Source organism: Arvicola amphibius, chromosome 4 (genome assembly GCF_903992535.2).
Source record: "Arvicola amphibius chromosome 4, mArvAmp1.2, whole genome shotgun sequence".
Lineage (NCBI taxonomy): Eukaryota > Metazoa > Chordata > Mammalia > Rodentia > Cricetidae > Arvicola > Arvicola amphibius.
The window spans coordinates 25,413,280-25,474,227 of record NC_052050.1 but is presented as its reverse complement, the minus strand read 5'-3'; the positions used below and the strand labels follow the sequence as shown (position 1 = coordinate 25,474,227).

At 48.7% G+C, this 60,948-nt stretch overlaps 1 protein-coding gene across 1 annotated transcript; it reads left to right on the top strand.

Annotated features, from left to right (window-relative positions):
* Positions 1 to 988: 988 nt before the first annotated feature.
* On the top strand, positions 989 to 35,713 carry Ttll6 (tubulin tyrosine ligase like 6). The gene is given in 16 exon segments (XM_042054868.1): positions 989 to 1,122; positions 10,666 to 10,890; positions 11,863 to 11,903; positions 12,475 to 12,593; positions 12,713 to 12,843; positions 16,133 to 16,289; positions 17,057 to 17,200; positions 17,762 to 17,847; positions 22,360 to 22,585; positions 24,664 to 24,839; positions 27,417 to 27,605; positions 28,939 to 29,113; positions 30,463 to 30,738; positions 32,146 to 32,476; positions 34,636 to 34,872; positions 35,610 to 35,713. Coding segments are annotated over 15 exon segments (2,574 nt in total). The 5' UTR covers positions 989 to 1,122; positions 10,666 to 10,708.
* Positions 35,714 to 60,948: the final 25,235 nt, after the last annotated feature.

The following is a 60,948-nucleotide window of genomic DNA, read 5'->3' as shown; positions in this document are numbered from 1 at the left end:
AGAAGAAGAAGAAGAAGAAGGAGAGAGGGAGAGGAGGGAGGAGGAGGAGGAGGAGGAGGAGGATTAGGAGGAGGAGGAGGCTGAGGCTGCTGCGTAGTTGCGGAGGAGGAGGAGGAGGAGGAAGGTGGAACTGTAGCTCAGTTGATTAGCAGAGGGCTTGCCTAGCCTGTTCAAAGCCATGGATCAAGCCCCAGCAGCATGGCTAACCCAGGTGTAACAAGGCACACCTGTAGTCTCAGATGTAGAGACAAAAGGATCAGGCTATCTAAGCTGAAAAGACTTGGCTAAACCAAAACCCCACTATTTAAAAACACAGTAGCTTCAAATCAATCCTTTGGTCTTTCAGCAAATTCTGAATTAACACTTGCAGGAATAGCAGGGTTTGTTTTTGCTTTTGTTTTTGTTTTGTTTTTATGCCTGTCTGTTTTTGGAGGCAGTTTGACAGGTGGGCAGTATAGGTCAAAACAGGAGGAATCCAGTCACTACCGAGGTTCCCCACTATAAACAAAATCATATGAGACCCCTGCCCTCCTGCCCCCTTAAGTCTCACTGACTCTTCAGTGTGGGCAGATCTTTTACCGGTCAGTTCAGGGCAAACCACGACCCATCCAAATTCTGGAGGGGACGTCATGTCCGAGCGGCTCATTATAGCTTTGCAATACTCATTTTACTGTGAAAGAAGTTAACCCTCGGAGAGCCTAAGGCCCCACAGTTACAAATATGATAAACTACTGAGTTCGTCCCCTTAATCCACGGCTCTCTCGCGGAGCATCCAGCTTCTAATCTGGAGTAAGTACCCGTCTCTAGAGAATCTAAAAGCAAAGCAAGCCTCTCTCCCAGCAGACCTGAAGAGCAGCTGCTTTGGATTGCGGCTTTCCACCCGCATCTGCGCAGGGGTCCCCACAACGCCCGAACCCAGTAGCACGCCAGCAGGGGGCGCGGACGGGGCGGGGCCAGTCAGAGAGTCCTCCGCGTCTCCAGGGACAACCTAGGCGCTACCCTCTGCGGGCGCTGCGACGGTTAATCAGATTCCCGACGGAGGGGGCATGGCCGCCTGCTGCAGGGGCCGATCGAAACCCTGGGAGGCCCTATATGCAAATATGGGGGCCGGGCGGACCCGAGGTTAGGAGGGGTGCGGGTTGGGGTCGCCGTACCGATCATGTGGCAGCCAAGGGGAACCTGGTTCCTTGCACCGATGAGGTGTGGGCCAGCTAGGGTGGACAGGTCAGAGTCGTCCAGCCTGGGAGAGCCGGGGCAGTAGCGATCGCGGGTAAGGAAGCTCGGAAACCGGGTGCTGGCCCTAAATCTCCGCCTGCTGGAGCCGTCTCCCTAAATACTGGCTCTACCCAGGGCCACCCCTCTGGCTTTCTCGTTGGCGTTCCACGATGCCAGCCTCTCACCCTCATGAAGCGTAGGTTCCGGACGTAGGTTCATCATTTCTTTGTCCCTGGTGCTAGTACTCACTTCTCGCTCGCTCTTCCCGAGTTTTCATACCTAAGGCCACCTGGGGGCAGGCCCATCTTCCCTCTCCCTTCCCCCGGGTCATCATTTTTCTTTCTTTGTCCGAAGAGTACTTCCAGAAAGACAGTTTTGTTTGTTTATTTTTCATGCCTGGAATAACCCTATGCCGACATCGACCCGTCCTGAATAATCTTCTACCCTCGTGAAAGTTATCTAGAATTTGAGACCCAGGGAAATATATCCTTTTCATTTGAGACCAACATGGAAAGGGAACTAAATGCTCATTAATTACTGTTATGTGCCAGGCGCTCCAACAATTTTATGTAGAGTTTGTACCAGTTCTATCATCATCGTCGTCATCATTTTGGGGTGCAAGGGAATCGAACCCAGGGACTTGGACAGGTGCTTCGACACTGAACCCCTCCCCCATCCTCACCTGACAATATGGTACTTATTTTGAGCCATGCACTGCTTGAAGAGCAGTAGAAATACTAGCTGGGTCTTTAGAACGAGGTGAATGGTGTCCATTTATTTAGGAGGACAGTGAGGTATAAAGAGGCCATTACCCGGGGTCACCACTGTAGAAAGCAAGAGAGTGCAAGGCTTGGCTGTCACTCATCTGCCACACCAGCCTCGTGGGAGGCTGAGGCGAGAGAACTCAGACTGGGGTCAGCCTAGGCTGCGTAGGGAGACCCTGGGAAAAGGAAAAGCAAATAGAGATGGGATGTGGACCCAGGTTTGTCTTGGCTAATGTTCTCCTGAGTGTCATGGAGAAAATGGCTGGCCATGACCCTGGCCGAAAACTGCATTTTTAAAAATAATTAATTTAGTTTTATTTTATGTGCATTGGTGTGAAGGTGTCAGATCCCCCTGGAACTGGAGTTACAGACAGTTGTGAGCTGCCATGTGGATGCTGGGAATTGAACCTGGGTCCTCTGGAAGAGCAGCCAGTATTCAAAATGGCATCTTCTAATATCACAAATTTCCCTTTTCTAGTAGAATAAAAGGTGACATCTGAGTGGGCAAGAATCTTATTGTCTCCAGTAAGTCTGGCCTGGCCTGTTATTCTTGACACTAGCTGGACTGCCTGGGTAGATCTAATGAAATCACTAGGTCCTCCTCTGGCTCCTTTCTGAGAGTCTTGCTATGTTTCTCAGCTAACCTGGAGCTTGTCATGTAGCCCCAGCTCTCAGCCCTCTTGCTGCCTCAGCCTCCCGAGTCCTGGGCTTACACACAGGAGCCACTGTGCCTCTAGGTGTGACATTTCAATCCTCCTAGTGCTCCTGTATTCACAGAGAAGATGAGAATGAATAAGGAAATGATAATTCTGGCCAGGCGGTGGTGGCACACAATTTTAATCCCAGCACTCGGGAGGCAGAAGCAAGCGGATCTCTGTGAGTTCGAGGCCAGCCTGGTCTGCAGCATGAGTTCCAGGGCAGCCAAGGCTGTTATGCAGAGAAACCCTGTCTCGAAACCCGCCCGCCCACCTACACACAGAAGGCTAAACCAGAACTAGATCCGGAGTTCTCACTGTTACTTTTGTTACTTTTGTTTCTCTTTTACCCACTGGATATTTTCCCCACAGTTGTCCGCTGGAGACCTTCATAAGGATGCTGCCAATAGGGAAATGACGGAAAGGGGTTGATGAAGGAAAGTTTATTGTTGTGGAAGGAGAAGGAAGTCATGGGCAGGCAATACAGGAAAGCCTTTGACTGTCTGTGTTCCTATGGACTCAAAAGTGCAGCCTCTGAGACTCGGAGATGAAAGAGCTTAGCTGAGATAGCGCCCCCTCCCTTCTTGTTAATCATCCCTCCAACCATTCTTTCCTGGGGGGGGGGGGGGACTCTGGTATTCCTTCAGTCTTGCAAAAGAAAGCGCTAAAAAGTTTTCTGCCCTTCGAACCAGTGCCAGGGGACGAAGAGTAGAAAGCATCTACAGTCCCTCAGAAGTGAACACAAAAGCCTGCTTGGTGGGAGATCAAGGCCAGCCAGCCTGGGTTACAAGAGACCCTATGGCACAAAGCAAAAACAAAAACAAAATGCAAAAAACAAACACATATTTTTCCTCAAGAAAAAAAAAAGTAAATAAAAGAAAAAAACCTAGTTACCAACTGTTCTCCCAAACAACCTGCAGGGGGTTGGGGATTTAGCTCAGTGGTAGAGCGCTTGCCTAGCAAGTGCAAGGCCCTGGGTTCGGTCCTCAGCTTCAGAAAAAAAAAAAAAAAAAAAAAAAAAAAAGAAGACAAAATAACCAAACAACCTGCGGAACCTTTGCTCTGGCCATGGCTGTACTCATTGCTTCCTCCTGGTGGCCAATGCATGGCATTGCCATGCTGTCTGTCTAGATTTGATTGGTTAGTCTTGGTTTTTAAGGTCTCAAGATCAAATCCGCGCGCTAACATGGGAAGAGGAGACGTTAGTGTCTTTTGGTCTTCTGTTTGAGGGGGGTTGTTTGCTTTTTTTTTTTTTTTTGGTTTTTAGAGACAGGGTTTCTCTGTGTACCTTTGGAGCCTGTACTGGCACTCACTTTGTAGACCAGGCTGGCCTAGAACTCACAGAGATCCACCTGTCTCTGCCTCCCGAGTGCTGGGATTAAAGGCGTGCGCCCCCACCACCCCACTTGTTATGTTTTTGAGGTAGAGTCTCACTATGTATTTCTGGCTGGCTTTCAATTTACAGTGTAGACCAGGCTGGCTTTGAACTCACAGAAATCTGACTGCCTCTACTTCCCAAGTGTTGCAATTAAAGCTGTGTATCTTCTTGTTTAATGTGTGTATATATAAACTTTAATATATGTTTATATACATACTTTTTGTTTGTAACCCAGGCTGGCCTGGAACTCCTGGTGTTCCTTCATCAGCCTCCCACGCGCTTGGGTTGTAGGCACACACCACCGTGCCTGACTTTAACCTTCTCTCCTGAGCTCTCCAAGGGTCTTGGTTTATTTTGTCTGCCTGCCGTCTTCACTAAAACAAAGACAACGGGACAGGAGCTTGAATTTTGGTTCTGGTTTCTATGACTTGGTCTCTTAGCTATGGTCAGTTCTCCTCCTCTAATCCAGGCGTGCGTCAGTGTGTGCAGGCTTTTGTCTGAGAGAAAGCTGTTCCGAGAGTAAGTAGGTGGTTGATTAGACTTTCTTCAAGGTCTCTCCCTCCTGAAAGGTTGAGGAATTCCTGGAGAACTTAGAACACATTGTTTTTGAAACCATTCGTGGGTGATCCTCGGCATTCCATAAACTGGGTGTGGAGGCTCCCGTCTTAATTCCAGCACTTGGGAGGAAGAGGCAGGTGGAATTCAGTGAGTTCAAGGCCAGCCTGGTCTACAGATTAAGATCCTGGACAGCTAGGACTACACAGAGAAACCTAGTCTTGAAAAAAAAAAAAAGGAAAAAGTTAAAGGTCATTCTTGGTTGCTTAGCGAGCTTGAGTGTAGCCTGGGTTTAGCTGGGTCAATTCTAATTTATTTTTCTGATATCAGAAAATTAAAATGATTTAGGGGGCTAGTGGGGTACAGATTAATGGTAGACCATGTACCTAGCTTTTTAAGGACCCTGGTTCAATCCCCGTATAACAAAGATGATTTTTTTTTTTATTCAGCCCTGGGTGAAGCAGCTTTTATTCTAAGTCAGAGCTGCCTGAAAAAGAAAAAAAAAAGTAGGGTTCAGGAACAGAGTGCTCACCCAACATCCTGTGTGAGGTCTGGGCTCAATCCCCCCAAGTCCTACAAAAAGAAGCAAAGCAAACGGCCCCCTGCTGATGGGCTAATAACATGTAGGAACAAAACTAGTAAGTTCATTTGTGATGTGGTCAGGCCTATAGTAACAGTGAGAAAGTCAGGTCAGGCACCATGGCTCAGTTTATGATCACAGCACTCAGGAGGCTGAGGCAGGGTCTTTGAATTGAAGACAACCTACTGCTACATAGAGTTCCAGGCCTTATGAGAAAACGGATACACTCACCCATGGTCAAGAAATAGAGGAGTGGGTGGGTGGTGGCTCGGAAGGCAAAAGGACCTGGTGACCCAAGTTTAATCCCTCAGGTCCTCATGGTTGAAGGAAAGAACTGTTTTCAATAAAGTTGTTCTTTGCCTTCCACAGCGCGCACACACACACACACACACACACACACACACACACACGTACACGCACACACACACACCTGTACATGCACATAAAATAAACAAAAAGTTTTTTTGGTTTTTTTTTTTTTTTTGGTTTTTCAAGACAGGGTTTCCCTGTAGTTTCTAGAGCCTGTCCTGGAACTAGCTCTTGTAGACCAGGCTGGCCTCGAACTCAGAGATTCGCCTGCCTCTGCCTCCCGAGTGCTGGGATTAAAAACAAAAAGTTTTTTTTTAAAAAAAACTTTTAAAAAAGATAACGGGGGGGGGGGGGGTTCTGGAGAGATGGCTCAGTGGTTAAGAAGAGCATTGCCTGCTCTTCCAAAGGTCCTGAGTTCAATTCCTGGCAACTACATGGTGGCTCACAACCATCTGTAATGAGGTCTGGTGCCCTCTTCTGGCCTGCAGAAGAATATTGTATACATAACATAAATAAATAAATATTAAAAAAAGATAATGGGGGGGCGGGGGTGTTGAAGCTAAGTGTGGTAGTGCAAGCTTGTAATCCCAGCACTTGGAAGCCTGGTGACCATGAGAACCCGAATCCCCAGTGCATCTGTGATCCCAGCACGGGCTGGGCAGTGACAGGCAGATCCCGCCCGGGCTCACTGGCCAGCCAGTTGAACCAAAACGGCAAGCTGCAGCTTCAGAGAGGAATTCTGCCTCAAGAAATGAAATGGTGAGCAATGGAAGACATTGACCTCTGACCTCTACATATGCATGCATGGGCAGATGCACCTGCACAAATGTGCACACACACACCACATATGCACAGATCAAAAAAGTCAATTCTTTGAGTGCTGCTATAAACAGAGCTACTTGCCACATGGTTTATGTGTATGGGTGTTTTGCTTGCATCTGTTTGGGCAGCACATCTTGCAGTGCCTGTGAAGGCCAGAGGAGGGCAGCAGATTCTCTGAAACTGAAGTTACAAATAACCGCTAGCTGCCACGCAGATGCTGGGGACCAAACCCAGATCCAGTACGCCCAGCCCAGCCCGTGGTGGTTGTTTCTCACTCAGATTCCTAAGAGTTAGGATTACAATGTGAGCCACCATGCCCCTTGTGACACTTGCCATGTGTCATAGACACTACAAAAATGTGAAAGAAATATTAAGGAGAGAGTCACTCGGCTGCTTGTAATTGTGGCATGAAGGAATGTAGACCTACTTTGACAAGAGAAATAGGAATCTGTGTTTTTAATAAAAATGTGCATTTTCTACTTGGAAAGTACTCCTAATGAGCAACTGTAGCAATAGCCAAACTCTCCTATGAGTCAGGGGGATGGTTCTGCAGGCTAGATTTGGGGTGCAAGTCCTCAAAAGATGTTCTTTTAGGAGCGTTTGGAGAGAAGGCAGGATTCAGTCTTGGACATGAAACAGGTTGCAGAGTCTAAGGGGAGAGAAAACAAGGGAAGGGGGGCATGGTGGCTCACATTGTAATCCTAACTCTTGGGAATCTGAGTGAGAAACAACCACCACGGGCTGGGCTGGGCGTACTGGATCTGGGTTTGGTCCCCAGCATCTGCGTGGCAGCTAGCGGTTATTTGTAACTTCAGTTTCAGAGAATCTGCTGCCCTCCTCTGGCCTTCACAGGCACTGCAAGATGTGCTGCCCAAACAGATGCAAGCAAAACACCCATACACATAAAATGAAAATAAATGAGGACTGGAGAGACGGCTCAGAGGTTAAAAGCATTGCCTGCTCTTCCAGACGTCCTGAGTTTAATTCTCAGCAACCACATGGTGGCGTACAACCATCTATAATGAGATCTGGTGCCCTCTTCTAGTGTGCACGCAGAACACTGCGTATGTAATATATGAATATGTAAATAAATAAATAAATAAATCTGAAGAAAGGGATCGAGCTAATTTACATGAAGAAAGAAAAGGCATTTGCATGTAGCAAGGACTGTTGTTTGCCATTTTGCACCTGTCTCAGGTTCCCCCTAGGTGGCTCTTGTGTGTAGCCTAGAGTACAGGCCAGGCCGGATGGAGGCAGGATGGCCATGATGACCCATCCCTCTAGAAGTGCATGGGTTTGGTCCCCTGTTCTGTGTGCTGGGGCTCTGCCACACAAGAGCAAATGGAGCCTGACTGTGTGTGTTTGTCACGGGGCCCCATCACTTAAGCCACTGTAGTCTAGAATTCATGGTTTGCAGCCCCACAACTGCTTTTTTTTTTTTTTTTTTTTTTTTTTTTAACACACGCATGTTCTGTTCTTTGAGGCAGATGTGATGTACTCTTACCACTTGGGGCAAGGTCCTAAAAAAGGCAACAACAGCCCACAATTCCAGAGTTCAAATTTGGGGTCAGTTTTTCCCCAAGTTAACATTAACCTTTAGGTAAACGAGCCACTCCCGTACCAGGGCTGGGTAAAGAGGCACATTGTTGAAGGCCTCGGGAGTGGAACTGTCGTTTACCTGTGAGGAAGGGAGCAGCCCAAGGCCAAGACTTGATGTTCCCCTGTTCTCTTGAACGTTGCCAAGTTCACAGGGGACATTGACTCATATGACCAGCCGAGGTTTTCTCTGTCGTTTGTCCTGAGGGCAACCATGTTTTCCAAGAGCGAAGGAATAAGCACAACCCTTGGCCAGTTCTGTCCTCCTTCCTAGGGATGGTGGTGAGCATTTACTCAGGAGATGTATTTAACAATCCTTGGCAAAGCCATAGCAATATGTCACATGGCGGGTCATTGTGAAATTATTCATAGGTAGCCTTCATAGTCAGAGTTTTACCTGTCACAACCAGGTTAGATTCAGGCAAAGCGAAAGGGTGCCGTGGTATCAGAGACATGGCTGTGGGCTTACAGGTGTTGTCTAGAATTAGCGAGTTTGGATGGAAAAGGGAGATGATTCCTAGGAGATCCAGTGGCCCTGGTGAGACTGCTACAATTGCCTATTGCTGAAGATAGTTAGCTGAAAATGTTAAAATTCCCTTGGGATGTCACATGGTGAACACACACACACAGACACACAAAACCAGGAGCTACATAACCTTCTGAGCCATTTAATCCCCGAATGTTGCCTTTTGTTTTGAAGACAGAGTCTCATTGTCCAGGCTGGCCTCTACTAACTTCACTGAGGATGATCTTGAACTCCTGACCCTCCTGCAGCCACCTGCCAAGTGCTAGGAATTACAGGCTCAAGAATCAACTTCAAAAGCTGGGCGTGGGGGTACACACCTGTAACTCCAGCCTTTGGAGGGAATGAGAAAGGAGAATTGCCGTGAGTTGCAAGCCAGCCTGGGCTACATGGTGAGATTCTGTCTCAAACAAACAGACAAACAAGAGACAAAATAATCCCCAAAGAAGTAAAAGACCCTCTGTACATGAAAATGTGTTTTTGTTTTTCTTCTTTAGGAGATGGGGCCCAGAGATCCTCCTGCCTCAGATTCTGTAGTAGCCAGACCCTAGCTACCATCTCCAGCTTGACAATGTGTTTTAGGAAATTTAGATAACATCAAAATTGGAAGCAACTTATTTGTCCGATAGTAAGGAAAGGGTTGGTTTACTTTAGGCGCATTCCTTCTATAGAATGTTTCATAGCCATTAAAAGCCAGGAAGATGCTGGCCATTAAGATTAAGTGTACCTCACCGAAACCCTGACTACCTACCTGAGTTTGAATCCAAACTCATGTCTAGAGACATGCAAATTTTGCCAACATAAATGGGCCTTTGCCTTTATGGTGTGACATTAAATGGGCAGAAAGAAGCCATAAAAATAGTTAATATAATGTCAGAATAATTAGAATTTAAGAATAAAAGAGAATTCATAGCCAAGACAAAGTTGCTTTGTGAGAGTAAGCAAGCCACAGGTGGTGTCCACCCTCCTTTTTTTGTTGATTGCTTTTGTTTGTTTGTTTTTTGTTTTCTTTTTTTTGGTTTTTTCGAGACAGGGTTTCTCTGCAGCTTTTTTTAGAGCCTGGCCTGGAACTAGCTCTTGTAGACCAGGCTGGCCTCGAACTCACAGAGATCCGCCTGCCTCTGCCTCCCGAGTGCTGGGATTAAAGGTGTGCGCCACCACCGCCCGGCTCTGTTTTTTGTTTTCTAAGACAGGGTTTCTCTGTGTAGCCCTGACTGTCCTGAAACTTACTCCGTAGACTAGGCTGGCCTCGAACTCACAGACATCTGCCTACCTCTGCCTCCCGAGTGCTGGGATGAAGGACGTGTGCTGCCATCACCCAGCTGCCCTCTCATTTTTAAGGTCTTCTTTAACATAATTGCAATACTAATCTGAATAATAATAATCTTTTTTCCCTTTTTAATCCAAAGAATAGAATAGGTAGCAAGTATGTGAATAGAACAGGTAGCAAGGAACAAAAAGGCCTGTGGCCATCAAAGGAGAGGGGCTGGGGTGATGAGGGTGGGAGGGGGGGAGGAAGAGAGGAAGTGGGAGCAATTTATGGTCATAGGAGTCTTACCTGTGAGGGTGTTATCTGAATGGAGCCCAAAGACCTAGCTTAGGTAGAGGGTGGACTAAGTACGTTCCTAAAGAGCTGTGGAGGCTGAACACTGGGTATATTTTAATATATATTTGGGGGCTGGAGAGATCTCAGCAGTTCAGAGCAGGTACTAGTTTTCCAGAAGCCCTGAGTTCCAGTCCAGTTCCCTACCCACATTTATGGATTTACAAGCACCTATGTGCCCTAATTCATGCCTGCATCCTGCTGTGTGGATGACTGAACGTAGCCTGGCAACGGTTAATAGACTCAGCCCTTCTCCAGGACACCCTCGGGACTCAATACCCTTAGCTAGGAAAACTTGAGGCTTAGTTCTGAGGCTGTCTCCAGACACACGCTTTAATAATAAGATTGTTTACCAGGTGGTACCGTGCAGAGCGGCTCAGCCTCTCTCCGAAAACCCCAGATGGCCAAAACCAAGGCTGCAGTTGGCTAAGTGAGTCCCCAAGGTCAGAGCCCTTGGCAAAGGTGGGATTAGCGTGCACCAAGAGCTTAGCTGGAGAGGGCTGCGTTTTTTATAAACTACTGTCCGTTGTTTGGGAAACCTGGTTCACCGCCCAGATGAGCAAGGGAGGAGGGCCCCCTGCAGGTGGAACCACGCAACTTCTGATCGCTTCTGCCCTCTCTCCAGGGAGGGCTGGTGTTTCCCCAGAGCCTCCTCCAGGGCTAGGAAGATGCTACAGTGCCTGACTTCGGAAAGTGAGGAAGAGGGCGAAGAGAGGGAGGAAAGTGGTAGTTCTACAGAAGATTCAGAAGAGCTGGAAGAACTTGTCACCCTGGCTTTTGTGAGAAAGAACACACAAAAGAGGCTTCAGAATGCCCAGCAGCATGGCAAGAAGAAGAGGAAGAAAAGAAGGTTAGTATCGGAAAACGAGGAGGCAGGGTGGGAGCGGGGGAGGGGGAGATGGGGACGGGATCAGTGTTGATAAGAACAGGAAGGACCGGAGGGAAGAGGGCCTTGGCGGCTGAGAGGAGAAGGAGACCCCACGGGCTTGGCTTGTCAAACTCACACTGCTTTCAGTTGACATTAAAAAAGCCACACTCAGTGTTCTGTTTTATGGAATCTCATAATAGCGTGTACAGCCTGGAGTCACACCTTGTTCTAGTGTTCGCGCTATTTGTGTGTAAGTGCTTTTTAAAGACTGGGTGGGGACGGAGCTCCTTGCTGAAGGAGTGTAAGCGCAGCGCGGGCGCGCGCAGGTCCTGGGAATTTGACATACTTCCAGGGAAACAGGACCTCGGTGACTTCCAGCCCCCGGCTGCAGCTTGTGCGTTCTGATTCAGGGTTCATACTCGGCTGTGCCTTGCTGAGAGCTTCTCTACTTTTTAAACAGCTTCCCTTAGTGGGGAGAGAAGAAGGAGACAATATTTTAGCCAAAATGTGTGATTTTTTAAAAACATCCCTGTCCCTGTTGGGCTGATGGTGTAAAAGGATAGGGGCCCCGGGAATGTAGCTTAGAGTTAAAGACTGTTTACCTTTCGGGTTGGGGGGCCTGGGTTCAAATTCCATTGCTGACAAAATTAAAAAGGGGGTGGGGCCAATGATGCTACCATGAAGCCGAAAGCAAAATTCACCCTAATTGTAATTTATAGACAGTAACAGAATGTATAAGTATATACAAATAAAAACAGAATAGATAAGTAAATAACGAACTACAAGCCCACAGTTCCTGCCACCCTGCACCCCTTTGCACCCCCATCCTTAGTGATGGGATGGGCAGGCCCTACAGGCTCGGTGTGGCAGCTAGGATGTGTGTCTGGTCCCAGCCCTGTGTTCTGGTCAGGGGATCTGTCTCTGTCTTGCTGTTTGCCTTTTTCTCTTTTCCAGATGATTGGTGATCAATCTATCCAACTGCCGGTATGACAGTGGTGAGCATCTGTGTTCAAGGGATCCAGGCTGGGGACCCAAGGGTGGGAATGGGTCACTCCTGTGGTGTTCCCCGAGGGTCAAACACAGGGCCTCAAATCCTTGGTTCTCCTGGCTCCACGGACTGTTAGAGGAAACTGGGAAATCTTATTCTAAGAGTCGCGTATTTGGGCCACAGAGGCGTGCACAGCCTATAGTCGTAATTTATGTGTGCATGTATTTGTGACAGGGTTTCACTAAGTAGCTCAGGCTAGCCCGAGGCTCATTGTGTTTTCTCCCCACCAACTTATCTCACTAATTAAGCCTGGCTCTAGATTATGGTTAAGGATTGCTCTACATTCAGGGTTTAGTGTTTGGAGGCAAGCAGAGGCCTGCTTCCTGGGAAAGGGAAGCCAGGCTAGGCCTGACATCCATCCCATGCAGCCCAGCATATTTCCATTTTTACAATCGAGGCAAGATGGCTTCCGGTCCCAAGGAGCCAGCTCTCTTGTTGCAGTACTTGGTCTGGGAGCGCATGGAGCTCATTCCTGCTTCTGTAACCCGCAGCCCTTTCTTTCTTTAACACCTTCACAGTGCGCAGGGCTGCCCAGCAGTATGGCCTTCGAGAGGCCGGTGACGACGACGACTGGACTCTCTACTGGACCGACTACTCGGTGTCGCTGGAGCGCGTGATGGAAATGAAGAGTTACCAGGTGCGGTCCTCCCTGATGGGTGGCCTCTAGCCAAAGCGGACCCCATTTTGATCATGGCCCTCCCGCAACCCCGCTTCCACGCAGCCAGAACTGCTCGTGAATTCCAGCTTCCTTTGCAGAAAATCAATCATTTTCCTGGCATGAGTGAGATCTGCCGCAAGGACTTGCTGGCCCGGAATATGAGTCGTATGCTAAAGCTATTTCCTAAGGACTTCCATTTCTTCCCTAGGACCTGGTGTCTTCCTGCTGAGTAAGTCCCCACTGCTTGCTGCTTCCAGTCTCTTCTCTGCATCCCACTGTTCTTCTTCGCCCTGATTCCCTGGCTGCCACTCTCCCTTCCCATATTACCGTCTATACTTCTTCCTACTGTTCAGAGAGAAAAAGGTAAAGGGTGTGTCCAAGGCTGAGAAAACACAGGCTCTGCCTGTAAAATAAAATGACAATTAGTGGCTGAGTGCCCTGGAGGCTGGACCCACAGTTAGGATGAAAGTTTGTTCTGACCTTGAAAGCTGTTGGATTTGAACTTATTCCAACCACTTCCTTGTGCAGTTTCTGAATTTCTAAGGAGAAAGTGAGGTTGTGGTTGGGTCCTAGAACAGGAGCAAAGAAGGCTGCCTAGCCTGTCCCATTTGACGGCATGAACAGCCAACAGCCCTTCCTTCCTAAGCAGAGACCCACTCCCAGAATGCGCAGTTCTCTAGATCAGCGGTTCTCAACCTTCCTAATGCTGCAGTCCTTTAATACAATTTCTCATGTTGTGGTGACCTCAACCATAAACTTGTTTTTGTTGCTACTTCATAACTGTAATTTTGCTACGGTTATGAATCAGATTGTAAATACCTGTGTTTTCCTCTGGTCTTAGGTAACCCCTGAGAAAGGGTCATTCAACCCCCAAAGGGGTTGCAACCCACAGGTTGAGAACCCTGCTCTAGATCCTTCCCTAAGTAGCAAGAAAATTGAAAAGACCTGGGGCAAATGAGGCCTTGTGAAAGGGTGGTGGCACCTTCAGAATTACATGGACTGGGGACTTGAGTCAGCAGCTAAGAGCACTTGTTGCTCTTGCAGAGGACCCAGGTTTCGGCCCCAGCATCCACATGGTGCCTATACATAGTTCTAGGCAAAACTCACACATAAAATTTTAAAAAATCTAAGATGTTTTAAAAAGAATTGCATTCACAGAGCACAGGATTCCATCCTCTCCTAACCACCAGTCTTCCCTAAGCTAAGAGCCCTGGGGCTTGAAGACTCTTTATGACATGTCTGAACAGTCTTCTGGGCTCCACATCAGCTTCAAAGGAAGCATGATTACCATTCCGACAGCAGGAGCCTCCAGATTTCACAGCCGTTGTGGGCACTGCAGTTTGCTGACTTCCTCAATGGACGATGATTCCTTTGAGATAAAGCACAAAACATGTGCATAGCAAAACTGAGACCCATATAATCCATTAATTCGGTTTCTTTCCTTTTCATCCATCTTTTATTTATTAACTTTTATTTTTTTATTTCTTTTGGTTTTTTAGACAGGGTTTCTCTATGTAAGAGTCCTGCTGTTGTCCTGGAACTCAGTCTGTAGACCGGGCTGGCCTTGAACTCAGAGATCCACCTGCCTCTGTCTGGGATGAAAGTGCTGGGATGAAAGGCGTGCACCACCACCACCCGGCCCACCTTTGTTCTTTGAGAAAAAAAAAAACCTCAGTATATAGCCAAGGCTAGCCCAAACTCTCAGTCTGCCTGTTTCACCTCCTAAATGTTGGAAGTACAGATACATACCACCATATCACTTTAAAAACAACAACAACAACATTATTTTTACTTTATATACATTGGTGTTTTGCCTGCATGTATGTCTGTGTGAGGGTGTCAGATCTTAGAGTTATAGACAGTTGTGAGCTGCCATATGGGTGCTGAAAATTGAACCTGGGACCCATGGAAGAACAGTCAGTGCTCTTAACCACTGAGTCATCTCTCCAGCCCGCATATCGCCACCATATTGCTTTCTCTCTCTCTCTCTCTCTCTCTCTCTCTCTCTCTCTCTCTCTCTCTCTCTCTCTTTCTTCCTTCCTTCCTTTACCTCCTTCCTTCCTCTCTACCTCTTTCCTTTCTTCCTCCCTCCCTCCCTCCCTCCCTCCCTCCCTCCCTCCCTCCCTTCCTTCCTTCCTTCCTTCCTTCCTTCCTTCCTTCCTTCCTGTTCTGCCTGCATGTATGCCTGCACACCAGAAGGCACCAGATCTCTTTACAGATGGTTGTGAGCCACCATGTGGTTGCTGGGAATTGAACTCAGGACCCCTGGAAGAACAGTCAGTGCTCTTAACCTCTGAGCCATCTCTCCAGCGCCGCCCCCCTCACAGACCTAGGTTTTTGTTTTGTTTTGTTTTGAGACAGGGTTTCTCTGTGTAGTCCTGGCTGTTCTGGAACTTGCTCTGTAGACCAGGCTGGCCTCAAACGCACAGAAATCCATCTGTCTCTGCCTCCCATGTGCTAGGATTAAAGGTGTGCACCACCACAACCTGGCTGACCATGTCACTTTTAATTTAGTTTCTTTCTTTCTTCTGAGTACACTTTTTTTTTTTTTTGAGACATGGCATCATGTAACCCAGGCTGGCTTTGAATTTGCTATGTAAATAAGGAGGTTCTGGAGCTGCTTGCTGATCTTTTGCTTCCACTGCTTGAGTGCTAGGATCACAGATGTGTGCTAGTCTACCCAGTCTGTATGGTTGTGGAGGCTGAACCCAGAGTTTCATGCATGCTAGGCAAGCACTCCATCCGCTGACCTACATCTCCAGCCTTAAGCATACTTTCTTCAGACTACATTTAAGGGTGTGATTTGCCTTCCTGTCCCCCTGGCTTCAGTGGAGGCATCACAGTGAGACACTGAAGTCCAGACAGGAGGAAGGGACATTTGTCCAAGTCACACTTTTGTAAGTTGGGTGCAAAACTCCAAATCTCCTATGCGTAAGCCCAAGTCAAGCTACCTGGAGCGCCTCACATCACCCAGGCCAATTTCTGTCATTAACTGAGGAACACATGAGACAGGTCTCACTATTCACAAGGTGGAGATGATGGAGATGAGGAAACGAAACCAGTAAAGGGTTATACAGCTGGGATGTGGTGTAGGCTGGGTTCGAATCCAGTGTCAGTTTTCCTTGAAGCTCGGTGTCTCCCACTGTTGGACTACTGAGTGTCTGTCTGTCAGCATCAGGGCTTTGTCCCATCTGTAGCTTCTCTCTTCTGTTTTCATAGAGAGTCTCCTGGGGCTAGAGAAAATGGTTCAGCAGTTAAGAGCACTTACTGGTCTTCCAGAGGACCAAGGTTCAATTCCCAGCATCCACAGATATGGTGCCTCACAGTTGCCTGGGACTCCAGTCCCAGGGGACCTAACACACTCTTCTGGCCCCCTCAGGCACCGGGCACACAGACACGGTGCCCAGACAGACACGCAGACAAAACACCCATACACATAAAAGGAATGAAGATAAATGGTTTTCCTTCGCCTTGCTCCCGAGCTAACCGTGTGTCTTGTCCCCTCCCTGCTACGACAGCTGGGGAGATTTGCAGACTTACAGCAGGTCAAGAAAAAATAAGACATACATTTGCAAACCGGACTCGGGCTGCCAAGGGAGAGGCATATTCATCACCCGGACAGTGAAAGAGATCAAGCCCGGGGAGGATATGATCTGTCAGCTTTATATTTCAAAGGTACTTCCTAGCCGCTGTTATGGATTTATTGCCCACAGCAGCTTCGGGCTCTGTGGGATGGGATAGAAAGCAGTGGAAGGCAGAGGCGGAGATGAAACTGAGTCTGCCTCGTGCCTTGGATTTGCTCAGACCCAAGCCTCGTGGGGTCACGATGTCCCTCGCTTGCCCTGGCTGTCTCCACCACTGAAGTAGCCTCCCCAGGATGACCTCCTCCTCGAGTGGATGAAAGCATGGTGTGTGTGTGTGTGGGATCCCCGCCTCACTTGAGAGAGGGGAGTCATCTGAAAGAGTTCGTAGTCAGCAGCTTTTCCCCCTGCCTGGGGCAGAGGGAGTCATGGACCACAGTGATAGAGCCTACTGTAGACAGGGATCCTTCTAGAGGTGTGGGTGAGAAGAGGAAGTGATGGCCTCCCCAAGACAAAATGTCCAGGAGCCCCTTGCGAGAAGAGCTCTTGGAGAAGGCACCTGTGATGTTGCCCTGGAAACCACAGGTCCTGTCTTAGAAGGATTTCTGAACTGCTCTGTTCAGTTGCTCAGCCATCTCTTAGAGGGGGGCTGCTTGCAGCATCCCAGGCGCAGCAACTCAAGGCACAGTGTGGTTTGGTGACCTCCCCAATGTCAGGACCCAGAGAGACCAAACCTCTTGATCCTGCTCCCCACACTGGGCATGCCCACACTTTGCACCACTAGGCAGTGCCGGAGCTAGCCGCCTTTACCTGTGACTGTCACCCCCAGATGCTTATGTGACTTCTCTCCTCTCCACCCAGCCCTTTATCATCGACGGGTTCAAGTTTGACTTGCGGGTTTACGTGCTGGTGACCTCCTGTGACCCTCTCAGGGTTTTTGTGTACAATGAAGGACTGGCTCGCTTTGCCACCACCTCTTACTCCCACCCCAGCACAGACAACCTGGTGAGCTGAGGGAACAGGCTGCCTTCCCTTCTCCCTTGGCACAAGGGCATCCTCAGATACCACGGAGCTGGCAGACACCCGATGAACACTCACTGTGTTCTGAGTTCCATGGGTCTCTCATTTAGTTCTCCCAGGAGCCCTCCAAGAAAGGTTATTATTCCCATTTTACAGATGAGGTTTAAACCTGCAGTGTATAGGGGACTCGTCTGGGGTCACTCAGCTAGAGAGTGGGACGCATGGCTAGGCCTTCCTGACACCAACACCAGAACTACAGTGCAGAGGTGCTCAAGGAGGGAAGGCCATGGGTGGCTTCCAATTTTCCTCTCCCTCCCTCAGTCTCAGAAAGATTGGAATCTCTTATACTCCAGGCTATGGGATATCCCTTTTTACCTCCTGTCTGCCCCTTACATATGCCTATAAATTCCCTCCCCCCCCCATCCCTTTAGGCTTCAGGGATGATGGGAGTGGGGTGAGATGGGGTGGGGTGGGAGACAATGCATGGAGAGGACACAGGAGGCCCGTGCTTCAGCCTGACCCCCAGTCTTGTGTCTCTTTCCCCAGGATGAGATTTGCATGCACCTGACGAACTATTCCATTAACAAGCACAGTTCCAACTTCGTTCAAGATGCTCATTCTGGCAGCAAGAGGTAGGAGGGATGGAGGCTTCACTCGGCTTTCCAGGGTTCTTCCCAAACCCACTCAGTCCCTGCCAGGATTTCCGCCTCGGGTCACACGATCTGGCAAAGCCGGCTTTGCCTCTCAGCCCAGAACAGACAGTTCATTTCATGTCAGAGCTCTGGGCTGTTAATCATTAAAAGGAGGCCATGCTGTAAACCCTGGGAGGCTGGGAGGAGGGAGATAAACTGAACGGTTTCCCCGGCAGAAAACATACACACACAGAAACAAACCATGTGACGGTTGCCCTCTTGACGTTTCCAGAACAACAGCCTTTAGGGATTGCTAGTGAGAAGGACTTGGCAGCTGTGATCCCTTGCTGGCTCTGTAGTTCCCTGGGGTGTTGGTCCATTACAGATTCTCAACCCATGTGTCATGATGCCCTGGAGTCACCTGACCCGTGGCTAGCCAGCCTTCAGGTTGGGGAAATTAAGGGATTCCTGAGAGTTTGGGTTTCTTCCTCCCATCAGCAGCTTTTCTACTCGTGGTATTGCCTTAACAGCTTGCGTTTCTCTCAAGGTAGACCGAGTTGTATGAGCTTGGCTGGGCAGAGATGGGGAGGCCAAGGGGAGCATCAGGGTGCCGGTGCCGGTGCCTGTGTGTTCATTGTTGGGTTTTCACCACCACGCTGGCCAGGGTGACACCAGAGCACTCAGGAACTTGGGTAGGGAGGTGTTAGGCCCTATCTCCAATTCACAGATGAGGACACTAAGTCACAGAGAGGTTAAGCTGCCCAAGGTCACACCACACAGCTCTGAGTGCTACAATTGGGTTGAGCAGCTCTGTTCACTGTGCCAATGTCATGGGGCAGGGAGGCATAGGGCGTCTTAGTACATGGACTGTGACTGGTAGAGCCTTCTTGAAAGGAGGATGTCTGTGTGCACGCGTGTGTGCGTATGTGTGCATGTGCGTGTGCGTGTGTGCACGCGTGTGTGCATTGTGCGTGTGTGTATGCGTGTGTGTGCGTGTGCACACGCGTGTTGTACCAGAGCTGGCCTCAAATTTGCTTGTGGTTGAAGGTGATGACTTTTACCTCCTGATCGTCTTGCCTTCACTTACCCAAGTGGTTTTGTTTGTTTGTTTTTTGAGACAGGGTTTCTCTGTGCAACTTTTGAGCCTGTCCTGGAACTAGCTCTTGTAGACCAGGCTGGCCTCAAACTCACAGAGATTCCCCCCTGCCTCTGCCTTGAGTGCTGGGATTAAAGGCGTGTGCTGCCACCACCGCCCGGTCCCAAAGTATTTTTGAGACCAGCCTTGATATGTAATTAAGGCTGGTTAGAAAGCACTCTGTAGCCCAGGATACAATCCCAATTTCCCCAAATTCCCAATCCTCCTGCCTCGAGAGCTGAGACTGCAGGTGTGCATTATCATGTGCAACTTCAGCCACACCCTCATTTAGAGGGTGCCAGTGCTGTGTCTGAAACTCTGCCACTTCTTCCCACCCAGTGCGGGTGCCATGGAGCCTCCTGCACTGATGTGTGTTCAGCATCCCTGGTGGGGCAGGCCTGCCAGTCACCCCCACTTTGATCTTTATCTGCAGAGTTAGCCTAGACAAGTTTCTTTGTCTGTGAGCCTCATCCCTGGGTTTTAAGATATAACCAATGAGATAACCTGCCCTGTCCTACCCTCCTCATGGTGACCCTGTGAGACTCAAGTGGCCTGCGCTGCAGCCTAGAATTCTGGCACTACTGATTTTCTGTAGTCTAGGAGACTTTATTTGCCGTCTTTTATGTTGTTATTTCCAGGCTTTGTGGTGTGGTTGGCATACGGTGGTGCTGGGTCCTAGGACTCAGGGGCTCTCTAGACTGAGGCAGGAGGATTATAAATTTCAGGCTCTGGGTCAGCTCTCCACTAGAGCAGTCATCTGCCCCCAGGGCTTCCACCCTGGCCTCTCTGGCTCAGTCTCTCCCTCTCCCCTAGAGGCCCATCTCTCCTCAGCGCAGCAAGTGTGCCAGAGAGCCTGATTTTATAATAGAGCCACACCCACAACCCTTTCAACAGATTAATCCATTTAAGAGGGCAGAGGCCTTCCAAAGGTCAGGTCTCCCAACAGTACGGCACTGGAGGCCCTGTTTCTAACGCTTGAACTTGGAGGGACATATTCAGTCCACAATGTGTCCTGCTCTTCAGTGCGCTTCTCTTATTGCCCCTTATTCCTCCCCCTCTTCCTTTCTCTTTTTCCCATCCCTCCTTCCTCTTCTTCCTCCTCCTCTCTCTTTCTCTTCTTGAAAGGCCTCCTCCCTCATGCTCTCTTGCCTCCTCAAAGTTAGCAACTGAGGCACTCCAGCCTCCCCCCACCTTCTCCATGGGGTTCTAGGTCAGTGGGAGCAGGACTCCAGTCAGCTGGAGAGGAAAAGAGAAAACCTGTGAGCACGGAGGGACACTCTGGCCAGACACCAGATATTGTCATCTTTTGGCGTGCCTGGCACAGACCTGATGATAAAGTGAACTGAGTCACCGCTGGGCATTAGGAAATTGCCAGGCAGAGTATATTCATGGTGATGGGCCCTGAGTCATCAAGATAAGGTTATGTTGTGCTTTGTAAACCATGTAGTCTATTCCAGGAAAGTTTATTTGCCAATTAGGCAAATTAAATGTTTTTTTTTCCTACTAGAAAGTCTTGGCTTTTCCAACAATATAGAAATTCCGTTTATGCACAATGCTTCTACCTGACAAAGGAGGGGAGGGAAATGGCCTTTGTGTTGAGAGCCTTTGCTATCTGTCCTTACATAAACACATCCTGGGTGTTTCGCGCATGTGGACTTGTGGCCCTCGGGTTTCCTGGGGCAGAAGTGGCAATTTCACGGACCTTACTTACGATCCCCTAGCATCAGCTCCTTGGCTGGCAGACCTGCTCCTTCCTTTCTTGCCCTCACTGCAGTCCAGGGAGATGATTTTTTAAAAAAAAAAAATAATTTTTTTTTTTTTTTGCCAGGCAATGGTTGTGCACACCTTTAACCCCAGCCCTCAGGAGGCAAAGGCAAGTGAATGTCTGAGTTCTAGGCAAGCCTGGTCTACAAAGTGAGTTCCAGGACAGCCAGAGCTGTTACACAGAGAAACCCTGTGCCATTTAAAAAACCAACACCAGGGGCTGGAGAGATGGCTCAGTGGTTAAGAGCATTGCCTGCTCTTCCAAAGGTCCTGAGTTCAATTCCCAGCAACCACATGGTGGCTCACAACCATCTGTAATGAGGTCTGGTGCCCTCTTCTGGCCTGCAGACATACACACAGAATATTGTATACATAATAAATAAATATTTTTAAAAAATAAAATAAAAAAATAAAAATAAAAAACCAACACCAAAACCCAAAACTTTTGGCTGGGCCTGGTGGCTTGCACTTTTAATCCCAGCATTTATGAGGCAGAGGCAGGTGCATCTCTGGGTTTAAGGCCAGCCTGGTCTACAGAATGAGATCTAGGATGGCCATCACTACATAGAAAAACCCTGTCTTGAAAAACAAAGAAACAACATTTAATTACATTTATTTATTGGGGGGGATGCCATGGTGCCACAGTGTACCTGTGAAGACAGAGGACAGTCTATAGGAATCAGCTCTCTCCTTCCACTGTGTGGATGCTGAGACTAAACGCTGGCTGTGAGCCTCGGCAGCTGCCTCTCTTTATGGCTGGGTGACCAGGCACCACAGGCTACCAGAGACGGAGAGGTTTCCAGGAATGTGGGACTTTGTCTTTAAATTGGGGACAGTACAGATTGCCTGGGAGAGGTAGTGACTCTAGGAATGGAAATGTCTTGGGGCTGCTCTTTTCTGTAGGCAGTTCTAAAGCAGGATTTTGTTTTCAGTGATCCCAGAATCTCCTCAGAGGATGGAGGTGTGACCAAGGTGTCAGTGTCCTTCAAAGGCCCCCACATGGCTCTTTCTTCCTTCCTTTCTAGACAGGGTTTCTCTGTGTAGCCCTAGCTATTCCGGAACTTGCTCTGTAGACCAGACTGGCCTTGAACTCACAGAGATCTGCCTGCCTCTGCCTCCCGAGTGCTGGGATTAAAGGCCTGGCCACCACCACCTAGCCATCCCACGTTTCCAAAGGTCACCAAAGGCTGAGAAACTTACCGCTGCCAAAGCAGAAGCAAAACAGTAATGTGAGGAGTGTGTGTGTGTGTGTGTGTGTGTGTGCACGTGCGTGCATGTGTTTGTGTGTGTGTTCGTTCTTGTAGCTCTCCATCTAATACCCAGCCCTCTTTCCAGCCCACAGATGCTTTTTTTTTTTTTAAAGAATGTTCCCAGGCTGTGTGTCTGTGCCTGTCCTGAGGTTCTGGAGGCCTGAGGAGTCTGGCGCCGTGTCTCCTTACAGGACCCCTCCCATTTGGATCCAGCCTCAGTATTGCTCTGGATTCAGGGTGGTCTTCAGCCCTGCACCTGGAGCCTTCATCTCCAGAAGTTTCTGGATTTCACCATGCTGTGCATGGTGTCGCTGACCGGGTGTAACTCTCCTGCCTGCCTGATGCCTTGTACTTCCTTCTCAGGAAACTCTCCACCTTCAACTTGTACATGACGACCCACGGCTATGATGTAGAGCAGATATGGAGGGCTATTGAGGATGTCATCATCAAAACACTCATCTCAGCTTACCCCGTCATCAAGCACAACTACCACACCTGCTTCCCCAGCCACACGCTCAACAGCGCCTGCTTCGAAATCCTGGGCTTTGACATCTTGTTGGACCGCAAACTCAAACCCTGGCTGCTGGAGGTAAGGAAGTTAGGGGTGTGAGCTGTCCACGTTCTTGGGGTACGTCAGCTCTGGGGACTCTGTCTTCCAGGCTCACTTGTATCAATCCTGCCCTTCCTTTCCGTGGTGCTTGCTGTTCCTGGGGCGTGCCACGTAGCTTGAGAAGTGGCCACCAGAGGGGGGTAGACGGCTGGAAATTAGAGGATTCCTTGTGCCTTCTTGAGGTCCAGCCAGCTTTGCAACTGCCTCCAGTCTCAGGCCCAGAGTGACTGCAACGACCACTCTGCTTCCTGTGTTTCCCACAAAGAGGCTGTTCCTTCTCAGCATTGCCTCCTGGCTCTTGGGGACCTGAGCTACCCAGTTCCAGACACCGGTCTAGGGGATTCAACCCCATGCGAGAGTGGAAAGAGGCAGAGATTTCTGAGCAGCTTCACTTCCAGACTAGATTGGTCCTCTGGAATCTTAAGCAGCCATTCAACATGCACGAGGAACAAGGACACGGAGTTGTGGCTGGAATACCAGGGGCTCTGACCTCCCTTACACTAAACCCTTATTCTCAGGTTCATGAAGGGGGCACTGTTTGGAGCTCCCACCCCAGAAAGAGAACGAGCGGCAGCAGCGAGTCTCCAGAAGCTGCTGGAAACCCACAAATGTAACACAAATGTAAATGAGCAATATTGACTTTTTGTGGGCGGGAACTAGGCTTCTGGCCTTCTTCAGCTGTCTCTTCTAGAGTGAATCGAATCACTCTGCTTCCAAACTTAGAGTAGGCCTCTGTATTTCTCTCTTATGATCTCTCCTTCCCTCACTCTCTTCACAGTTTTTTCTAAATGTATTTATTTTTAATTTATGTGCACTAGTGTTTTGCCTGCATATATATTTGAGGGTGCTGGATCCCTTAGAATTGGAGTTACAGACAGGCGTGAGCTGCCATGTGGGTGCTGGGAATTGAATCTGGGTCCTCTGGAAGAGCAGCCCATGCTTCTTAACCACTGAACCATCTCTCCAGCCCCCTTCTTCCTTCCTTCCTTCCTTCCTTCTTTCCTTCCTTCTTTCTTTCCTCACTATGTAGCCCTGTTTGACCTGGAACTCACTTTGTAGACCAGACTGGTCTCAGACTCAGAGATCCGCCTACCTCTGCCTTCCTAGTGCAGGAATTAAAGCATGTGTCACTTCCTCTGGTGTTCTTTTCTCTTTTTCTTTTCCTCTCCCCTCCTCTTCCTCAACCCCCTTTTCTTTTTGCTTTTTGAGACAGAGTTTCTCTATGTAGAACTAGCTACATAGATCAGGCTGGTCTCGAACTCAGAGATCCACCCACCTCCGCCTCCCAAGTGCTGGGATTATGGTGTGCACAACCACTTCTGGGCTCACTTCTCTCTTCTTCCCTTCCCCATTCCTTCCTTCCCTTCCTTATTCCTCCCAACCTTCCTTCTCTCCTACCTTTTCTTTGTATTTGCTTGTTTATTTGAAACAGGCTGCCATTTCAGAGCACAAGTTATTCTGGAACTTAATACATTGCCTAGTTTGGCCCCAAACTTGTGACAATTCTCTTGCCTCAGCCTCCTGAGTGGGGTTTACAGGTGTGAGCCACTTACTGTCGCAATCCTGCCTGGTTAATCCCATCACTGCAGGCCTCTTCCTCCCACTCTGGGCTGTGGAGAGCACAAGCAGGAGGACACACACTCGTGTGATGGAGGATCTACTGAGCGGGAACTCCTGCTTCCAGAGGAGACGGCACTGAATAAAGAGCTGGTGACACCGGTAGTGCAACCTTTAATCCCAGTCCTCAGGAAGCTGAGGCAGGTGCATCTCTGTTCCAGGTCAGCCTGGCCTACATCCTGAGTTCCAGGCCAGCTAAGGCAATAGAGAGAGACCCTGTTTCAAAAACAAACAAAATCCCACCTGCTTACACTAGAGGAAATTCTACTTCCTGCTCTCCCTGCTTTCTTCACAATGGCTCCAGTGTAGACCTCTCTCAGCTCCCTTCCAATCACCTTAACAGCCAGGGCTGTGAGGCGGGCCCTGAAGGTGGCATCTTGGCCTCACCTCCACTTTAACACGGTCTGCCTCATCTCCCAAATGCTGATTTGTCGCCACAGGTCAACCATTCTCCAAGCTTCTCCACTGACTCCCTGCTGGATAAAGAGGTGAAAGACAGTCTTCTCTATGATGCTTTGGTCCTCATCAACCTGGGGAACTGTGACAAAAAGAAAGTCTTGGAGGAAGAGAGACAGCGGGGACGGTTCCTGCAGCAGTGCCCGTCTCGGGAGATCAGGTATGGCAGCGCCCCGTCCCCAGGCAGCCTCTTCTTTCTGCCCTTCCCTCAATGAGGATGGCTTCTCTTTCTGCTGCCCTGCCCTCAGTGAGGCTGGCTGTGCTGGTCCCAGCTGTGACTAAAGTCTACCAATTATGCGGCCTTTCTGTCACTTCCTTAAGCTTTGGGGCTCTTTCTGTGAAGTGGGACTGCATTTACATGAGCTAGTAGGGGGCCGAATGCCATCATGATATGAAACTTTACCACAGTGCCTGGCACCACAGTCTGTTAGAAGTTAAGGTTCTAGACTGTTGGGCCAGTGAGATGCTGTCAGCTGGATGACCTGAATTCCAGCCCTAGAGTCCATGTGACGGAAGGAGAGAACCAGCTCCCCCAGGTTGTCCTTTGACCTCCGTGTGCCCTCTGTGGCATGTATACATATATGCATACATATGTACTAAATAAATACATATTGTTTTAAAAGATCCCTAATTGTATCCTATTGTGGAAGCACTTGGATAGTAAGCCTAAGGTCCTGGGGGGGAGAGAGAGAGAGAGAGAGAGAGAGACACACACACACACACACACACACACACGGGGGGAGGGAGGGAGGGACGGAGGGAGGGAGGGAGGGGGGGGGGAGAGAGAGAGAGAGAGAGAGAGAGAGAGAGAGAGAGAGAGAGAGAGGAGAGAGAGAGAATATGGTTTGGAATTGGTAGGAAGGAATACCGGTCTCAAGCTCAGGGCCTTACCTGTAGCAGGCAAACAGCAAACACTCAATCACTGAGCTACATTCCCTAGCCTTGCTGTTGTGGTGGTGGTGGTCGTCTCCTCCTTCTCCTCCTCCTCCTCTCCCTCCTCCTCCTCCTCTTCCTCCTTCCCCCCCTCCTCCTTTTATATTTTTGAGACAGGGTCTCTGCTGTAGTCTTTAACACATGCACGTGTGTATGCGTATGTTTGTGTGTGTGTATGTGCACATGTGCAGAGGCCACAGAAGGCCATCAGGTATCTTATTCTGTGTATCTCTATCTCATTCCTTTGAGACAGGGTTCCTTCCTGACTCTGGAGCTAGACTGGTGTTCAGCGAGCCCAGAGATCCTTCTGTCTCCACCCACTTCCACATCAGGGTTTTAGGCTGGTTGCACGCATGCGCATGCTTATGTATGCTCAGCCAGGCATGCTCTGCCACGCCCAGCTTTTTATGAGACTGCCGGGCTCTAACTGAGGATCCTAAAGCTAGCAAACCATCTCTTCAGCCAGTCCTTGGTTTTTATCTTTTGGAGTTTTGGTTGTTTATTGTTTTGATGCATTTTTATGTGTTTTTGTTTTGTTTTTTGAGGTAGCATCAAATGTACCTCAGGCTCTCATAGAATTTGCAATCCTCCTGCCCCAGCTTCAAAAGTGCGGGGATTACAGATGTGTGTCACCATGCCCAACAGAGTGGATCATTGCTAACAAATGGTAATCCTGTATGGAAAGCTACTTTACGGTGGAGAATTTAGCAATTTGAACAGTTCTGTTAAGACTGTGTGTGTCTTTGCTCCTGGAAACTGGAGGTTAAAATGGACACATATGATTATGTAAAATAAGTTGATTAGTATCATGTGTGAAGTTAGACATTACCAGTATAAGAAACCAAAGAATTCTTGTTTTTGTTGGAAAGCAAGCCTTGTCAATTCGGCCTGTTGCGTGCCGACAGGAGTTGGCGCGTTGGCCTCTCCTGGGGCAGCATTTGCACTAGAAGAACTAGGGTCTTCCTCTGCAGAGATTCTGCCCCCAGAAGGCCCTGAGCCCCTGCAAGGTGGTGCCTGGTTTATTTTCAGTTTGCACCACCCCTTCTCAGAGCCTAGGACAGTACACGTGTCTGTCTGCTCACGGCCACTTTATCATGTGATTCCTGCTTTATGTGCCAGGTGGAAAGGAGGTAGAGTGTTGCGCTGTGTGGTTCTGTCCAAGGAACCAGGGACACCACGATTCCCATCATGGTGAGATTCGACTGGCTGGTGACAGTCCAGGGTCCCTGCTGCCGGGGACCCCAGAAGGCCTTGTACTGTGCTAATGCCCTTGTACTGTCCCTGATGCCCTCAGGAAGGAGGTGTCAGCTGGCACACCGGAGGCCTCCTTTGTGTTACTTGGCTGGAAAACTCAGTGGTTTTTGACATCGCTGCAGTGTAGGAAGCTACTCTACCTGAGCTCCTCCTGGGAGGGAGGAGGATGCTTCCGAGCATCCTGGCTCACAAAGGCTCATTAAGTCCATCTCAGAAGTCCTCACATTTAGCAAAATACAAGCTGCTGTTCGCCAGAGAAGGGCAATGGGGGCCATGAATGGGAAGGTGGCGACAGTCTGCCTGGTCTGACTGTGCCAAGGGGGAGGTGGATGAGACCTGGGTGGAACTGTCAGGCCTTGCAAGCACCTCCCTGGAGCAATGTGACGCTGGCTGTCCCGGGAGTACTAGAACCCCTTTCCCAAACATTCTTGCTTTTATTTGGCAAATCCTGATTAACCACTGTTATGTGCAAGGTCCTAGATGGCACCCAGCTTGGACATGACCCTTCCAAGAAGACACAAGGGCAGCCCTGCATTCTCTTTCCCGACAGGATGGAAGAGGTCAAGGGTTTCCAGGCAGTGCGGTTACAGAAAACCGAGGAATACGAAAAGAAAAACTGTGGCGGGTTCCGGCTCATCTACCCGGGTGTGAATTTGGAGAAGTATGAGAAGTTCTTCCAGGACAATAGCTCCCTCTTCCAGAATACTGTTGCTTCCCGAGCCCGAGAGCTGTATGCCCGGTAGGAAGACTTCCGCTCAGGCCGAGGTGGGCTGGGGATTGTAGCCACCACCTGTGCTTGATCTGCTCCACTGGGTGGCCCAGGTGGCAGGGAGAACTTCTGGGTCTCAGTTCCCAACCTTGCGGTGACAGAAGAGCATTTGGTCCGGGTCTCATAAAGACCAGGAACTGGAAGATTCCACAGTGCAGTGAGTGGACAGATGCCCCGCCCCACTGCCTCAGAAGTGTGTTATGTGTTCAGGCTACATGAAGTCCAAGAGCTCGAAGGGAACCATCCGATTAGGTCCAGTTCCCACCAAGCTCCCCATTTATGAGAGGGGAATGCCAGAGCAGAGAGTAGGTCATAGAACAAGATGACACCGAAGGATGACCCTGTCTCCTGACTCCTGAGAACAGGTGATGTGCCCTGTGTACCACCTTTCGTCCAGTCCCAGGATTCATTGGCCAGAGAGCCCAGCGTATGAAGTGGCCCAAAATGGGAGCTTCTGGGCCTTAGTCCTCCTTACCCAAGCCCTCTTTCCAGGGAAGGGGGAAGTAAATGCCCCCCTTACTGTGCCTCCTTCCTTGAAAGGGTGCTATTTCCTAGTCTGGGGATGGTTGGAAGGACGGCTCTTTATTCCCTAGTCTGGGGATGATTGGAAGGATGGCTCTTTATTCCCTAGTCTGGGGATGATTGGAAGGATGGCTCTTTATTCCCTAGTCTGGGGATGGTTGGAAGGATGGCTCTTTATTCCCTAGTCTGGGGGTGGTTGGAAGGACGGCTCTTTATTCCCTAGTCTGGGGATGATTGGAAGGACGGCTCTTTATTCCCTAGTCTGGGGATGGTTGGAAGGACGGCTCTTTATTCCCTAGTCTGGGGGTGGTTGGAAGGACGGCTCTTTATTCCCTAGTCTGGGGATGGTTGGAAGGACGGCTCTTTATTCCCTAGTCTGGGGATGATTGGAAGGACGGCTCTTTATTCCCTAGTCTGGGGATGGTTGGAAGGACGGCTCTTTATTCCCTAGTCTGGGGGTGGTCGGAAGGACGGCTCCTTACACAATGCCATTCTTGGCCTTCAGTTACATGTGTAGGAACCCTGTCTCTCCACCCCATCTATTTCATTTTACTTTATGTCTGTGGGTGTTTTGCGCATGTACGTCTATGTGGTATGTGCATTCAGTATTTGCAGAATCCCCTGGAACTGGAGTTATAGATAGTAGTGAGCTGCCATGTGGGTGCTGGGATTTGAACCAGGTTCCTATAGAAGAGCAACAGGTGCTCTTAACCACTGAGCCATCATCTCTTTAGCCCTTCTCCATCCAGTCCATGATACTCACCTGCTCTTCAATCAACAGGCAATTGATCCAGGAGCTGAGGCAGAAACAGGAAAAAAAGCCATTCCTAAAGAAAGAGAAGAAGACAGAGATGCCGGGCGAGTCTGCGGGTGAGCAGGCAAGAGACAGGATCCTGAAAACCGGGCAACAGAGACAGCAGCAGAAGTGCAAGACAGCCATCCATCCCCCCAAACAAGTAAACTCAGATGAGGGGGGTGTGTGTCTAACCAGCACCCTGCCCCAGCTTGGGCCGATCCGCGGGAGGGCACCACGGGGACCTCTGCTCCGGGCACAGACTCACTGACGGGCTGCCCAAAGGGCTGAACTACAAAGAAGGGATCTGGAAGGCACACAGACCTGGCATCTGTTAGAGGATCCCTCCATCCTGACAGTAGAGAGTGCTCCCAGGTCTGTCTGTCTTTTCTGCCTCTGGAAGTAAGAGCAGCCTCGCTGTGCTGGCGCCTGACCTGAGCCCCTGTAGGGAGTGTGCTCCACAGCTATGTGTATTTACTGCCATCATCTCCGACCTGGGTGGGAATGGCCCTCCAGCAGGTTCCTGAGGAGGGCTGATGGGAGACATGGTCCTCAGAATACTTCCTGGGGATGCCTGACAAGGGGCTTCCTGCTGCTTGCTCTCTGCACAAGGTGGCCCAGCCCTTGGTGAGCTGCCCCATTGTCCTGGGAGCTAAGTCTGTGGCTTCGATTTCCTCCACCTCTGGTTTTTAGTGAAAAGACCCGAATGACTTTCTGTGCATTTCCATACCATTCTTGGGTTTGGTTTTTTGTGGGTATTTTTGTCTGTTTGCTTGCTTGCTTTTTTAAGGTGGGGGTCTCATGTAGCACAGGCTGACCCCAAACTTGTTCGGTAGCATAAGATAATGTAGAACTGATTCTCCTGCCTCCACCTCCTAAGTACTGGGATTACAGGCGTGTGGCACAAGGCCTGGTTAGTAAAGAGCTGGAGACCAAACCAGAGCCTCATGTACCCTGGCTGCTAACTGAGCACTAGAGCGCCAGCCCCCTCCCTCTAAGCTTTTGTTTTTTTCAAAATGTCTCACATTCACTGTCAAGCCCAGCTGGCCGGCCTGGAACTCACTCTGTAGACCGTGCTGTAACTTGTGGTGATCCTCCTGCTCCTGCTAGTGGGGTGCTGGGATCACAGGAGTGTGCCACCATCCCTAACTGTCTTAGTCTTGAAGACTCGCCTGGAAGGACAGGACTAGAGCTGGCTTGGGGTTTTCGACTTTGCTGGGTCACAGACTCTTTAGGAATCTGATGAAAGCTGTGGAGCACCTTGTCATCAAGTACACACCGTACTGTTTGAAATCTCAGTTTCAAGTAGCTAACGACTCGCTCCCCAGTCCAGCCACGGGCTTTTGTATGGGTTCCGGAACACCGGGCTAAGAGTTTCAGACTAGAAAGTCTCTGGTGCATCCTGTTTCCTTTCTCTTCACCTCTTTGGCACCTTCCCTGGGTGCAGATGAGTCCGATGGCAGACAGGACTGCGGTCCCCATGGGATGTGTGTCTGGCTTCCTCCCTCCCAGAGCTACCACCCAGTGGCTTTAGTATCCTGCACACCTGGTCTGTTCTTGAACATCAGAGGCATAAGGAAAGCTGAAACTGCCGGTAGCCTCCAGCAGGACTCCAAGAAGGAGGCCACCCTCGCTCCCTGCAAGCCCATGTCTGCAAGGCACTACAGTTCTGTCCCTGACCTGAGGAGTTCCAATCCCACCTGTTCTGGGACAGAGCTCCGTAAATGCAATTCCAGAGTCAAGGAAGTGAAGTCGGCCATTTCAGTGAATGTAGTCAGCAATGGCCTGGTAAGTCAAGGGCTGTGCTGGGGGTGCGCGTGCGCGGGGGGGGGGGGGGGAGGAGTGGATTTCCCCTGTCCCTAACTCGTAGCTCTTTGAGTACCACTGTTGCTACCGGAGGGAGTCTCAGTGTCCCTACTTGTGGAGCTGACACAGTAGGATGGCATTACCTGCTGGGAGGGTAAGCCTGCAATGGCCTTGAAGAAGACTCTTCCCCACCTGCCTTCGGTAGGCAGGTTGCCCTTCATGCTCCTTTTCTCCGTGGGGGTGGGGGTGGGGCGGGGGTAGGGTGGGGGTGTCACAAATCTAGGTGCTGTTAGCACCGTGTGCCAGGAGGTGGTGGCGCATGCCTTTAATCCTAGCACTCAGAAGGCAGAGGCAGGCAGATATCTGTGAGTTCGAGGCCAGCCTGGTCTACAAGAGCTAGTTACAGGACAGGCTCCAAAGCTACACAGAGGAGCCCTGTCTCGAAAAACCAAAAAAAAAAAAAAAAAAAAAAAAGAAAGAAAGAAAGAAAGAAAGAAAGAGCCCTATCTCAAAAGCAACAACAAAATTTAGACTCAAATCACTTAAACAAAGAGAAAGAACGTGCCTTGGGGCTCCATGACATTGGGTTTGGCAGAAATTGTCAAGGATAGCAGCAAAAACATTAGACAAGCAAGACTTCATTAAACTCAGACTCTCAGCAAAAACAACAATAAAGAGTAAAGAGTTGACCTGCAGGGTAGAGGACTCTGATAACTTTTGTGTTCAGCTCTGGCTGCAGTCACCAAGCCCCTTTGAGAGCTGATGAGAGCTGCTAAGTGGGCTGGAGAGATGGCTCAGGGGCTAAGAGCACTGGCTGCTCTTCCAGAGGACCACATGGCAGCTCACCACTGTCTGTGATACCCTCACACAGACACACAAACAGGCAAACCACCAATGCACACAAAATAAAAATAAATGATAAAGTTATTGTATGTTAATGGAACAATGCTTGGGTTATCCTAGAGCCAACTTTTTTTTTTTTTTGAGACACTCTATGTAGCTCTGGCTGTCCTGGAACTCACTATGCAGACCAGCTTGAATTTATAGAGATCTGGCTGCCTCTGCCTCCTGAGTGCTGGGATTAAAGGCATGTGCCACCACACCCTGCCCAGAGCCAACTTTAGGATTAATTTTTAAAAATTGTGTGCATATGTATATGTGTGTGTTTGCATGTGCATCCTGTGTGTCAGGTGTTCAGAGACCAGAAGAGGTTATCAGATCTTGTGGAACTGGAGCAGCCAGTACTCTTAACCACTGGGCCACCTCTCCCGTCTCCGAGCTCAGGCAGCTCTTAATTCACCACTGGGACCATTTCAGCCCTTTCTTTGTAGAGGAGCTAGAAGGGAGTCCGCCTCCTGTGATCTCATTCCAGGCTGTTTTCTCTTTCAGCCCTTAACACCTGAAGAAACTTCCCCAGAACCCCCAGCCCAGCTCTCAACCTCTCTCGAATCCCTGGCCAGCCTGAGCCTGACCTCCAGCCCTGAGTGCAGCAGCTCGGAGAGTGTCCGCACGATCTCCTGGAAGGGCAAGCAGTGGAGGGTCCCCCAGAAGCCGGTCCAGGAGAAAAAATCCAAACCTCCTGTGTTTTCCAAACCCAGGAGTTTGGATGTGAGTTTGACCCTGATCAAGAATGAAGTGAGGCGGCAGCACCTGGTGTCAGAGATCCTGCAGAAGGTTCAGATGAAGAAGAGGCACGCCTTGTTACCGGCCCCCAAGTCACGTGAGTGCTGGAGCGTGCCGAGCTCCTATGGCGGGGACCAAGCAACTCATGTCTTTAGCTTCTAGAGAGAACATAGTTTGTAGGCTCATGGCTTTCGAAGTCTGCGTTGGTGATGGGGCAGACATTGCTTTAGGGTCTTGGATGTGAGAGTGTCTGGACAGCAATGGTGGGGAGCAGAAGGGGAATGACGCTCACTCGTGGCTCGCCACCGTAGGTTCTGTTTTCTCTTAGGAACATGGGGTGACAAAACCTTAACCCTAGCATCAGGGCCAGGTCTGGGGGGGCATGCCTGAAATATCAGTGATCAGAATCAGGGGGTTGAGACAAGAGAACCATGAGTTTGCAGCCAGCCTGAGCTACACAAGACACTTTCTCAAAGAGATAAATAATGGCCAGCACCCATGCTGAAAGGCTGGGAACTGTCTGTGTAGCTCCAGCACCAGGATAGCCAAAGCCCTCTTCTGGCCTCCTGTACCTGTGTGGCCCTCATATAGACGTGTGGGCATATACACATCATAAAAACAAATAAAATTTATTTTAATTAATTTTATTTCTTGGTTTTATGTGTATGGGTGTTTTGTCTACCTATATATTTGCATACCACGCTTGTGCCAGATGCCTTTGGGGGCCAGAAGAGGGAGTTGGATTCCCTGGGATTGGCCTGACAGACAATTACAAGCCACTCAATGGGTGCTAGGATTTGAACCTGGGTTCTCTGGAAGAGTAGCCAGTGTCTCCCCTGTTGGACTATAGCTCTAACCCCAACAATTTTTTATTTTTTAATTAATTAATTTATTTATTTATTTATTTTTGGCGGGGATGACAGGGTTTCTCTGTGTAGCCTTGGCTGTCCTGTCTGTAGAACAGTTGACTTCAAACTCACAGAGATCCTCCTGCCTCTGCCTCTCTAGTGCTGGGATAAAAGGCGTGCGCCACCACTGCCCGGCATTAACATTTTTAGAAAAATAAATAAAAATTAACAGGATTGGTGAGATGGCTCAGCAGATGAAAGGGCGTTTGCCACACCACCGTGGTGACCTGACTTTGATCACTGGAACCCACATAAAGGTGGAAAGGACTGGTTCCACAAAATTATTCTCTGACCCCCACTGTATGTTGTAGCATACCAACCCACACTTATGCACACATACACAACAGTAATAAAATATTTTCAATTATAAAACTAAAGGTTGGAGAGATGGCTTAGCAGTTAAGATCACTGGCTATTTTTTTTTTTTTTTTTGGATTTTCGAGACAGGGTTTCTCTGCAGCTTTAGAGCCTGTCCTGGAGCTAGCTCTTGTAGACCAGGCTGGTCTCAAACTCAGAGATCCGCCTGCCTCTGTCTCCCGAGTGCTGGGATTAAAGGTGTGTGCCACCACCGCCCGGCTGATCACTGGCTATTTTTGACGCACCCACAAGGCTGCTCACAACCGTCTATAACTCCATCCTAGGGAATCTGATGCCCTCTTTTGGCCTCCATGGGCATCAGGCACACATCAGGTGCACAGACAGACATACAGGCAAAACACCCATATACACAAAAATATAAAAAATAACCTACTAAAAACAGTCACAAAACTAGCAATGGCAAATTCAAACTAGTTTAACATTAGAGAGAGAGGAACCAGTTGAAAGAAGCCCCCAGGATTCCCAGAGCAAGAGAAGGGTTAGATCCTTCTCTCTGTCTGATGGAGACATGGCCCATACTCTTTCTTTTTTAATTTTTTAAAAATTATTTATTTAATGTGCATTGGTGTTTTGCCTGCATATATGTCTGGGTGAAGGTGTCAGATCCTCTGGAACTGGAGTTACAGACAGCTCTGAGTTGCCATGTGGGTCCTCTGGAAGAACAGCCAGTGCTTTTAACCACTGAGCCATCTCTCCAGCCCCTGACCCATATGCTTTATTAAAGAGTCTCTATCCCCAATGAACCAAAGAGTCAATAGAGTGCTGGTTGATAGTCAATATTCCCAGCTCTTGTTCACATGAGACCCATTGTCTGTGCCAATCTTGGGCCACAGAAACTGTGTGAAGGAAGGAGCAATGGCTGACTCTGATTCCAAGACCACTGGGAGCCTCGTGGGAGGTGGCCTTCACCAGGAGATTGTGCTAACAATAGCAGCACAAGTTGATGATGCCAATGACTTTGCCTTTCCAGAAAACCTGTCCTTGCCCAAGGAGTGGTGCTCCCACAGCCACGGCTCTGGCAGGAAGAGAGAGATGGATGTGCCCTCCCTCCTCCTCCTGCAGGGTTCTGACAGCCATGCCAAATCTCTGAATGACCTTCTGGTAGTTGCCACTCAGGCCCGGCTGGACCCTCGGCCTAGCAGAAGCCAGTCAAGTACTACAAGGGACCCAGGTACGAAAAGGGACCCAGGTACAACAAAAGACCCAGGTACTACAAGGAACCCGCGCACACAGGACCCGAAGCACACTGCCACGGCCTGATCTCTGGTCAAAAAGGATGTGAGAGCTTAGGTAGGTGCCTCCCCTTCTTCCCTGGATAGGTTGGCGTGCTGTCCGTTCTTCTCTTAATCTTTCTGGAGTGTTGAGTATGTAGGAGGGTGGGTGGATTGATGGAGACCTATAGGTAAGTCAACAGCTGAGATTCTCCTCAAAAGATGACCCTGGCTTGGCCTATTTCTATAGTGCTGACTGCCTCCACCACCAAGTGCACTTTAGATCGCTGTTGTCAGATAAGGCAGGCCCCGTAATGAGAAGGGAAGGGACAGAGTGACAGGAACCTGTCCACTGTGTGGAAGGGTCAGGGAGACCGTAAGGAGTGCTCTTTCAAAGCCTAGGTGCTTCTGAAGGAGAGTCATATACACAAATCTACGAGAAGAGGCTAGCGCTGCTCAGTCACCCTCATTCCTGCCATGGAAACCAGATTGTTACCAGATATGCTGCCCTGACGCCCTGGGCCTTGTTGCCTGGGTGTTTGTGAAAACGCATGTTCTAGAGCCAGTGAGCTGGCTCAGCGGATAAAGCATCTACTGCCAAGCCTGAAGGCCTGAGTTCAATCCCTGGTTCTCACATAGGGGAAGGCATGCACTGGTTCCTGCCGGTTATCCTCTGCCCTCCACAAATGTGACCCCCACAGTGATGTAATGAAATTTTTAGTGCATATTTCAGCTCAGAGAGCGGCTTATTCCTGTGCTCCCTTCCTCGTGGTGCTGTGGCATGAGGAGCAGCAGCTCTGTGAGCAAGCAAGGGACAGATGCCACAAGACCCTGTAAAGTGAATTTTAAAATGCAGCAAGGGAACCAGGCGTTGAGGGTATAGGCTTGTAATCCCAGCACTTGGAAAGCAAGAGGCAGGAGGATCACCACAAGTTCAAAGCCAGCTTGGTTTACAGAACAAATTTCAGACCAGCCAGGGCTACAGAGTGAGACCCTGTTTCAAAGAAAAACAGGCCTGGTGGTTCACAGCTGTGATCCATGCTCCAGGGAAGCATCGAAGATGGGGAGTTAAAGAAATCCAAGGACATTAAGACCAGTCTAGGCTATAGTAGACCCTGTCTCAAAAAAGAAGAAAACGGGAAGTTACAGATTCCACTAAAAGCTTTTATCCATATTCAGGCCCAGGAAGGGGGCGTCTGGGTACAGGTTCTTGCTCACAGGCCTGAGGCCCCAGTTGAATCACCAGATCCCACAAGCTGACAGGATAACAGCTTCAGGAAGCTGTCCTTTGACCTCTACACATGTGCCATGGCATGAACACACACATAAACACATAAACACACACACAAAATTAATACAAGTTTTAAAAATAGTTTTGGTGTTTTGAGACAACCCTGGATGTCTTGAACTCATTCTGTAAGCCAGGCTGGCCTCAAACTCACAGAGATCCACCTGCCTCTACCTCCTGAGTGCTGGGATTAAAGGCGTGCGCCACCACTACCCGCCCCCCCCCAAATTTTTTTAAAAGAGTTTATTTTTATTATTTACAACTTTTAGGGCTGTAGAGATAGCTCAGTGGTTAAGAGCACTGGCTAGGCCACTTGGTGGTGGCGCACTCCTTTAATCCTAGCACTCAGGAGGCAGAGGCAGGAGGATCTCTTGTAAGTCTGAGGCCAGCCTGGTCTACAGAGCAAGTTTCAGGACAGACTTCAAAGCTACACAGAAAAACCCTGTCTTGAAAAACCAAAGGAGAAAAAAGAAAGAAAGAAAGAGAGAAAGAGAGAAAGAAAGAAAGAAAAAAAGAAAGAAAGAAAGAAAGAAAGAAAGAAAGAAAGAAAGAAAGAAAGAAAGAAAGAAAGAGAAAAGAACATTGACTGTAAAGTTAAGAACCCTGGCTGCTGCTGCTCTTCCAGAGGTCCTGAGTTCAACTCCCAGCAATCACTTGGTGGCTCACAACCATTGATAATGAGATCTGGTGCCCTCTTCTGGTGAACAGGGATACACACATACATAATGAACTTAAAAACTGAATGAATAAATAAATCTTTAAAAAAATCTTCTAGTCTTTATTTTTATTTTATGTGTGGGTATGTTTTGCCTGCATATATATCTATACACCATGTTCATGCAGCACCCTTGGGGGCCAGAAGACAGCATCAGATCCCCTGGAACTGGAATTACTGATAGTTATGAGTCACTGTGTGGGTGCTGGGAACTGAACTCAGGTCTGCAGAAAGAGTAGCCAGGGCTCTTAACTGGTAAACCATCTCTTGCGGTCCCTTTTATTAATTTTAATTATGTGTATGTGTCGGCATGCGGATTTGTACATGTGCCCAGAATGGCCAGGGGCATTGCATCCCCTGGGTTGGAGCTAAAGGTGGTTGTAAGCCATGTGGGTACTGGAAACCAAGCTTCAGTCCTCTGGAAAAGCAATGAGTACTCTTAACCACTAAGTTATCTTTCTAGCCAAAGAAAAGTCTTATTTAATAAGTCTGTCAATATGAATTAATAGGGGTTGGAGATGTAGCTCTGATGTAGAATTCTTGCCTAGAATGCACAAGGACTCAAGTTCTGTCCCCAGTGCCACAGAAAATAATAATGACAAAAACAATAGTAAAAATCAGATGACACACACACACACACACACACACACACACAGAAAAAGAGGGTTGTATAGGGACAACCTGAGGGGTCGGTGTGGTGTGGTGTGGAGAGACTGGGGCCGACAGATCATCTCCAGTTTAAGCTGGTCTAGGATACAGAGGGAAGCTTTTTCTCAAACAAAACAAAACAAGAACAATAGAAGCAAAATCATGAAGAAAGGGTGTGGCAGAGTACTTCCTGCACTGACTGTAGGATCCAACTGAACCTACAGAAAAGGCTGAACATAGCTTTGCTCTTTCTTCTGCTAACCAGACTGTTGATCCCTTTAGAGCACAAACTGTCTCCACATTTGACCAGAGTGGACCTTTCATCAGCTCTTCTTTCTGCCTGTCTAAAGATTTTATTCTGATTCTCTTTAAAGATTTATGTATTTAGCCAGATGTGGTGTTGCGCTCCTTTAATCCCAGCACTCGGAAAAGCAGAGGCAGGTGGATCGCTGTGAGTTCCAGGCTAGCTAGGGCTGTGTAAAGATTTATGTATTCTTTTAATGTGTATGAGTGTTTGCCTGTATTTATGTATGTGCACCATGTGGACGTCTGGTGCTCGTGGGGGCTAGAAGAGGGCATCAGATCCCCTGGAACTGGAGTCACAGATGGTTGTGAGCTGCCCTGAGGGTGCTGGGAATGCACCAAGAGCAAGAGAGGTGAGCGCTCGTAACCTCTGAGCATCTCTTCAGCCCCTTGTTTTTATTTTTACCTATGTATGTATGTATGTGGGTGGGTGGGGTTTGCACATGTGAGGGCAGTTCTCTCAGGGCCCGAGGACCATTTCCAATGCCCTGTAGTTACAGGTACAGTGTGGTGCTGGGAACCAAACTCACGGCCTCCCCAAGAGCAGCACATGGTCTTGGCTGCTGGCTGCTGAGCTACCCCTCTATCCCCTTGTCCTTCCTTTCCTCTTCTCTCCTCTTCCCCTCCTTAGTCTAGCCTAGTTCTTGGGAGCCTCCTGCCTCAGCCTTTGACATGCCTGGATTATCCTGGATTATCATGTGAGCCACCCTTTCTGCTTTAAGTCAAATATTTCTGATGCCCAAGTCCCAAGATCTCTACTACCCATCTTTCAAATATCTGTTCCATTATTATTCTTGAGTCAGAACTGAGGGTGTAACAATGACTCTCCAGTGAAGGCGTTTCTGCAGGAGGCCAGGAGAGCACAGGTTGAGAGGGCTCTTGAGAATATTAGGGGTGACCAGATGGCAGATCTGGACCTCTGCTTTAGGATAAATAATGGATTCTAACAATTGTCCCTGAAGTCAGCAGACTATGACAACTGACAGATAAGAAAGCAAGCTCACAAAAGATGAGTTGTACTCATCAGAATGCCTACCTCTCAGGTGTGGATTAATAAACTGAGAGCCCTGTAAGAAAAGCGCTTTTGCTTGTGTGATAAATGGTGCCTGAGTGAGGGGAGGAGCAGCGCAGGGGGCCACGTGGTGGACAGAGGCTTTGTTCCGTAAATATAATAACAATTTACTTCCCACATAGCAGATTTGCAAACTATAGCTCCTGGAATTCTCATGGCAGTGCTGAGGTTGGCAAGACAGGTGTTATTTGAGCCACAGTTTGTAGGTAAAGAAAGTCAAGGTTTGAGGATGTCTAACGGTTTGCCCAACCTTACTCACGTGATGGACTCAGGACAGATAGACAGCATTTCTTCCCCTTTTACAATGCTGTTGTGAGCTTAAAGCCTGTTCTGACCCATGAGAGCCCTGGAGGCCTGGAAGTTCCTTCCATCTGTCCGCAGAAGTCACCACAGGCCCATCATCCTTCCCTGGATGTACAGATAAAAGAAATGGGTTGGCCACTGGGGCCAGGTGTGGATCTGTGTAGTGGTTATGATCTCGGGGTTAGAGAACCCAGTTAGTAAGGTCGCAAGGGTGGTTAAAGCTTGACCAGGTGGGTGTCCTCAGCGGTGGTGACCATTGTGACCTGGTTATCTGCTTTTGCTGCGGCTTGGACAAAGACATTTACCTTTGCTGTTGGAAACACTGAGCTCAGTCCTCTCAGATGCGTCTTTGTCAAATGGGGAGACGAGGCAGAGAGGCTAAGTAACTACTGTCTGAAAGCATGCTGCCATTGCCTCCTCTTTCCTCCCCTTAAAAAAAAGCATTATTATTTTAAGAAATTGTTTTGGGCAAAGTCACACTAGTTTCAAGCTCCCCATCCTCCTATCTCTGCTCTCCAAATGCTGGGGTTACAAATCTGTGCCCTGACATCCAGTTCTTGGCACATAGCTTCTTTGTTTTTAGTTTTCTTTTCTTTTTGGTTTTTCTTTTTTAGTTTATTTATTTTTACTTTATGTGCATTGGTGTTTTGCTTGTATGTATGTTTGTGAGAAGGTGTCAGATCTTGGGGTTACAGACAGTTGTGAGCTGGCATGTGGGTGCTGGGAATTGAATCCGGATCCTCTGAAAGACCAGCTAGTACTCTTAACCACTGAGCCATCTCTCCAACTCCTTCTTTTTGGGTTTTTAAGACAGGGTTTCTTTGTATAGTTCTGGTTGTTCTACCTCTGTATACCAGGCTGGCCTCAAACTCACAGAGATCTGCATGCCTCTGCCTCCCAAGTGCTGGGATTAAAGGCGTGAGCTACTACCACCCTGCCATGTTTTTTTATTAAAACATTTTTTCATATAATATATCTTGATCATGTTTCTCCTCCCTCAACTCCTCCCACATCTTCTGAACTTCTCTTGCCACCCAATTTTGTTCTTTCTCTTTCTTTCTCAAAAAAAAAAAAACAAACAAACCCACCAGCCAGGTGGTGGCGGCGCACGCCTTTAGTCTCAGCAGAGGCAGGAGGATCTCTGTGAGTTTGAGGCCAGCCTGGTCTACAAGAGCTAGTTCCAGGACAGGCTCCAAAGCTACAGAGAAACCCTGTCTCGAAAAACCAAACCAAAACAGCAACAACAAAAGGCACCAAAACAAAACTACAAAAATGAAAATTAAAACAGGGAAAAGACCAATGAGACAAGAGTGCCAAAACAAAACAAAATGAAACAAAAATCCAAAAAACACCACCGAAATTGTTTATGCTGACCAACTGCCTCTGAGCATTGGGCCTGCCCTGGAATATGGCTGATGAATCCAGCGAGACTGCATTGGAGAAAACTGATTCCCCTTTGCCAGCAGGCGTGAACTGCAGGCAGCTTCTTGGTTAGGGAGGGGCCCTGTGTGCCCTTGTCCCTATTAGGTGTGCAGCTTTTAACCAGTACTGTAAGCTGTCTGCAGTCAGCCGTCCTACCACTTCTGACGATACGTATCAAATGCCCAGGTGGTCAGGCGGTAGGTGACGCGGGTAAATGTCCGGGTGGTCAGGGGGGTAGGTGATGCGGGTGGTAGTTACCCGGGTAAATGTCCAGGTGGTCAGGGGGGAGGTGACGCGGGTGGTAGTTACCTGGGTAAATGTCTAGGTGGTCAGGGGGGTAGGTGACGCGGGTGGTAGTTACCTGGGTAAATGTCTAGGTGGTCAGGGGGGTAGGTGACGCGGGTAAATGTCCGGGTGGTCAGGGGGGAGGTGACGCGGGTGGTAGTTACCTGGGTAAATGTCTAGGTGGTCAGGGGGGTAGGTGACGCGGGTGGTAGTTACCTGGGTAAATGTCTAGGTGGTCAGGGGGGTAGGTGACGCGGGTGGTAGTTACCTGGGTAAATGTCCGGGTGGTCAGGGGGGAGGTGACGCGGGTGGTAGTTACCCGGGTAAAGGGAGTCCCTGGTGCACTGGGATGTCCTGATTCTCTAGGTAGAAATGATGACGATGACTTGAGGGCTGGGTGTGGCTCAAGTGGCAGAGCACTTGCCCTGCTTCATCCACAACTTCACAAAGAGGGAAAAGGGGGGACTAATTAGCTTTACCATTCCAGAGGCCTTCGTAAAAGATAATCTAAGAAAAATCTTTTTTTTTTTCCTCCTTTCTAGAATCAGAGTGGGTCTTTGCTGTTTTTCCTTTCCTACCTCTTACTCCAGGAAATGACTTGTCTCCAGCCAGCATCTCCAGAATGGACTGGAAGATTCATTCCCTCATCTAGAAATTCTGGTCTGATAACTATTGTCTCACTGGCACCTTTGAGGACAGCGGCTTTTTGGGCTGTCCCTTAGTTCACAGTGCTGCCTGTGGGACCAGGACTTCTAGGGGTCGAGTGCTGCTCCCCTAGAACGGTTGCCTCAGCTGTGGAGTGCCTCTGGGTCCCTCACACGATGGCCACTGTCATCCCGAACACTCCCCAGGCTAAGCAGCTCGAGGGAGGAGTGAGGGGAGGACTCCCAGTCTCCAGGAGTTCAGAGCCCTTATTCCACCCGCTGGGCTGTGTTAGTCAGCCCTTCCCTCTAAAGAAAAGAAGGCAGAGCTAGGACCGAGTGTGGTGGAATTCTGAGTCTTGATGGAAAGAATCAGGACAGTTGCAAATTCACCAGCAAAAGCGGTCAGCTCCATCCAGCCGGCCCAAAGGCCTGCCACCTCAGGCCCCAGGCTGCCTCTTTCTGCCACCTCCCCTTCAGTCTTGCTGGCAAAGACAGGCAGTGTGACAGTACCTAGCCTGCAGGGGATCCTTTCATTGACCTGCAGAAATTATATATCTTCCCTCATGTTTACATTAATAAAATAAATTGCCATGCTCGATACTAGGAAGGAGCCTGGTCCAGAATGGGAGGCGGGATGACAGTTCCCCTGAGCACTGCTCACTGATCTGCTGAAATATGCCAGGAGCTTTGGGATGGATGATCCACAGGAAGCCCTGTCCTTTCCTTAGGATCCAAGAGCCTGGAATGACCTTGTCTGCCGCAGAATGGTGCCCCCTCTCATTCCATCAAGCAGAGAAGGCTAGTTTCCAGGTGTAGTCCTACCTGCTAGCTCATTACCTGCGTTCTCTAGAACGTGACATGAGGCCTTTGTCTCCTTTGCTCTTCTGGAGTTGGATTTCTGGGGAGGGGGGAAGGGTTTTGTAGGGAAGTATGGGGAAGGTAGACATGAGTCTAAGGGTGAGCACCGCTTCACAGTGTTGGATGTTTGTGGGAATGGATTTCCCAACTCAGCAAGGTCTGAGGCATGTAATCCCACAGTACTCTCCAAGGAAAGGACCTGAATTATCCAAGGTACTGAAGTCTGTTAATAAGGTAAAGCCAAGTTTGTTTTCCCTAACAGACATTTTGGTTCCAGTACCCTTGCTTCTAGAGCCAAGGCCAGCTTCACGCTGATGTCTGGAATCAGTGTAGTCACTCAGCCTCCCCCCACCCCCCCACCCCCGTGCACGGAGGGACTCTGCCATTGGTGGATGGCTCTGTGGTCCCCATCTTGAAATGCTAGTCTTATGCTGGCATCTTGCATTTGGCTGTCCCTGTTATTTGCATGTTCTGTTCTGCCTAAAGCACTAAAAAGCTCTGGGTTCTCCAATGAGAAGGGGAAACAGCAGGCTGTCTTCCTGATCCGCCCATCCATAGGCTGTGGAGAGTAGCTATCTGCTGAATGCTAATGGGGCCGAAGGAGATGGGGGTGGGGGGAGATGGGGCAGAGGAGGCCTTGCTCTGTGGAGTGTGCAGTAGAACACTGCAAGTTCATAGATGGAGTCCGAGTTCAACGCCAGTATCTGTGGATGAGAAGGAAACATGTCCACCTGGTGGCCAAGTCCACTTCTAGTCAAGGGGTCAGAAAAGGATAAAGAAAAATTTAAACCTGTATGGGATGTAGATTGCAGTATAGAAGCCCAGGAGATGATAAATATGGAAGGTTCAGTGCCATTCGGCTGCGTTAGCAAGGAATGTTGGGAGATGAAGATGGAGAGACAGCTTGAGAGACTGCACTGCAGACCCCAGGGGCACCTTTGCTCCTTCCACCTTACTGCTTCCCTCATGATAGTGAATTGTCTGTGACTGAATTGTATGTTTTTACATGTTTTACCTGCATGTCTGTCTGTCTGTGTACCTAGTGCCTGTGGCAGCCAAAAGAGGGCTGTGATCCCCTGTGATTGAACTTACAGATGGTCGTGAACCAGCACATGGGTAGTAGGACTCTAACTGAGGTTCTCTGGAAGAAAAGCCAGTGCTCTTAGCCACTGAGCCATCTCTCCAGCCCCTTACTCCTTGCGTATAAACCAAAGTAACAAGGACTTCATAGGGAGGGATTCAATAAATGTTTGTTTAATGAATTATGAAGAGGATCTAAAATGTTATCCTGGGAACTGTTTAACCCAGAGTGTAGTGGAGACCTTCGCAGGGTTTGGATGGGAGAGAGATTTTATTCACTGTTAGAAGATGTCTCTGTAGTGACGGTGGAATGATGGATTAGAAGGAAGAGGCCCACAGAGGGAGGAAGCTGGAAGCATCATAGGGTGCTCCTGCCTTCAAGCCTTCACAACACCTAAAAAGATGAGAGATTGTGGGGAAGTGGGGAAAAGACAGTGGTACCTCAGAAAAGCAGACAAAAAAGAAAGTAGCAAGTGACAGACACACCAGAGAGCTGGCACACAGTGGCTGGGTGTATGGAAGCAAAAAGAAAGGAATTGCAAGTCCCCTGAGAAAAGATAAGGTGACTTGGGAGGACATAGATTGTAGGCCCATATTTCTATATGGTGTGGCAGTCAGGCTGTAAAGCCATAGGCTCCACCTGAGGTGGTCACATAGCCCTGCAGACAGGCTGTCACTGCCTAACAAAGGGTCGGGATGTTGCTGCTCCTTTCTTTGTAATTTGGAGGATGCCTTATAGAGAGGCTGATTCAAGCCTACGTGACAGCTAGCATACACAGCAGACAGGTAGATGCGGACGTGACAAAACGTCATTCACCTGGTTACCTAGGTGACAGGTCTGATGTATTTTCCCGCTCAGTTTATGTGTTAGTATAAAAGCTGTTTGGATAATAAATGCAGATAGATCTTCAGGAGCGGAGAACCCTGAAATGCCCTTCCGTGATGACTGTGTAGGCTGTGATCTAGTTATTCCTTGCGCCTCCGTACCAGTTGAGTTAGGGAAAATAGTTATCTATGTTGGGGCCCGTGGGCTCTAACACAATGGCACCCAACGTGGGGCTATGTTGGGGCCCACAGGCCCTAACAATAGATCACCTCATCTGCTTCTGAAAGCATCTAAATGCACCTCTACCTTCTGGCAGACCTCAAAGAGCAATCCTGATAGAGAAGGTCCAAGCACAGAAGTGATGTCCCTAACAGCTAAGTTGTTAAAAAAAAAAAAAAAGCCATCCTGGGGACCAGAGGGATGGCTCAGTGGGAAAGGGCACTTACCAACAACCTGACAATCTGAGTTCAAGCCCCTGAATCCATAAGGTAGAAGAAGACAACTAACCCCTGTAGATCGCCCTCTGATGGTCATGTATATGTGCTGTAGCTTGCATGCCCACACACATACCTTCACACAGACACAACGTTGAGTCTTGAGAGATGGCTCAATGGTTGAGAGCACTTACCAATCCTGGAGAACACCTGGATTAGGTCCCCAGCACAGTTCACAGCCATCTATGAATCCCGTTCCAGGATATTCAGCGACCTCTTCTGTCCTCCTCAGGCACAACATAGGCAAAATACTAATAAAAGCAAAATATTCTCTGGATCAGGCTGGCGTTGTCTTGACTCCATGTTATAGCGCCTCCTTAGCACGCTGAGGCCCTGGGTTCAGTCCTGAGTGTCTCACGTGGAAAGGACCTGGACAGTTCAAGTTATGTGCTTCTCCCTAGACTAAATGAGTCCCTTTGGCTGAGAGAGATGTCTGTCTGAACTAGGGGCTGGGGAGATGGAGGGTAAAAGGGCCGGCTGTTCAAGAATGAAGATCTGGGGCTGGAGAGATGGCTCAGTGGTTAAGAACACTGACTGCTTTTCCAGAGGTCCTGAGTTCAATTCCCAGCAACCACGTAGTGGCTCACAGCCATCTGTAATGAGATCTGGTGCCCTCTTCTGTATGCGGGCATACATGGAGGCAGAATGTTGTATACATAATAAATAAAACCTTTAAAAAAAGAATGAAGATCTGGGTTTGAATTCCCCAAACCCACACAAGAAACCAGGCTTGGCTCCTCATATCTCTAACCCCAACTCTCAGAGGGTAGAGTTGTACAGATCCCAAGACCTGCCCGATTATGAGCTCACATGTATCACACACACACACACACACACACACACACACACACACGAAAGAGATCCATAGACACGCGCACACACACTAAACATTACTCTCTGGTAGTAATGGGTGCTTGATGTGAGTGGAGCCCTGGGCTCATTCCCAAGCCCATCAATAATAAACCTTCCCCGAAGGTTCTGATGCATGACCATCATTTGGATAAATGCATGACCAGTTTTAGGAATCATTTGGTCCACCCTAGCCCTGGATGGCCCTGTTTGCTGTAGGCTGGGTGGCCCTTGCTGACCTTAAAAGGCTGGCTGCTGACTCCGTCTTCCCTCCACCCTGGTAGGGAGTGTAAGTCAGGCAGATAGGCAGCTGTTCCAGGGCCCCCCCTCCCAGCCAAGCTGGATGATTACATGAGCCAAATGCAATCATTCACAACCCTTGTCCGTACAGCCGGCACGTCACTTAACTTAATTACAGCACACAGTGGCATTTCAACCCGAGGAATTTAAAAAAGCAATAAAATGAGTTTTGCAAATTGTTAGGAAGGCAATGACGACCTTGAAACTGCAATTCACTAAGCATTGCTTTCAATTATTTTGCTTTCTCCCGCCATGACTCTCAAGTCATTAAGGAGCAGCCCGGGGAAGCCAGACGCAGTGTGTCATATGGCGGGCACTTCATTTCTTTTGTGAGCACACTGTGTGCTCCGGAGGTGGCTGGAGGCTCTAGGAGTGGCCTTGGGCTGGGAGGGGATGAGATTATTGTGAGTAAAAGTTCTTCCCTTCTGGTCAGGCACCTGCTAATCACGCTCTCTCTACCCTGCCACAACACCAAGCATCCGGACTGGTCCAGCACAGCCTTCAGCGCAAGTCTTTCTTGCCTCCTTGCTCCTCCATATGCCTCCAGTATTCACTGCTGCCCCCAGAAAATATAAAGGCACGTTGAGAAGCAAAGTCTTCCCACATCCTTTTGGCTCATTCCTTTTCCGAGCTTACTTCCTTTTAGTCCCCGGGTTTGTACCTTAGGGACAGCTGTCTCAAAGGGAAAGGCTGGGCTGTGAGCACAGCACACACCCTTCTTTCAAAAAACTCAGCAGCCTTGCGGTGGTGATGACCCAGTGGGACCCATCCATCTGAGAAAGGGTCAGATGCAGCAGAAAATGGGCAGCGGCCTTGAGACAGATTTCACTTGCCTGGAGCAATGTTAGCTAGCACGGTTATCAGAAGCAGAGCACCAGCTGCCTCAGCAGCCCTGCCAGCCTGCGGGACAGCAAACACCAAAATCCTGTTGGCAGAGTCAGCAAGACCATTACAACGTGGCCAAAGCAAACAGAGGCTGAGACAGGCTTGCTGCAATGGACTCTCATTTCCCCTTGGATATGGCAGAGGGAGAGGATGAGCCAGCTAAGCTCACGTGTCAGAACATCCAGTAGCCATAGGGTGCTTGCTTGCACTGCACCCCTTCCCCAGGCCCTGGCATCCAGGCTAGGTTCCCATACCCTCCTTTCAGCTCAGCCCCAGATGGAAGAAAGGCTACTGAAGATAAAAGTGGTTCAGATTGCCTTGGTGTGCTCTTCCCAGCATTCCTAGGAGCTTAGTATTCTTCCCATGCTACAGAGGTGGAAACTGAGGCTGGGGACAGCAAGATCAGAGTCTTCAGTCAGGTTCCGACCTAGAGCACACCGCTTTTCCTTTCTCTCCCACCCCAGATTCCGTATCCCACATTCCCTTCACAGGCAGTGCCCCCCACATTCTAAGAGGCGATTCACATTCTTTTTTTCTCTCTTCCCATTTGGTAGCTCATAAGCAAAAGCACAGAACAGGGCCGTTATTTAGCTTTTTACAGCAAACAGCCAATTGATAATCCCCCCATTTTGTCTCCCACACCCATCAACTCAAGTGTATTCCTGGGGGGGGGGGATATGCTTTCGTGTATTTCTTTATTTAGATATTTCTGCTGTGTTTTCCTGCATTTAAATGTGAAAGATCGCCGGGCGGTGGTGGCGCACGCCTTTAATCCCAGCACTCGGGAGGCAGAGGCAGGCGGATCTCTGAGTTCGAGACCAGCCTGGTCTACAAGAGCTAGATCCAGGACAGGCTCTAGAAACTACAGGGAAACCCTGTCTCGAAAAACCAAAAAAAAAAAAAAAAATGTGAAAGATCTGAATACGACCATTGGAGCTTGAACATCATTTTGCTTCTGTTTGGGCAGAGTCTGAATGGGTCCCTTATGGCCTGCAGCCCTTTTGACGTCTCTAGGGTCCACTGCACCTATGAAAAGCTGCCTGGTTGGAAATTTCTATATAGTAGCTATATTCATATTCAGTGAAAGGCTGCTTCCTATAGAAGGAAGAGGTATTGCTCCTTCTGGGTCTTCATTTTCTTAATAGATCTCTCTCTCTCTCTCTCTCTCTCTCTCTCTCTCTCTCTCTCTCTCTCTCTCTCTCTCTCTCTCTTTTTCTCGAGACAGGGTCTCTCTGCGTAGCTTTGGAGCCTGTTGTCCTGGAACTCGCTCTGTAAACCAAGCTGGCCTTGAACTCACAGAGATCCGACAGCTTTTGCCTCCCAAGTGCTGGGATTTAAGGCGCGCGCCACTTCCGCCCGGCTCTTAGTAGATCTTCTAATTATTTGCTTCCAGAGAAAGGGCCAGAAAATTTCCTTCTCATAAGGAGCTCTGGACCGAGGGCCATGTGGGTGAATTTCTTTTCCCCGTTTCTGCACGGGAGGATTAGGAGATAGTTTGCCGGGGCCCCTGTTCGGGGGAGGTAGGCCTGTGAGCAGCTGGACGTCCTGTTAGAGAAGAATCTCTAAGGGAAGACTCCTTCAGACGAATTCACTCAGTTGGAATTTTAGTCCGCATCGCTTCGTCCTCACCTAAGCAGGGATTGCTGCTGCTAGCGACGACGAGGGCCTAGATCCGGGTAGCAGCTGTGCCCGGACCCTGCGCTCAGGGTCTCTAGCTGAGTCCCTGTCGGCCCTCTGACTCCGCTCTCCCGGCCCAGCGGCCCAGCGCAGCGCAGCCCCTGAAGGCTCCCAGCAAAGCCAGGCCTTCGCCCCAGCGGGGTGGGAGGAGAATCCTCCCCAGATGGGAAGGAGTAGAGCTTGGATTCAGGTGGAAATACTCAGGGCTGGGCTGAGTCGCTGTTTTCCTCTCCCATCTCTGCCTGATTCACTCTTGGCAAAGCCACCCACCCAGAGCACGAATCGGCCACCTCACACTCGCCTTCTAGCACTCCCCCCACCCAATATCCCGCTCCCCTTAAGCACCTAATGAACCCGGGATGCAGCAGCACCGAAATAAACCAGTGTCTGTCTTCGGCGGCAAGAATGAATTTGACGGTGACTCCAGGTCCCAGTGGGACCTGCCCCAACCCCAAATGGGTTGTTTAAGTTGCCCTGCACGCACGAAATTGCTTTCGTTCAGGGAGGAGGCTGCACGTTCCAGCGCAGTCACCTCAACTGCCACGGTTCCGTTGGTGTCTTCATACAGTTACTCCAATTGTACAGTGTAGAAAATTCCCCAACCAATCCAACCGAGAGCTCCAAGTCTTCTGATGCCCCAAACCCCAAAAGGCCCAAGTTTTCTTCCACGTTGCTCTTTTGAATTTTTCTTCTACAGGGTAAATGAGGGTCGTGAAGCCAGGCTGCTTGTAGACCGGTTTCTGCCGGCTTAACTGCGCTGTGCTTCAATCTAAGGCTGCTCAGAGCAGCTGAACCTCCTATTGTGTACAGCTACAGCGTGAAAGGCAAAGGAAAGGGAATGGAGCCCTTTCGCTCCTTTTCTTTTGCTCAGGGACTGTGGAAAAGAGACTTCTCAGACCCTCCAATCCGTTCCCTCTTCATTCTTTCTTGTCAATTGTTTGGAATTGGGTGGAGAACAAGCAGCCATGACTTCTGGGGATCGCGTGCAGTTTAGTCTTGGCAAAGTCAGAGAAAAAAGCTGAGGCACAGTGGCGTGCTTTTTTGATCCCGTGAGTGCTGGGGCTGGTCTTTGTGCTTAAGAACATCACCGAACTGATCTGGATCCAGCATCGACACTGAAATTGTGTGAACAAAAGAAGCTATGCTGAGGGAGAGGAGAATGCTGTGGGGCCTGGACCTGGGGAAGAAGTGAGCTCTGCTCTAGGCTGGTTTATTTGGCCTCACAGCGTCTCCCAGGCCCTGAACCAAGACTGGAGAGCAAATAGGAGTCATACAGGCCTCGAACATCGCGAGTAGCCACAGCCACCCTTGTCTTTAATTTTCCTGGGTCCCTTTCTAAGAGTAAGGCTCTCCACCCTTGTTCTGGGGAAAGTTGACTATTCCTGCCCTTAACCCTCCATAGAAGGTGATTCTCAACAAATAAGACTGGGAATCTGCCCTTCCTGCTTCTCTCATTCCCTCCACCTCCTCACTCTTCTTTGTCTAATTCGTGAGGTTCCTGTGAGTCCTTCTGTAGCTGGGGACAGACAACCACCCATTTTCTACTTCAAGTAGGCGGCAGTACAGTCTCCCTGGAAAGCCACCGAGAATATTAGAGAATTTCTAGTCCTCCCTCTTTCTTGAAACCTAGATCTTTCCTTCCCTCTTTCTCCTTGTCACCCCCCTGGACTTTCTGGTCCCACCAGTTTACCCTGTAGAACGAAGCCGGAATGGCTGAGGTCAGAAGCCTGATTCAGGGCCGGAGACTCCCAAGTTTAGCCGGCATCCAGCTCTATGGTGGAGGGTGGGGGATAGAGGTCTGGAAACCCCACCCTGCTGGGCCAAGAAATGTTCTGTGTGGCCCCTCTCCCTACTCCAGCCAGCTTACAGCCACAGGCCTTTCCTCCCAAAAGCGCCCACAACGATACAGTGGGAGGACTCTAGGGGACCCTGAGCTTTCCTCTTACTCCACTGGGTCCCTGTCACCCGGTGTCCAGGATTGAGGGTCGGACTTGATAGGAGAGGTGTCCCAGAATGTACTCCACCCCACAGTTAGTTCTCTTTCCGGCTTGTGTGAACCTACCTAGAACATTCCTTGCCCAAAGAGAAGAGAGTTCCCTCACCCTTCCCTTCAGCCCTCCCAACCTGAGCCACTTTTCTTTCACTCCGAGGAGGAGCGTGGGACAGAAGCGATCCGGAGAACTGGCCGAAATTGGGTACTTCTGGGGCTATTTAGAAGTGAACCTGCGGGTGGCGGCAAGGAGAGGCTCGGCCCTGCTTCCTGTGTAGTTCTGCGGGCACCCTCCCCCATCTTCAGGACCCGGAAAGTGTTAATCATTCACCAGCCACCTCTTCCTTTTCCTTTCACCTGCGAGCTCCAAAAAGACACATCCCAAGTCTCAAGACTGTCGCCGACAGGGTCAGTGGGGGTGACGGAGCAGCCCCTCCTCACCTGTACAGTCCTAACCCTGGCAGGCGGCTGCCTCTGCGCTCGTCGCCTCGGCCGCCGCCTGACCCCAGCGACGCTGATAAGCCCCCAGACGGCCAAACATCGTTAATTTCTTTGCCTTTCTAGGCTGCACTGCCTGTCCTTTCTCCGACCCCTGGGCTGCCTCCCTAGTCTGCGGGACTCCAGCACAGCACCTCAGGCTCCTGTCTTGGAATAAACTTTCTGTGTCATTCCACGTCCCCTCGCCCTCCTCTCCACCACAACCGGCTTTGCCCATGCGGACGCAGACTCAGGAGAGCTCCAGGAAATAGTAAAAGCTAAAAGAGGGAAAGGGGAAATTGATGTCAGAGAATGTCAACAATGATTTCAGAAATGAACTTAAAAAAAAAAATCTCAGCCCATCCGTGAAGTCCGGCAAGGGACTGGGCTGTCCACACAAGATGAACAACCAAATTCTATCTTCGATTTCCTGAATTGTTTTTTTCCCTTTGTTTTTGTTCTTTGACCTTGTGCACAACTAAATAGGGCTTTGACCGAAAGGACACATAGTGTCTACACTGAGCCAACTGATTGCTGAGAAACATGACGGTGATTTCTCATGGTATACTGGAGTGTAGACAGAATCCATCTTGGTCAAGACCATTAGTCAGGGTGGAGGGAGCTGCCACCAGAAAACTACCGTTGAGGCTCAAGAGATGCCTCAGAGATTAAGAACACTTGCTGCTTTTCCAGAGCATGGAGTTCTATTCTCAGCACCCACGCAGGGGGTCAGCTCATACCACCCAAGGGATTTGACTGTCTTCAAGTCTTCAAGGGCTCTTGCACTCACGGGCCACACCCACACACGACATTCCATTTAAATAAATAAAAATAAAAACAAATAAAAAAAAACACTGTTCGTTAAAAAATAGATAAAATAGTAATAATAAATAAAATAAACAAAGACAAATCTTTTAAAAAGAAAGCCAGTCTTTTCCTTCAGCTCTCTACACTTCAAGCAGTCTAGCCCCCGCAAGACCTGTACACTGCTCTACCCTCAGGTAGATCTTTCCCAAGCTCCCCTTCCCCTTAGCCTTCCACAGAAGAGGGAGGAGGCTTCTGGGGAGACCCTGGGAGACAGGTTCTGCCCAGAGAGATGGGGGAGGCAGCATCCACAGGGATGAACTGGTGGATTCCTAGGATAGGGAAGATGAGCTCTTCACTCTTAGGAAGGCCACCCCCTTTCCTAGACAGGGCAGATGGCCTTAGCCCAGGTATGTGCTTCCCTACCCCCACTTTTAAAAGTTTGATGTTGTTGTTCTTGTTGTAATTTTTTGTTTTTGTTTTTTTGAGACAGGGTTTCTCTGTGTAACCTAGTTATCCTGAAACTCAGTATGCAGTCCAGGCTGGCCTCAAACCCTCTGCTTCTGGAGTGCTGGTGTTAAAGGCGTGGACCACCACTCCCAGCACTTGGGAGACAGAGGCAGGCGGATCTCTATGAGCTCAAGGCCAGCCTGGTTTACAGAGAGTGTTCCAGGAGAGTCAAAGTTACACAGAGAAATTTTGTTTCGAAAAAAATTTATACATAAATAACATTTTAAAAACACTATTTATTCATGTGGGCTCCTGCATGCTACAGTCCCAGTGCAGTGACCAAAGGACAACTTAGGGGTGTTCTCTTCTTTAACCACATGGGTTCTGGGGGTCTGATTGAGCTTACTAGTTTTATGCAAGAATCCCTTTACTCTCTGAGCTGTCTCAAATATGAAGTTTATATTAGTTCTAGCAACTGAATTAATTTATATTCATTCAAACAGTTATTTGGCTAGAATGCAACATTTTTTTCCCTTTGAACTAGAAAGGTGAACATCATTTTGGTTATAAATTAGCGCCTTCACCCTCAGGGCCGCTTCCAGGAGAGACCTTTTTAAAAGTAATAATGATGAGCTCTGGGTAGATGGGAACCTGGTTGTAGATCCCTAGCACCCGCCATAAAAAGCTAGGTGTGCCAGCTAGTTCCGCAGCACTGGGGAAGCGGGACCCTGGTGCTTGCCAGCCTGTCTAGCCAAACCAATGAGCTCCTGGCACCTCTTCTTGCATGGGTAACCCCTGCTGAGAACCGACAGGTTCTGCAAGGCCAGAATTGTCTCTCCATCTTTCCTCTAAACATCTGCCATCTTTTTTTCTGCCTAAGAAAGGAAAGTAAAAAACCATTTTGTCTTCCAGATATTCCCTGAAAGTAAGGGGAATGCCACGCTGAAGCCTAAAGCCCCACCCCATTCTGGTCTCCTCAGGGGCAGGTCCCTAGTGTGCTCTGAAGGGCTGTCTTTGGGGACAGAGGCTGGGAAAATGGAAAAACTTTCCGAGAGTCGTGGTACCCCATCAATCTTCACTTTCCTATTACACCCCAAATTCAACCTCGTGAAACCCCAGCCCCGGTTTTGCTGTCCTGTTCCCATGAGCCCCATCCTCAGATACCCCATCCTCAGAGAACTTAAATGTGCTGAATGCCTTTCCCTTCATTGAGAATTGGAGTCTGGGAGGATACACACAACTCTCTGATGGAAGGATCTCAAATGACCTTCTGTCTGGTACATGGAAGGACGATCCCGAGAACCCTAGCTACATCTCCTTCCAGTAATTTTTTCCCCACAGGAAGCTCCTTCGGAGGAGCTAGTGACCAATAATTTGCCCAAGAGCTGAAGTTGGATTCGGAAGAAATGAGGAGTGGCTTCTGCCCCAGGAGTTATTACCATCACAGTGCACCAAGGAACTTCTCCGTGTCTTCTAACTTTAAAGGGTCACAGACAGTGAAAATTGTTAAGAAATTTGTTAAGAAAATTGTTAAGAAAAATCAGACCTCTTTCCTCATTTTCCAAAAAGCCATAATTCTTGGAGGGGGGGGTTGTCCGAATGAGCACTAGTTAGCCCTTTATCCTCCCTCCAGCCTCTCCTCCACCTCCTAGGAAGAATTGTCAGAAAAATCTCAATCTATCATGAACACAGTTTTTGTAGACCAAACCAGACCTCGCATTTCAGCAAAATATTATACAAACAAAATTATTAACAAATTGTAATTTAAAATAGGAAAAATGGAATTATTCTTCTAAAATGAACATGCAGAGCTAGTGAAATGGTTTAGACGACAGTAAAGACGGTCTTGAAGACTTGAGTTTAGCCCCAGTCCCTATGGTGGAAGAGAAGAACCAACTTCAGAGAGCTGCCCTCTGACCTTGACCCCAGTCCCTATGGTGGAAGAGAAGAACCGACTTCAGAGAGCTGCCCTCTGACACCGCTTGGCATGCCCATACACACCAGCAAATAATGTACTTTTTATAAAATAAAAATAAGTTGCTTTGTTTTTGTGTGTTTTGCTTTGTTTTGCTTGAGGCAGGGTCTTGTCACGTGTCCACACACCAGGTGGAGTTTCAACTTGTGATTCTTCCTTGGTCTCCTTAAGTGCTAGGATTATAGGCATAAACTACCAAGGCAAGCTACGGGATGCTTTGAAGCCAATGAAAAGACTGTATATTCAACCTCAACGAAAAATTTCTTCGTGTAAGTCCTTCAATTTTATTAATTCCTTAAGAATATAAAGTTATGTAAGGGGAAAAAATCAGAAGCAATCTAATTACCTCCCGATCATCAAATAAATTAAGGCGTAGCCACAGAATAAAATTCAGCCTTTTAAAGGAAAGAAGCGTTAAGTTTCAACTGCATTAGGTTTTTGAAACAAAAGCATAATGCTTTGTATCTGATAAGCTGTCCTCTGCGCTAAGGGTGGCTCTGAGAACAGTGGCTTCTTTTACACACACACACACACACACACACACACACACACACCACTGTGTAGCTCAGGCTGGTCTTTAATTTGTGACAATCCTGGCTTAGCTTCCCGCGTGCTGTCGGTCACAATAGGCTCAACCATTCCTTGAGGTGCATCTTTCCTTATCCACACGCTCGCGCTGTTTGAACTTTGGTGCTCCTTAGCACACACTGTCTATTTTAGACGATAGATAAAAATAGGCGAATTGTTTCCAGTGGTTTTTATTTCTAATACATAGGTGGTAAAAGTGAACATGTTCAAAATATTTAACTAACTACCTGTTTGTTAAGAGCACATCTACACAGTCTTTCCTCAGATAATTAGAATAAGAAAATCTGATTTTCTTTGATCATTCGCCTGATCATTCGTTTCTTAGAATAAAAACACGTTATTTTTCGGAAAATGAGTTTGCCGAGATTAAGTCAATGAGCACAATGCCTAAACTGAGAGACTGGGTAAAAAGACTTTTTTCGGGGGGGGGGGAGAGCATAAATACCAATTCTTGTTTATCCCAGACCAGGTCTGTACAGCTGAAATCACAGACAAAAGAGTGGAAGGGACGAACCACAAACTACTTGTACCGTTTAGACCAAAAATTCCTCCAGGTTCTGATAGTCTTGTTTTAGGTTTAAATTTGTTTCTTCCTGCGGGGCTTCCCTAGTTCTAGGATGTCTTGACAGGGCATCTCTTCTGAACTTTGCGTCCTGGGGCTCCAGAGCCCACTGGTGAAGACACTTGGGTGTGGGAGGGCTTGATCTATCGAAAGATCAAGGGGAAGCTGGGGATGCCACGGGTTTGGCGCCAGGGAGTGCCCTGGAATGGAGACGCGGCCGGCCGTGGGTGCTCACCAAGTTCCCACTGGGAAGAAAATGCGTTACTGCCCTTTCGTGACTCAGAACTCCCCACCACCCCCACGACCCCGGGCTCTAAGAAATCAGAGTTGTTGGGGAGAGGTAGGAGGCCTGGAGTTCCTTGCTCGTCCCCCTCCCTCCCCTGACTGCTGCAGCCCGCGCTGTACCAGACTTGACTGCTCCGGAGCCTTCTTCAAAAGCAAGGCGGCCCTTTGTCCTGGGCACCCGAGGGCCTGGTGAGAAGTCAGCCGGAGGCCTGGTATTCTCTGGCCCTTTACTGAGCTAGGAGCTCCAGATAAACGCAGGCTGTGGGTTCAGCCTGGGAATCGTGACTCAGCTTGCTCTCCGTGTCCGTACCCGCTTTCTGTCAAGGGTCTGAGGTCTAACCCTCTACTCCTTTAAGTTTACTGGAATCTTCCCTTTTCCGACTGGATTGTTGTCTCAGCGGTCTATAAGGTCCCCTTTTTGGAGAGTGGGGGAGCGGGGGAAACTGAGGCACAGAAAGATGAAGTGGAAACTGCATCCAGGAGACTGTTTTATGGTCACAGGGGCTTCGGAAACTCTGAGGGATGAATCCCAGGGGGCAGGGGCGGGGGGTGGGGGTTGGGAGGGGGCTAGGCTGTGCGGGGAGGCTTTGGGCAAGGGGAGGGCTTGTCGGAGATCCGGCCAGAAGGAGCCCTGTAAAGATATACTGTTGCTCCAATTTAGGAGCCAGCTAGCCTACCCCCAGGATCCAGGGTATTCGTTCTCTCAAAGAGCAGACTTTTGGGAATTGCAGACGGAATGAATTTATCTCCTAATGAGCAACTTCTCTCTTGTCTCCTTGGCACGGAGGGCAGCCCTCCATCTCCCCCACTCCCTCCCGGGAGGTTCTGCTCCCCTCCTTTTGATTCCCCTCAAACAAACTAAGAAAGGTGAAGGATCCTAGTCACTCAAGCAGACCCTTGGAATCTAGTTCCTTCTGCCCATCCCGAACCCTACTGTACTGATGTGGGTAAATGGGGAAGGAGAAAAATCTCAGTTATTTGCCCAAATGCACCAGTTTTTCTTTGTGGTTGGTTGTGGCTTTGCAACACCATGCCACATGAAAACAAAAAGTGAAAATGGAATCTTAGGACTTTAAACTTGTGGGTCACCGCTAATGATTTAACTCAGTGCCAAGGATGAGGTCCTGAGTTCATCCCAAGAATTGCAAGGGCAAAAACCAAACCAAACAAAGAAAAAAATATGGATAGCTCTCTGGCATTGCTTCTAGGCTTAATCTGGTAAAAGAGATAACATCAGAGTTGAAAAAACTCTAGGGTCTCTCTAAGTTGTGCTGTTTATAGCCAAGAAATGAAAAGACTTCTTGTCAATATCCAATATTCTCCCTCAGAGGGGCTTGTGAGCTGAAGGGGTATTTATCCTAGATAAGGCTCCAGGTCCCTGATCAGCTCCTAGAACTAACTGCTCAGAGAAAATTCCAGCTGGTCAACTATTGTTTTGTGGAAGGCCAAACAATGGCTCTGGCTGATGTCTCCTGAACTTGGCAGAGCTGGCTGATTATCTTGGCAGTCATGATATTGGATGCTGGGCCCAACGATTTATATCTGCCTCAAGAAGGCTTCCAAAGCATCTCACCCCCAGCCCTCCCTCCCATCCTATCCCACCCACCCCCGTCCCAGCTCCCTTGAGGTGGACCCCCTTTTCTTGGGGTGCTCTTTAACTCTGGTTTCCACCACTCTTCCCGCTATGCTCCTCAGTTCCATCCTGCCTGACACAGACTACATCCATTTTTGCAGAGGGCATTCTCTGTATTCGGAGCCTCGGGTTCAAGTGATGGTTTTAACTACTCTGGTGTGAGCTTGCTCTGTCAAAGTGTGGAAGGCTGGCTCAGGTCTTCTGCACGTGATGCCATGGCTGCTGTATGTTGTATGCATGTATGCTGTCCCATCTGTGTGTCCACTGTCATTTTTGGGTTTGTGGTGTAGGCACAGTCTGGAATGACTTTTGGAGCAGGCAAACTTAGAAGGAGACTCCCCAGCCCTTGCATTTATTAAATTCTTGCACGTTTTGAAATTTATAATTTATTTCCCACTAAAGCTGGAAATTCAAGTAGCCTAGGGGCTGGAAAAGGAAGGATTTTGTTTTCTTTCATTTGGGGGTTTCTTCTTCTCAAAAATGAGCGGGGGAGTCAGGGGTGGGAAGATTCCTAGCCATGAGTAAGGGAGTGGGGTCAGGATTTTAGGACAAAACTTCTTCTAAGCAGAGACTTCACCACCCATTTATTTAGAAGCCTCAAGGGAACTTCCGATATTCAGTACAAAATCCTAGGGTTCTGAGGGAACTGAGGGATTATTGGAATCCAGTCTCTTTTTTTACTTAAAAATAAAACTTAAAAAAATCTAACTTCCAGCCGAATGGTGGTGATCTTTAATCCCAGCAGAGGCAGGTGGATCTCTCTGAGTTATAGAAAGAAAGAAAAAAAGAAAGAAAGAAAGAAAGAAAGAAAAAAGGAAGGAAGGAAGAAAAAAGAAAGGAAGGAAGAAAGAAAGAAAGAAAGAAAGAAAAAAGAAAGAAAGGAAGGAAGGAAGGAAGGAAGAAAGAAAGAAAGAAAGAAAGAAAGAAAGAAAGAAATTAATTTAGCTTCCAGGGTCTTAAAAGAAGCAAAAGAGAAAAGAAAACCAGGAAGGGGAAACTGCTTTGCTCTGCAGAAACCCAGATGCAGTGTTGAAACTGTCCTCTCTTTAGCTGACCAGGAGTAAGGGGCTTTGCTTTACTTAACCCAGAGGAACCAGCAACAGCTAGCAACAGCTAGTACTGCCCAGAGGCAAACACCTCTCTCTAGGTTTCTAGATTTTGCTCCGTGGAACAGCTTCAGCTCCCCCATCCTACCATTCCCCAAATGGCTTATAAAGCAAAAGTCAGAGCTATTGTACTTGCTAACAACTCTGAAGACCCGAGTTTGATCCTCTGGGACTCACAAGATGGAAGGAAAGTGCCAACTCTGGCAAGTAGTATATATGCACACACAATAGCAATAGTGACAACAAAAATAATAAAAACAAAACCAAACTGGAGTCTCCCGGTTGTGTGGAGCATAGTGCTAATGGCTCTACGGAGACTCCCATGCTCACCCTGCCTGGTTCCTCTATGTGGGGCCCAGAGTAAAGAACTTTTAAAGTTGAGCAGAAAGAAGTGTGAATCCCCCCCAAAAAAGCACTCGCACACACTTCATAATACAGCCCTGGAGATGTGAGGCAACACTGATCTTAAGTGATCAAAGCATATTTCAGAGGTCCCAGCAGGAGGAAGAGTCCTGGCTGCCAGGAAAGCGGCTCTTATTGGGCATGAAGTTCTTTCTGTTCTGCACTGAGATGGCTTCCTCTGTTTTTTCAGACTTCGAGTCTGAGTAACAGGCACAAGACACAAGAGCAAGCACATGAACACACACACACACACACATACACTCACACCTTGAATTTTTCTGAAAAAGAAGCTTACCGGAGAAAATAATGATCCAGTCTCTTAAGGATGTTGAGCTAGCTGAGTGAGCTTTGCTTAGGCTAAAATCACATTCCTGCTAGACTTGGTGGGAATGTCTTCAATTCTAGCACTTGGGAAGCAGAGGCTAGTGGATAGGATCTCTGTGTGTGTGTGTGTGTGTGTGTGTGTGTGTGTGTGTGTAAGAGGGAGAGGGAGAGAGTATTTTTTTTTTGTATTTCGAGGAAGAGAGCAGACAGTCTTTTGGAATGAATTATATGAGCTTCTCATTTACAAGTACAAATTTTGTTTCACACACGAGTCACCTTGAATAACCCAATAATTAATTAAAACCATGTCCTGCAGGGGAGAATTTATTACATTCCCTGGCTTTTTATGAGTGAGGTGTAGTATAGAAATGAAAAATGTGAGGGCTTTCTGATACTAATGTTTCTGCCGTATTCAGCACTCACTCTTGGGGACACATCCTCTCTTTATGGAAAGCAAAGCCTTGTGGAGTAAGGCTCTGGCTTGGGCAGGTGGAACCAATTCATTCACCTGACATCTTGCATCTGGTTTGGCCAGTGCTTTGGTTTCCATAAAGAGGTCAGACAGTGTTTCTTGATTTTCTCTGGGAAGGACTTTACAATTTTGGAGTAGGTGGTGGATCAAAATTGGGCATCCTTTAAAGAAGGAAGAGATTGAAAAATAGATATTTTTTTAAAAAGGAAGGAAGAGATGAAGGTGAGAGAGGAAAAGCCAGCTGAGAAGGATGGGTTGTAGCTCTTTGATGGTTAAGAACAGCAGGTGTCTTGGCACATTCTTCGTGCCAAGAGGCCACAGCTTCTCAGTCTGGTCACCAGCAAGCCCAGATCTCTTCCTAGCCTTAAAGGAGGGGGTGGTGCCATGGACGCTCCATAGACTAGGATCAGAACAAAGCTGTATCAGCTGGTCCCTCCTCTAGCAGAGATGCTGGGAGAGAAACAGTCCTTTCTGCGGAATCTTCTCTCATTCATTTTGCTTTGTTTCTGAGACAGGGTTTTATGTAGCTAGGAGAGCCTCTTGAACTCCTGATCTCCTGCCTCCACTCCCTGAGTCCTGACTTGAGTTTCTAGGGCATTGAGGCTAAAAACCAGGGCTCCCTGGACCTCAGACAAGCTCTTTACCAGCTGAACTACCAGTCCCAGCCCCGCTTCCTTTATTGTGCGCCTCAAAACAGCCCCGAGAGGAAGGCTAGACAGGGATGACCAATTTCACTTTGCAGATGACAAATTTGACGGTCCGAGAGCAGATAGCCAGTCCACGGATGTGCAGCAGACAGCCCAAATCAGAGCAGGGACAGAAATGACTCAGACTTCAACACTCTCCGAAGAAGCTTACGTCAAGTTGGCATGCTTGGCTGTTTGGAGGTGCTGGGAAAAGGGAGCTCCTGCAAAACAAGAGCTTGGAGCATCAACCAAAGGAGTCCTGTAGCAGGGGCAGGACATCGCCAGGCCCAGGCTGCCTTTCTTTGGGAAGTACACACTCTCCTATCAGTATTAGCTTGGCACAGAAAGATCCGGTAAGACAGTGAGGAAAGGTGATTGGGGAGGCTCAGTGTTAAAGCACTTACTTGCCCAGTGTGTAAGAATCCCCGAATTCAACCCCTAGGACTTCAGAAATAAATGAGGGAGTATAGGCATCGGTAAATAGAAAACAATTTTGGCAGCTGGAGAGATGGCTCAGAGGTTAAGAGCACTGGCTCCTCTCCTGGAGGAGCAGGGTTCAGCTCTTAGCTCCCACATGGTGCCTCACAACCATCTGTAACTCCAGTCCCAGTGAATCTGACACTTTGGTCTGACCTTTGCAGACATCAGGCACACGTGTGGTGCACATAC